Raw genomic sequence first — 72,089 nt, 5'->3', positions numbered from 1 at the left:
CTAGAAATGTAAATTTTACCCGATTCCGAGACATGGGACCGAGTGACATTTTGGTTATTTTACCTAATTTCGTGTATTAGCTTAGAATTTCTTTGTAGAATCAGTTACTCGAAGTATTATTTACATTATGAAATTGAATTGAATAGATTTGGGCCATTTGGAGTCGAGTACTCGTCGCAAGACCGTGGTTTCAGATTGATTTGAGTTGGTTCGAGGTAAGTGGCTTGCCTAACCTTGTGTGGGGGACCTTCTCCTTAGGATTTGGTATTACTCTTAATTGAAATGCCTTGTACACGAGGTGACGAGTGCTTACTTGTGCTAATTGTTGAAAATTCGATTTTCATTAAGTAATTACCAGTATATTTCTTTTCATGTTTATATTACCTGCATTTAAAGCCTGTTGTTAGCTACAGAAAGCATGTCTAAGTGTTTTAATTGCCTTATTTACTCAAACTGCTTTACCTGATCTCGTGCAGCATGCTAGGCTAGAATTACTTGTTTGCCTTAATATAAAATTTGACATTTGCTGAATATTTTCCTGTTACTACTATGTATTTACATTTGGGACTACAGATGTGGGATTCCGGTAGATCCCCCTGTACAATTATATGGAACTACGGGACTGCACCCGGTAGATTCCTCTAGTACTGGGTATTTACATTTGGGACTACAGAACGGGATTCCGGTAGATCCCCGCGCACTATGAGTTGGACTACGGGACGGGATCCTGGGAGATCCATTAGATATGTATATTTGTGACTACAGGACGGTATCCTAGGAGATTCTCGATTGTTATTTTGGTGCTGAGCTGTATTTCTTTCTATGTTTACCTTGCCTCTGTAATAGTTGTTGTTGCCCTTTTATATCTTGTGTTACTTTTACTGCTGTCCTTATTTATACTGATCTGTTCTACACTGTCGAACTTTATAATTTATTTACTGAGTACCGCTGTGGTGTACTCATGCCCTTTCTATGCATGTTTTACATGTGTAGATCCAGGTACTTTGACTCAATCCTATCACCCTTGAGGCGAGACGACTATTCCAGAGACTTCGAGGTATATATGCCGCGTCCGCAGACTGAGGAGTCCCTTTCTACTCTCCCTATTGTATTACCCCTTCTGTATTTTCTTTTCCTTGTTAGATATTCTGGAGTTAGTCACTGGTAGACATTCCAATGCTTGTGGTTTCATGAGATTTCGGGTTTTGGGAAATGTTATTAAGTTTTGAGAAGTTTTATTGTATATGCTGAGCGGCATTTTAAATACTGTTGCATTCGGTTATTTTGGCTTTTAATTATTTCTTCCGCAAGTTATGTTATTTTCCGCATTTGTTAGGCATACCTAGTCGTAGAGACTAGGTGCTGTCACGACAATTCACGAAGGGCGAACTAGGGTCGTGACACTTCCACATATAAGTTGTGTACACACTCGTCACCTCGTGTACATATCTTTCACGTAGTTCTAATAGCTCAAACAACCAATCACTACGGGGTAGTTTTTCACACAATGTTAGGCAAGATACTTACGTCTAAAGCCCTCAATCGATATTTTTAAATAGCTTTCCCTTTAAATTCACCTCTGCATGGCTCAAATCTAACCATAATCGACTCAATAATATCAAATAATACAAGTGTAATAAATTCCAATAATTAAAGCTATGGCCTTTACACAATTTCTCAAAAGTCAACAAAAGTTAACCTCGGGCCCGCCCAGTCAAAACCTGGGTCTAAGGGTAGATTTCGACTACCATAACCCCACGAGTCCATTAAGTGTATTGTTTCAAAATTCGAATCCAAATCAACTTTCAAAACTCGAATTCTCATTTTTTTCAAAATATAGACAAAGTTTCTCAAAATATCACTTTGATTATCCTAATTTTAATGTTAAAACTCACATATAATCATGTAAAAAAGTTGGAAATTGAAAAAAATCACTTACCTAATGATTGTAGATAAAAATCTCTCTTCAAAATCGCCTCCTATCGAGTCTAGGGTTCAAAAATATAAAAATGAGACTAAAAATCCCGTCCCTAAACTTTTCGTTTAGGTGCAGGTGTCGCAAATGCGACTGCGAACCCGACAAATGCGAAGAAGTTATTGCCAAAGCAAAACTCTTCCTATCCCTACTGTCATCACAAATGCAACAACTAGTTCACAACTGCTGCCATCGCTGCTAAGACCTGCTCCCCTTTCCAAATGCGAACACAAGGTTCACAAATGTGATCTCAGCAGACTCAAGCCAAACATGGCAAATGTGATTCATATCTCGCAATTGCGAGACATGAAGCTTCTGTGCAAAAACCAACAGTACTTACACTCTATCAAACACTCTGCAACACATCCGAAACTCACCCGAGCCTTCGGGGCTCCAAACCAAACATCAATAAAAAACATAATGTGAACTCGGTCGTGCAATCTAATCATCAAAATAACATCTGAAACCACGAGTCGGTCCTTCAAACACATGAAATCAACATGAAACTCAAGAACTTCTAAAAATACAATCACGCTTCCGATCCTATCAAATCAACTCGGAATGATGCCAAACTTTCCGAAACAAAAATCCAAAAATGATGTCTATGAAGTTTAACCTATGGTCAAACTTCTCAAAATTCTAAGCCTTTAAATTGCTAACTTTCGGCAAAACATTATAAATCAACCTATGGACCTCCAAATTCGATTATAGGCATACGACCAAGTCTAAAATCACGATAAGAACCTATCGGACCTATCAAAATACCGTTCCGGGGTCATTTTCACAAAAGTCAAACCTTGGTCAACATTTTCAACTTAGGTTTCTAAAGTGAGAATCACCCATCTAAAATCATCCCGAACATCCGAAAATCAAATTCGACCATGCACGCAAGTCATAATACACAATATGAAGCCACTTATGACCTCGAACCGTTGAACAGAACCTTAAAGCTCAAAATGACTGGTCAGGTCATTATATTCTCCCCCTCTTAAACAAATGTTCATCTTCGAACATGCCAATAGTCTTTTCCCAGCCATCAAATCACTGTATAAACTCACCGTGCACATACTCATGGGTGATCCCACATCACTAACGAGTGCAAAACATACACTTTAATATGCTCGCTATTCGAATATAGTAAATTAAATATCGTATCCATATGGATTGGAGTTAAACAGTATTTTCGTAGTTTATAGTCCAAATGTTGTCCAAGATGATCAACGGTTGAGAATTATGTAATTTAAACTAAAATTAACTAGGAATATAAACTATTGACTAATGAAAATCAACAAAAATAGTAAGCAAGGGAAGATATCAATTGGGAGAAGATAGGGTTGATAGGATAGGTGCAAGATATTTTCTTGGGATTTAACTCTAGATAATTCGTTTCTAATGTTCAAGTGAGTCTCTCAAATTCACTTGGTTATTAGTTCAATTGCTTAGATGAAACTCCTCTCTCGATTAAACATCAACCTTACAAGATGAACTAAGTTAAGCTCGGTGAAGATATGCAAGAATTCATAGTGGATTGGTCCTTGGGAGAATTAATGAATTCAACCAATAAAATATAATGCAAAGATATCACAAGTTATGCCTCTCTCGATTACATGAACTAGTGAATATAGATGCAACGATTAAAATATCCAAAACGATTCAATATATAAAAACTAGAGTTAATTATCCACAAACAAGTATCAATATACCAAATCCATCAAACCCAAAAGAGAACTACTCCATAGATATGGAGCAATTCACCACAATTATGTTTAAGTCAAAGGAAAACATAAACAATCCAAACTCTTGTCTTGAGTGAGGATTGAATGATGTAATCCTTGTGCTTTTGCTTCTCCACCTCCTCCTTAGCTTCCTTAGGTCTACGATGTGTCAAAAGTCCTCAAAATAGAATTTTTACATGTATTTATACTAAGTAGGGTCGGGCCACAAATGAAAATACCTTTTCCTGCACGAAATAGGATTCCAGCTCTATAAACATTGCATAGGCGCGCCACATGGGGCGGCATGCCACACGGGGCATTAGTGGGGAAATCCAAAGAGCTGATTCTGACATGCTTTAGGAAAGATGGGCTAGCACAGTGACCCACGCACCGCGGCAGTGGGGGATTCTCAGAGTACAGATTTTTCTTGCATTTTTGATATCCAGACGTGGTTTTCTACCCCCGAACGCGATCCCGACTTATTCCCTTGGGATTTTACTCAGACTTCAAAGCTCCAATCACTCGAATTCATTCCATAATATCTACATAGCTCAGAATCACTCCTACAAGGTATAAAATATATAATTAGTACAGACATTAGCAATTAAAGCTCAAGATTAATTAAAGTGTAATAATCAACTAAAACATGAGATTATAGCCTACCATCAGTCAGCCAAAACCATATAAAACTGACAACATCATCTCAATCAAAGATTATTCCTTCTACTCATGCCGATAAGCCTTAGAGTCAAATTCCCACATCTACCAAGTGCCCTATTAACACACAAAAACTCCTTGAAATCCTCAACTAGCTACAACATCTCATGCATACACCCACAAGGTATAACCATACGACATAAGACATCATCCATATGCCCATAGCAACAACTCTAACCACAATAGCTACACATTACCAGGCTCGGTACAGCCAAATAGACTCATATCGACTAGAACCTTGTTTCAAACCTTCACAACACTGAAAATAATACAAGAAATAAGCGGAACACATAACTACTCAGTCGATCAACAAGCCACATCAAATGCTACCTAGGCACATACATTGCAATCCAAACCCAATAAGCATAACTCAAATACGACTGAATATGAAAAACGGATCACATGAGAGAACTGTCAAACAAGCCAAACAAACACAACTCCCCACAAATACAATACTACGGATCCAATCCACAATGAAGAAGCAAGACACACGCAACAACCACATCAATCTTACCTTAATATGACCTCTCCGCGGCACATAGCCCAACACAAACACACTTATCCACCAAGAACACCAGGTCCCCATCCTTTACTCAGAATCACAAGTAAAATAAACATCTCATCAACAAAAACACTCTACTACCTAAACCCCGTAGAACCAAAACCACAACATGAAGCAAACTATTCATACCTGTAGAGCACCCAGATCATAAATCGTGGCCAAACCACCTAGAAATTACGTCAAAACCTACTATATTAACTAATAGAACGTCCACTCAAGTCTCATGACCTACAATAACAAACAAACCAAGATGATAGACATGAGATATCACAATAAAGTTCCCCAATTAGCGTGAACACATGAACATAGTACAAGAATCACAAAACAACCATATCTAAAGCAAGGTAGGATGAATCTTAACAATACATGGGACTGAATCAAAATAACACAATACATATGTATAATCAATCGAACCCATATCTGTAAGGACATCATCTAGTGCATTAGGCTCCACCCAACCAGGAAGAGTATATCAATGGGCATGTCCTCCCCATCTAAGAAGACCTCCACCCCTAGCTGGCGGTGCAGGTATAGCAGCAACTAGAGTGGAACTCATAGCCTGAAAACCTCATTGTGACACATCTGTCCGATATCTGGGGCAATCTCTCACCATGTGGTTAGTATCTACACACTCAAATAAACCTATCCTCTAACGTGGCTGTGGAAGTTTTTCGGTACGGGTAACCATGGATATCTAAAACACTGCATAAGTGATGAGTGCATCACACAACATAAAATAATTGCTCGCTAGTCAAAGATAGTATAGATTAATTATCGTCTCCACAGGAATTGGATTTAAACAGCATTCGAATAATCTTTAGTTGATTACTATCCAGGAAAATTAAGACTTGATTTGATGACTATTACTATGATTAACTACCAAAAATTAAGCAATTAACAATTGATCACAAAAGACAGCAAATGATCAGCGAAGAAATATCAATGAGGGAAATAAAGGTAATTGACTAGATAGGTGCGATAACTTCCTCGGGATCAAATTCTTGAGTTAATTCACTCTATAATACGGTTGATTCTCACGAATCAACCGATAATCACATTACACTTGAAGTTAATGTTCCTTTTTGGTTAAATGTTAATTTCAGTAATTAATCCAATTGAAGCACGTTAAACAGTTGAAACAATAAAATGATGGTTATGATCTAAAGGGTACTTCTCATGAATATTTACCTATTTTCTAGTTCGATTAACAATTCAAGAGACTCTTTCGATTACCTATTTGAATCACGAATTTAAACTAGAGCATAAGATCTGTAGAAATTCAATATCAAACTCCTCTCTCGATTAAGTAAAATAATAAATAACTCCACAATACAAATTAAAGCTCCATCAATTTATTCTAACAATTATCAAGAATCGAATCCCTAATCACGTTATTAAAACACCGTATCTGTCAACACCCTAATGAAAATTACTCCATAGATGGAGTAAGACATCTCAAATAAGTTTAAGAACAACGAAAACATCAATTCTAATGATTCGATACAAACTCTTGTATTGCATCGATTGCAGGTTGGAATATTGATGAATTCTTGACTTTTTTGCCTTGGTTAATTCTCCAATCTTTCGTAGGTCAAAAGTTCCCTCAAAATAGTGTTTTTGGTACATTTATACCATGTAGAAACAAGCCTGGATAAAACTGCCCTTTCCAAGACGAAATAGGAATAATTAGAACCCAAAAATGCACAGATGTGACGCAGGGCACGACACCCCATACGACAGCCTATGGAATTTATCAGAGACCTTGAATTTTGTCTGTCAGGCCATATTTTCACTTCCGTGCCGCGCCTCGTGACGCTTCATGCGGCGCGGTTGTGCCTTTTTCTTAGAGTAAATTCATTTATTCACTTTTTGACATCCGGACTTGGTCCTTGACCCCCGAACGTGATCCCGACTTAATTTCTTGGGCTTCTACTCAGACTTCAAAGCTCCAACTTGTTCAATTTCCCTCCAAATTACCTTAATAGCTTGAAATCGTTTCCTGCAAGGCATAAAATGCGTAATAAGTGTAATTCACTATCATCTAAGCTCAAACACACGTAAAATGCAATAATTAGAGTGCAATACTAAGGCTAAAACACGAGTTTCTAGAATACTATCAACACCCCACACTTTGACCATTGCTCATCCTTGAGCAATCAAACTACAATTCACATAGGGACAACCTTTTTCATTAAAGTACCTCCCTAACACACCATCCTTAGCATATTTAAAATAGACTAAGCACCATACGATAACATCATAACCTCAAGACTTAACTCAAAAGCACCATGCATTTTTCGTAACCTGCTCACTTACTCTAAACAGAGGTCAAAGACTTTACCTTACCTTCACAAGTCATGTTCCCTCACACAAGCAGTAGAGAGTAGTTCCCTACACCATAGAAATTAAGAACAATTAGGAGCTCAAGATAGAAAAAATTCGCTCACTCTCAGAATCAACATTCATATGCCACAAAAGATGAACCATAGGCTTGCTCGTAGTGTAATACTCTACTAATTGAGCTCATTCAGTCAAGGATCAAGTATGACTTTATTTTGGTTGTAATGTAGGCTGTGGGACGGGTAGGATACATATGGATATAGTGGCTACATCTCCCTGAGCATTTTAATACATATACAATGTCACAAACTCAAACCCAATCTTCACATCATATTAACACCAAGCTCCCAATTTCTTTAAGCACAGACAGAGCAAGCCATACCACTAGCAAGGAATAATTTTCTTTATAATATATACACACACCAATAATTTTTTCTTTTTTTTCTAGATTCTAATTTTCTATTTTATTTTTCCAATTCCCTACAAGTGGTTCTCACAATTTTTCAAATAGTGCACTTTCTCCTTTTCTATAGTCCTACTAAAATACCTAACCATACCTCCACTTAGATTTTAACAAGCTTATAAATATATCAAGTACTCAAGATAGGTAAACGGTTCAAACAGATAGTCAATTAAAACAAAGGGATCAGGTTTGTAGTGTGGGTGCCAAAGAAAATAGGATTATAGGCTCAACTGGGCTAACTAAGATACACAACAATTAGGCGGGTCACAAACATATAATTAGCTCACAAAAATGCCTATATCACTTCCTAAACTGGAAAAAAAACTTAACAAGACTACTATTTCTCTTTACAAACACACGGGACAAGTTCTAGACATCAACTGACATGCACAAAATATCAACAAAATCTCAGCCACGTTGGCAAATAACTCACTCAGGATTGGATCTATCCCGACTCTCTAGTCAAAGCAGTTAAGCAGGGGCACAATCACACAATTTAAGACACTTATCTAAGAGTTAAGAACTGAGCATAGGTGTCCCAACTAAGGCACTCGCCAATCTAAAGGAATATTTAGTCAAGGAAAATTGATTCAAATTAGCACTATGACTCAAGATTCTTTATTCCTATAAAATAAAATAAAAACTAACTACAAAGAAAAACCAAGGAAAAATTGTTACACTACCTAAGAAAGTGAAATAAAAAAAATAAAAGATATATTTTTTTTATTTTCAATTTTTTTGTACTTTTCGTTCGACTTCAAATCCCTCAAGAAACCAGTCGACAAAATTCATCATTGGGAAGAGTCAAAATTAAACAATTAATTACTAACTATTACAAGTTGATAGAATTTAGAGTTATGAGTACAAATCATATTGTCTAAGAAAGCAAGAAACAAATCAAACAAAACCAACTGGCAAATAGAAACAAATACAAATACAACCAAATAGGAGCACCCCACCCCAAACTTAAGAAATTGCATTGTCCCTAATGCAAAACAGTAAAACAAGAGTGAAAAGGTGACTCCCTGAGGCCCTTGACCTAATCATTAGCATCCTTGAAGGTGCGCAAATGCTCCTCATCACCGGAGGGAACAGAGTTCACATCCTCATCCGGTGGCAGATGTCCTCCCTTTGTCAAGCCCAACCACTGCTGACAGACAGCAGAAAGGGGGTGGTCCTGCTGCAGCTCCGCCAAATCAGTCTCCCTCGAGCAGAGCAAAGGCGTAAATTAGCAAATAGCAGCTACAATGTCTCCTCAACACGGACCACCCTCTGGTCCGAAGTAACACCAGCAGGAGGGGGATCTATCAATGCCATGATATCAAAGGCCTTAATAGGATATGCCAATGGGATGGTCCGGTCATAACGGAACTCCTCCTCTCTATGGTGCGCATGCAATAGCCGAGTGATTATACTCGGGTAGTATAGGCGACGGGCCCCAAATGGTCGTACTCGCCATGTGCTCTAGCATGATTTTTCTAAGATCAAACCACATCCTTGTCAAAAAGGCATAGATCAAACACATTTTCAGTCGTGAGACATCAGTGTCACTTTGGGTCGGCATGATTTTGGCATTGATTAGCCACAAAATAACCCTGGATGGACGCTGAAATGTTCCCTTCTTCATGTCCTTGTGGAAATCATTAATGTCACGCATCCATGCGGCAGAAGAGTCAGTACCACATAGTTGTCGGCGAATATCCGGATAGTCTGGCCGACGGAGAAACCTCAGAAAGAGCTTGTGGGAATGCTCTGTGAACCCCAAAATCTGATTGATCAGTTGGGAGGAGAAAGGAATCACTTTACCTCATACCCGTCCTTCATACACAACATCCAGGTTGGCCTTAGGTTGCCGGTTGGCATAAAACTCCTTTACCATGTTCCTATTCACCGCATCACCTGGACGGAACAGACTATAAAAACCCAAAACTCGAATGTTGTTGTATATCTTATTATATTTTTGGGCCAACTTCACATCAGCGATAGCAACCTCAGGCTTCGGGTTCACAGTAGGGACGAGTGTTTGGAACTAATGTCTAGTATGGGCTGGGACAACCCGAATACCAAATTTGCACTCTGGTACTGCATCCGTATCTGGATCAATGTGCTCCTTCTCCTCCTCCACTAGGCCAGGGGAGGTGCCCGCCTACCTCCTCGACGACTACTAGAGGTAGAACGTTTGCTAGGACGGCATGACATTGTAGCTGCACAAGACAAACAATATTAGTCGTAACACTTAAAAACAAAAAACCAAAACCAAACGAGGTAACCACCTCACACTTATTGTAATGGCATGTTCACAAGTACAATGTCAATCGGGGACTCAGACTACCCCATTGAAAGCATGCCACAAGTAATCAACAACCCACCCAACCACAAATATAATATTACAACAACATAACCACAGACTATACTAGTATAAAATACCACATCAAGAAGCTAAACTAGTAACTAAGAAAATAAAAGAAGAAGTTATACTAATTTACCACTACAAAATCACGATGTTACAATATAACCCTACACAGATACTTTACATGAATCGGACATCCCAATTAGCAACTAGCTACACATTAGCATGTGGTGGTCAATCGATTTTCACTCAGGGCTAATGCTTTGAAGCTTTACAACATAAGAACATGACCGCCTACCCCACTTTTATAATCTACTATCACATTAGCACCAAAAAATTATCCTCCACTTAAGCAACAAACTTCACAATGTTTTCAATAAGTCATTTTTCCAATCACATAGTAGGCACTAAGTTCACCCCTTTATTTTCACTCTACATGGTCAAGAACCTCCACACTTATATATTAACCAACCACCCAACAACATCCAAAACATCACCACATTGTAATAATAGCACAAAGTGCTTCAAATTTGCACAAAATTATCATGAATTTCCGTCCATATAGGCACCCCCATCAAGCTTCATCACAAAACAATACCAACACCATCAAGACACACCAAAAAACATCCCAAGCATAATAACAACGAAACAATCCCACAAGGTTAAGCACAATTTTCGACCAAAGTAAAAAAAATTAACTAAAAGATTAGCAAATATCAAGTACCTAGGGTTAAGAAAATCAAACTAAAACTATCTAATTCTACAACTAAATGGTAAGAAAAACACAAATAAGAGAAGAGAAGAAGAACTTACCTTGATGAGTGATGGAGATGAGAGGAAGTTGAATGAATGAAGGATGTGAGGAAGAACGAGGGATTTGAAGTGAGAGAGAGAAAAGTTAGAGATGAGTTGAAGAAAGAATGGAGGAAAAGAGGGGAAGGGGTCGGGTGTTACTGGGTGTCCATTTTTTTCCAATTTTTCAATTTTTTTAAATAAATAAAATGGCCGAAATTTTGAACAACCGCATTGCGGGGTGCGGCTCCCCACGCGGAGCAATCAGAGGCTCGACCTATTTTTGTCAGAGAGCCATTTGGCCTGGCGTGGCATAGGGCACATTAGCCCATGCGGCGCGCTAAGCCATTTTTCACAGAGTTTGCCTCATTTTTTATTTTTAGCTCACGGGTTACACCCCGACTCTAATATGTACTTATTTTGTGCTCGATTCATGCTTATACCTGTCCAAACAAGTACCAAAACTCCTAAACTCTAATAATCCTACACTACAATTATCTAACTATTCTACAAAAGCAAGAAAAAGGGATAGATTTAGTTTTGATTTATAGTCGTCAGCTTGACTTCCTCTCTTAGGCTCATTTGGTCATAATGCTAGAGGATTGCTTGTCAAATCCTCCAACAAGGTACGATTTTAACCTGTGCCCATTCACCTTAAAGCTTTCATTCTCTTCCTTATCCTGTATTTTAATGGCGCCATACGGTGAGACGTGTTTCACCACATACAGACCTGTCCATCTTGACTTGATTTTTTTGGGAGAACAACCTAAGTCTACTATTGTATAGTAAGACTTTGTCCCCTTCACAAAACTCCTTTGGCTTCATCAAACGATCATGCCACCTCTTTGTCTTCTCCTTAAAAAGTTGCATATTTTCATATTGGTCCAGTCTAAATTCCTCCAATTTGTTCATCTGTGCCAACCTGTGTTCACCTGCAAGACTAAGATCAAGATTAAGCATCTTAATTGCGCAATTAGCTTAATTTTCTATCTCAATAGGTAGGTGACATGATTTTCCATGCACTAGTTTGAATGGTGAAATCCCTATGGTTGTTTTGAATGTAGTTCTATACGCCCATAGAGCTTCATCGAACTTTAAAGACCAATCCTTACGAGAAGCACGAACTATCTTTTCAAGAATTCATTAAAGTTCACAGTTAGCTATTTCAACTTGCCCACTAGTTTGGGCATGGTACGAGGTTCCTATTTTGTGTGTGGCCCCATACTTAGACAACAATGCAGTAAATTGCTTGTTCACAAAGTGCAACCCTTTGTCACTGATAATCACTTGAGGTGCCCCAAAGTGGGTAAAAATATTCTTCTGTAAGAACTCACACACCACCCGAGCATCATTGGTCCTAGTAGGGATTGCTTCTACCCATTTAGAGACGTAGTCAATGGCTACTAGGATATGCTCATATGAATGAGATGATGGGAGTGGGACCATGAAGTCAATACCCCAAACGTCAAAAATTTTACATACCAGAATGGAGTTGAGTGGAATCTCATCCCTCTTGCTAATGTTACCTACCATTTAACACTTGTCACATGCAGCTACATACGCCCGTGCGTCTTTATACAAAGTAGGCCAATAGAAACTGACTTCTATGACCTTTGCTGCAATATGATTTCTACCATAGTGTCCTCCTGCTACTCTATCACGGCAATGAGAAAGAATTCTTTCCATCTTTCCTTTAGGAACACATTTTTGAATCACACCATCTGCACACAATTTAAACAAGAAAGGATCATTCCAAAAGTAACATTTTACCTCACCTTGAAACTTCTTTCTTTGATCAAGAGAGAGGTCATGAGGCAACCATCCACTAGCCAAAAAGTTGGCTACATCAGAATACCAAGGCGGCCTTTCGAAGACCGCATCAATGGAGAAAATTTGCTCATTAGGGAACTCTTCCCTTACTTCAAGTGTTTCAACCAGATATCTCTCAAGTCGAGATAGATGACAAGTGGCTTGATTTTATGTTCCCTTTGTATCTTTGATCTCCAAGTCAAACTCTTGGAGCAACAACACCTACCGCATCAGACGCGACTTGGACTCTTTCTTACTCAACAAATATTTCAAGGCTGAGTGATTAATGTGTATAATCACTTTACTTCCCACCAAGTATGATATAAACTTGTCAAAAGCAAAGACCACCGCAAAGAACTCTTTCTTAGTGGTGGCATAGTTTACTTGAGCATCATTCAACATTCTGCTTGCATAGTAGATGGGCCTAAATATCATAATAAGCTTTGCCCAAAACTACCCCCACGGATACATCGTTGGCATAACACATTATCTCAAATGGCTAGATCCAACCAGGTGTCACCATAATAGGAGCGCTCACAAGCTTCTCCTTTATCTATTCGAATGGCTAGTAATGCAGTCAGCGGCTTGGTAATGCTGGGAAAGTTTTTGATGAACCTCCTATAGAACACAGCATGTCCCAAAAAACTCCTTATGCTCTTCATAGAAGTTGGTGGAGAGATCCTAGCAATTACACCAACCTTAGCTCTATCAACTTCAATTCCATGTGCAGTTACTTTGTAGCCCAAGACAATTCCCTCTTTCACTATGAAGTGGCACTTCTCCCAGTTAAGAACCAAGTGAGTGGCTTCACAATGTTCAAGCACGAGTTCCAAATTCTTCAAGCAATCCTCAAAGTCATCACCAAAGAGGGTGAAATCATCCATGAATACTTCTAGACACTTCCCATTCAAATCGGAGAATATATACATCATGCACCTCTGAAAAGTGGCGGTTGCATTACACAACCTAAACGACATCCTCCTATAAGTAAGAATACCTGACGGGCAAGTGAATGTGATCTTCTCAACATCTTATGGGGCAATGGGTATCTGATTGTAGCCTGAGTACCCATCAAAGAAGCAATAACATCCATGTCCAGTAACTTTCTCGAGCATTTGATCAACAAAGGGGAGTAGGAAGTGATCTTTCTTTGTTGCATCATTCAGCCTTCTATAATCAATGCACCTTCTCCACCCAGTGACTGTTCTTGTGGGGATCAACTCATTGTCTTCATTCTTCACCACTGTCATGCCCGCTTCTTAAGTACAACTTGCACTGGACTAATCCACTAGCTATGAGAGATAGGGAAAATCACTCCCGCATCTAGAAATATGATGATCTTTTTGTGCACTAGCTCCTCCAAATTTTTGTTCAACTTGCATTGGGGCTGCACCACTGGCTTGCTATTTTCTTCCAATAGAATTTTGTGCATGCAAATGGCTGGACTGATTCCTTGAATATCAGTTATACTCCAGCCAATGGCCTTCTTGTGCTTTTTCAGCAGCTCCACCAGCTTTTGCTCCTGTGTACCTGTCAAGTCAGCATAAATAATCACAAGAAAAGCATATTTCAAGTGAGTGGGGAGGACTTTTCAATTACTTTTTAGGCTTAGAAGCCTCTTCTTTTAGTTCCTCCTCATCAACCACTTGATCCTCAATTTCAAGAGCTTCAGCCTCTTTCTTTATTTTAGGATCTTCATCCTCCATCGTGCTTGACTGAGTAATACACCTCTCTAGAGTGTCCCACACAAGCTTGTCAAACTTTTATTTTTCAGCCAATTCTCCAACAACGTCTAGCTTGAAGCACGAGTAGGCATACGCCTCATCACTAAGGTATTTCATCATCCTCTTTATCTAGAACACCACTTTTACATTGCCCACTTTGAGCATAAGCTGCCCTCATAGATATCAAGGATAGCTTTGCATGTATATAAATATGGCCTCCCTAGAATTAGAGGCACATCCTTGTTCACCTCCATATCCACCATAATAAAGTTAACGGGGAACACAAACTTGTTCACCCGAACTAGAATATCCTCAATGATTCCCTCAGGCAAAATGGTGGTCTGGTCAGCCAGTTGTAGGGACATTGGTATTGACTTGATCACTCCAAGCTCACCTTCCAGCTTCCTGAATACATACAAAGGCATTAGATTGATAGACGTACCAGAGTCACAAAGTGCCTTGTCGAATCTCTCACTCCCAAACGAGCATGGTATGGTGAAGCTTCCTGGGTCCCCACACTTTTGGGAAAATTTTGTTTTGCAATATGGCACTGCAGTAGGCATTCAGATTGACCATTGTTGTCTCTCCAATTTTCTCTTGCTGGACAAGATTTCCTTCAAGAATTTTGCATAAGAAAGCATCTGAGTGAGTACCTCTATGAAAGGAATATTCACGTAAAGTTGCTTAAGAATCTCCAAGAATCGCCCACAACATTTTTCAAGTTTCTACCGCTTCATCTTTTGAGGGAATGGTAGAGCTGGCATATGTCTATTTTCTTTAATCTCCTTTTGTACCCCACTACTCTAGCCTTTCTCTCTTCACTCTTTTTCTCTCCTGGTGTCTCAATCTACTTGTTTTCCACCTCAAGTCTAGATTTCACCACTGGGTCAGTCAATATTTTGCCACTTCTCAAAGATACAACTTTGATTATTTCCTTTGGGTTCTTTTCAGTGTCTTAAGAAAGAGTCCCAAGAGCCCTCTTAGATAACAAATTTGCAATATGTCCCAATTGTCTTTCTAAATTCTAGATAGTCGTGCCCTACTATTGAATAGTTGTGCCCTGCTCTCGGATCGTTGTGCCCTGAGTCTCAATATTTCATCTGATTTGTTGATTAATGCTTTCATGAAATCTTCCATACTAGACTGATTTGATTGTTGTGGCTGGTATTGCTGCCTTTACTGGTTCTGAAAAGCTAGTGGTCCTTGACCCTAGGGTCTAAGATTATTTTGTTGCCATGAGTTCAAGCTCCTACTATGTGAACTCCACGAAAAACATGAATGTCTTTTACCCATAGAATTATAGCTCTTCCTGCCTTGGTAATTTCCTCTATTAAATTTCCCTACAACGTTGACTTTCTCAGATCATGCTTAACACTCATATGTAGGGTGTCCCAATCCATAAAAATCACATGGTACTTGCGGCTCACTCTGTACCTTGGCCAATGTCAGCATTCTATCTCCTTGGCCATGGTGTCTAACTGGACTTGCATGGATGTGTTAGAGTCCACCTGGTGAAACCCCAACTGGTTTTCTTCTGTCATTACTCTCAGCCGACCACTAGTTAGCATCCTCATATAGTTCATCAAGGATTAAAACACCTCCTCTAGAGTTTTCTTCATTAGTGGACCTCCACATGCAGTATTCAGAGTTCGTCGCGAGGAAGGTGTCAGTCCATCCCAAAAGTCCCGGAGTTGCATCCACAAATCAATGCCATTGTGCTGACACTTTCTGACTATCTCCTTAAATCTTTCCCGAGCTTTGAAAACCGTTATGTCTCCTTCTGGCAAAAATTATGGATTTCCCTTCTGAAATTCCATGTTTTTGTAGATGAGAAGTACTTTTCAATAAACTTCTTGGTCATATCTTCCTATGTCCTGATCGGACTTGTGGGTAAGCTACGAAGCCATTGCTTCGCTTTATCTTTCAATGAAAAGGGGAATGCCCTTAAGTAGACTACATCCTTTGATACTCCATTATATTAGAAGGTATTCATGATTTCTTCAAAGTCCATCAAGTGAGTGTTAGGATCTTCATTCACCTTCCCTCTAAAAATGCAGTTGTTTTGAATAGTTTGAAGCAACGTTGCTTCAATTCAAAGTTGTTTGCTACTATGGTTGGAGGTCTGACACTTAGTAGTCCTTGATTGTAGACTGGCTTAGCATAATCACCTAATGATCTTCCAGGCCTGGGTACTGCATTCTCGAACTGGTCTTCAACTAAGGGTCAGTTTAGATTGAATCTTCGACCCCCATTATCTTCGACAGTCTCTTCAGCAATTCGCGTGCAGCTTCTTGTTGTGCTGCCTCTCTTGCAGTTAAGTCTACTCCGTATTTATCTTTGTTTGTCATGGTATCTTGAGTCGAAGTTTGACCCAAGATATTTTCATTTAATTCTCTTTCTTTTCTCAGTTGTCGCAGGTGTTTCTCCAACTCTGGTTCGTTGGGTATCACTTCCTTTGAAGAGGATCGAGTCATACACCAGCGCAATCAACCTGTATCCTGTACACAAGTGAGAAAACGTGAATACACTAAAGTAAAATTGGGTTCCTGAATTAGTACTAAGAACTATTTTAAACACTATTGATTGCCAATCCCCGGCAACAACGCCAAAATTTGATGAGCGCAAAACGCAGCACAAAATTATTACTCGCTAGTCAAAAATAATATATACTAATTATCATCTCCACAGGGATTGGATTTAAACAGTATTCGAATAATCTCCAGTTGATTACTATCAAGGAAAATTAACACTTGATTTGATGACTATTACTACAGTTAACTACTAAAAATTAAGCAAATAACAATTTGTCACAAAAGACAGCAGATGATCAATGAAGAAATATCAGTGAGGGAAATAATGGTAATTGGCTAGATAGGTGCAAGATAATTGACTCGGGATCCAATTCTTGAGTTAATTCACTCTATAATACGGTTGATTCTCACGAATTCAACTGTTAATCAGATTACACTTGAAGTTAATGTTCCTCTTTCGATTAAACATTAATTTTAGTAATTAATCCAATTGAAGCACGATAAATAATTGAAACAATAAAATGATGGTTATGATCTAAAGGGTAACTTCTCGCAAATATTTTCCTATTTTCTAGTTCGATTAACAATTTAAGAGGCTCTTTTGATTACCTATTTGAATCACAAATTTAAACTAGAGCATAAAATGTGAAGAAATTCACTATGAAACTCCTCTCTCGATTAAGTAAAATAATAAATAACTCCACAATACAAATTAAAGCTCCATAAATTTATTCTATCAATTATCAAGAATGGAATCCCTAATCACATTATCAAAACACCGTATTTGTCAACACCCTAATGGAAATTACTCTATAGCAATGGAGTAAGACATCTCAAATAAGTTTAAGAACAACGAAAATATCAATTCTAGTGATTTGATACAAACTCCCGTATTGCACCGATGTCATGTTGGAATACTGATGAATTCTTGAGTCTTCTTGTCTTGGTTGGTTCTACAATCTTTCATAGGTCAAAAGTCCCCTCAAAATCATATTTTTGATGTATTTATACCATGTAGGAACAAGCCCCGGACGAAACTACCCTTTCTAAGCCGAAATAGACACTCTAACCCAAAAATGCACAGACATGGCGCTCAATGTGGCGCGCCTATGGAGTTTATCAAGGCCTTGAATTTTATGTCTGTCAGGCCATATTTTCACTTCCGTGCCGCGCCTCGTGGTGCCCCATGCGGCACGACTATGCCTTTTCTTAGAGTAAATTCGTTTGTTCACTTTTGACATCCGGACTTGGTCCTCGACCCCCGAACGTGATCCCGAATTAACTTCTTGGGCTTCTACTTAGACTTCAAAGCTCCAACTTGTTCGATTTTGCTCCAAATCACTTTAATAGCTCAGAATCGTTTCCTGCAAGGCATAAAACACGTAATAAGTGTAATTCACTATCATTTGAGCTCAAACACACGTAAAATGCAGTACTTAGAGTGCAATACTACGCTAAAATACCAGTTTCTATCCTACCATCAGTAAGGCCTGATGTGCAAACTGAATTGGCTGACCCACAAACCTCTACCATGACGTACCTTGCCTCCAAAATAGGGATCATTCGATCCTACCGGTCCACGAGGCCTATTAGCCTCCCTGTCCTCTATCTCCTGACCCCGCATACCCTCTAATCTGCGAGCGATCTCTACCACTTGTTGAAACATAACATCCATATCCAACTCTCGATCTATGATGAGTCGGATACCATAAATAAGACCCTCAATGAACCTGTTGACTCATTCTCTAACTGTGGGAACAAAATCAGGTTCGTGACGGGATAACTTACTGAATCTAAAGGCGTACTCTGATACTATCATAGTGACCTAGCACAGCTACTCGAACTCTGTGTGCCACGCATCCCTACGTGTCTGGGGAACAAACTCTCTCAAAAACATCTCTGAAATTGAGTCCAAGTGAATGGCGCTGCATCCGCTAGCCTACCCTTCTCATAAACCTGCCACTACTGATATGCTATTCCAGACAACTGAAACATAATAAAAGCAACTCCACTCGTCTCCACAATACCCATGGTAAGAATACGATGGCGCTTCTCTAGAAAACTTAGCGCATCCTCGGTACCTAGGCCACTGTAAGTAGGATAACGATACTTTTTTTAACCTCTCGATTCTCAGTTGCTCCTCCTCAGATGCCCCTGACCTGACCTCAGGCTGAACTGGAATAAAAAGTTATGCTGGCATGACAACCGGAACCTGACATATGTGGACCTGTTGCTCTGGAGTACAAGAGGCGGGAGTTTGAGCTCCTTCCCTGGTTTGTGAAGTAGCTGGTGCAATTGGAATCAATCCCGCCTGAGCCAATGTACCAAACATGCTCATGCACTGCGCTAAAGTCTCCTAAAGTCTCGGGGTAGCAATAGGCTCCTCCGGTGCCTGTCCCCCCAATTAGAGCTACTAGTGGCTCCTCAGTTGCTGCTTTAACAGGCGCTCTATATGTAGCACGTGCTCCTCCTCGACCTCTACCTCTACCCCGGCTACTACAAACACAGGCTTTGGGGGTAGCGTCATCAGTAACTGCAGCTCGTATTCTCACCATCTGTGATAGAATAGAGTGACAAAGGCTCAAACTCTGAATTCAATAAACTTGCACGATAGGAATGAAAGAAGTGAAGTTTTCTTAATAGTTCCTTAGCCTGTCGAAGATAAGTACAAACGTCTCCATACCTATCCGCAAGACTCTCCTAAACTTGCTAATGACTCGTAGTACCTATGAACCTAGAGCTCTGATACGGACTTATCATGACCCGAAATTCCTCCTTAGGAATCGTGATGATACCTAGTCTCTAAAACTAGGTAAGTCTAACCCTAACTGAATTAATAACAGAATTTAACCAAACATCTATTAAACATGAACAAGATATTTCTATATAAATCCAACAATCCTAACATGATATACAACATCCCAAAATCGGTAATACAAGTCATAAGCTCTACTAAGTTAACTAGAAAAACTCTAAGTACAACTGCTCTGGAATAGAAATAAATAGTACAAGTAAATTTTAGAAGGTGACTCTGAGGCATGCGAACACGACGATGGTTATACCTTGAAGTCTCTGCCGCAACTCACAATCAGCTAACTAATGACCCACGTGCTCCGAAGTACTTGGATCTGCATAAAAATGTGCAGAAATTGTAGCACACTACAGTGGTACCCAGTATGTATCAAGACTAACCTCGGCGGAGTAGTGACGAGGAACAGTCAAGACATCTAAATGATGTTACAATACTTGCAATAAGATCTAGAACAACAATTAACAACAAGGAGCCAACAGGTAATAACGTTGTAAAGTAAGTAGAATACAGTTTAAGTCTGGTGAGACCAAGTAAAGGAAAACAAGTAACAACCCAATAAAAACAACCGCTTTCACACAAGATTTATTCAAGAATTTTTTCGAGGTACCACACCTCATAATCACAAATTACGGGTTCCAAATCATGAACCCTAATCACTTAGCATCTTGTTCCCACATTACAAATTACAACCGCACAGACAACTCACATGTTGCACAGATAACTCACGTGTCAATTTCATTAATATCTCATATCTGCGCGGACAACTCACATGCTAAGGGGAGTGACAATATCTCATATTCGCACGAACTCATCTGCTAAGGGAATGACAATATCTCATATCTGCACGGACAACTCACGTGCCAGCAATAACTCATAACCGCACGGACAACTCACCTGCCAATAGTACAACTCTCACACAGAAGGCAAGTATACAAGAATACATGTAAATGATAAATAAACATCAGGGTTCATCTTCTTAGACTGATAAAAGTGACTAATTATGGTGTAAGCTTGTGCAAGTGTTCTATCACGACTCGGGTCAATAAGTAAGATAAGAGACAACAAATGGCATATAAGAAACAACACAACAAAATGTAAAATGCATGACTCACACAAGGTAGGTACACCACTACACAAATATTATCAACAATAATGCCCCCAGGCCACAAGTCATCACAAATTATCCCCGACATAGCCCCTTGGCACGCCGCATACGCAACAATAAAGTAAATGCCTGCCTTGTCTCGTCACACGTGCATAATAATATTCCCACCTTGTCTCGCCACATGCGCAAACTCTCTCTCTCTCTCTCACACACACACACACACACACACATACACACACACATATATATATATATATATATATATATATATATATATATATATATATATATATATATATATATATAGAGAGAGAGAGAGAGAGAGAGAGAGAGAGAAAGAGAGCCCGCCTTGTCACGCTGCATGTACAATTATCAATAATAATAATAGCATAGACAGCTCACGTGCAAACACCCCGACATTCCTTTCAACAATATCACGTGTGCCAGTAGCATAACAACACAATATAACAACTCGTACCGCATGTTCCCATATGCCATAACCTTTCCTCAAAACAATTCCAATACCATAACCACACATAGCCCTTGACTCAATAATGCTGAGTATAGCAACAACAACAATAACACAGAGGTACGACAAGTAAAACAATACAAGAATTATGAAAACACAATAAAACGGAAGAATGAGCTCACAATGAAAGAGATAACAAGTAATAATGGCTTCAAATAAGAATAACTCAACAATGAGAGAGATAACATGTATCAACGATAACAAATAAGAATAATTCGACAATAGAAAAGACAACATGTAACGATGATTTCTAATAAGAGTAACTTCAACAATGGAAGAGGTAACATATAACAATGACTTCAAATAAGGATAAGTCAACAATGGAAGAGGTAAAAAAACTACAATTAAGGATAATCAACTACGGAAGAGATTACATGGCAATAAAAGATGCAACAACTTCAATTAAGACACATAAGGGTATATTTGGCAATAAAGGGTAGAACATGAACCAATCAACTTCAAATAAGAGATGTAAGAGTAAATTTAGCATGGAGTATATGACACATTAGGGCAACTTCCTTTTAATATGCATAAGAAACCTAAGAGTCTAACGGTCAAACTTCCACATATAAGCCGTGCACACACTCGTCACCTCGTGTACACGTCTTTCACGTAGTTTAAATAGTACAAACAAATCAATCCCTATGAGGTAGTTCCCCACACAATGTTACGTAAGATACTTACCTCAAAAATCCTCAATCAATACTCTAAAACAATTTTCCCTTTACAATTCACCTCTGCTCGGCTCAAGTCTAACCAAAATCGACTCAATAACATCGAATAATGCAAGAGAAATCTATTCCAATAATTAAAGCTATGACCTTTACACAATTCCTCAAAAGTCAACCTCGGGTGCGCCTGGTTAAAACTCGTGTCTAAGGGTAGATTCTGACTACCCATAATCCCACGAGTCCATATATGTATTTTATTTCAAAATTCGAGTCCAAATCGACTCTCAAAACTCAAATTCTCATTTTTTTTCTCAAAATATACAAGGTTTCTCAAAGTTTCATTTTGATTTTTCTAATTTTGATGTTAAAACTCACATATAATCGTGTAAAATTGTTGGAAATTGAACAAAAATCACTTATATAGTGATTGTAGATGAAAATCCCTCTTCAAAATCGAGTCCTATCAAGTCAAGGGTTCCAAAATATGAAAATGAGAATAAAAACCGCGTCCCTCAGTTTTTTTGTCCAGGCGCAGGTGTCGCAAATGCGACCAGGGTTTTGCAAATGCTAACCCCGCAAATGCGAAGAAGTTATCGCAAAAGCGAAACTCTTCCTATCCTTGCTGTCATCACAAATGCAACTACTAGTTCGCACTGGGGAACATTGGACCATCACAAAAGCGATCAGGATATGATCGCAAATGTGATCACTGCTAAGAGCAGCTCCCCTTCGTAAATGTGAACACAAAGCTCGCAAATGCGATCTCAGCAGACTCAAGCCGAACATCGCAAATGCGACTCATATCTCGCAATTCCGAAACCTAAAGCTTCTGTGCAAAAACCAACAGTACTTAAACTCTATCAAATACTCTGCAACACGTCCGAAACTCATCGGAGCCCTTAGAGCTCCAAACCAAACATCAACACAGACATAACATGAACTAGCTCGCGCGATCAAATCATCATAATAACATCCGAAAACACGAATCAGACCTCCAAACATATGAAATCAACATGAAATTAAGAACTTCTAGAAAGACAATCGCGCGTCCGATTCCTATCAAATCAACTCGGAATGATACTAAACTTTGCGGATAAGTTCCAAATGACAAAATGGACCTATTCCAAGTCTCGAAACAGAAATCCAAACACGATTTCTATGAAGTCAACCTACGGTCAAACTTATCAAAATTCTAAGCCTTTAAATTGCCAACTTTCGACAAAACAACACAAATCAACCCGCGGACCTCCGAATTCAGTTCCGGACATACGCCCAAGTCTAACATCACGATACGAACCTATTGGAGCCATCAAAATACCGTTCCGGGATCGTTTTAACAAAAGTCAAACCTCGGTCAATATTTTCAACTTAAGCTTTTAAAGTGAGAATCACCCCTCCAAAATCATCTCGAAACATCTGAAAATCAAATCTGACCATGCACACAAGTCATAATACACAATATGAAGCCATTCAAGACCTCGAATCGCTGGACAGAACCTTAAAGCTCAAAACAACCGGTCAGGTTGTTACATATATTTTTTTTTCAAATTTTAAGTCTTTTTCTCTCTCTCTTATAGTTTTAATCCATAGTATATATGCGTTATGAAATACATTAAATATGTACTAATTTTAAATATTGAATCTAATTGTCAGTATCTGAAATTGTTGTCCTAAAATCTCAAATAAAAAAATTTGAATCTTCGCATGTCATGGTATGCCATGGTACAAGCTAGTGGTGTATATATAAACTTATAAGGACAAGGAGATGAGCTTTATGTTCACGGGACTGCATAAATTTGTGTCTTGTTGGCTTTTGTTATAATAAGAAGGACAGTCTAAACGTGTCATGTCATGAAGATTAGGCCTCTCCAGATTCCAAGTTGTCATTCTTCTGCCTTATGTAGTTTGGTCTAGTGATGTCTTTAATTTATGTAATTATTCAGTCCAAACAGCAAATGGATATAGATATCGTGCTTCAAATAAGAACCACTGTCGGTACAATAGACCTATAATCAATTACATCTTTGAGATGAAACTCACCAATTAATGTTTAACGAATATAAATCCCACCATGCACCACGTTTTACAACTTATTTTTATTTTCTTAATGTTGTTAACCATTGATAATTGCACCCAACCAAAAGGAAGCAAGAGAAGGAAATGGAATTAATTTGATCTTGTACCTACTTTTCAAAAAGACACTTCCTTGTTTACCACATGCTAGGATTAACTAGGGTTGTGCATGGATCGGATCGGATCGGATTTAGCACATTTCGGATTCGAATTTCGGATTTCGGATTCTAAAAAATGCAATCCGAATCAGATCCGAATTATATCGGATTAGATCGGATTTTAAAGTTTGGATCGGATCGGATTTCGGATCGTATTATTATGCCTCAAAGTTAAACTAATATATATATTTTCTTTGTAAAAGAGACAATACATTAAGAAAAATTCATGTTTATGCAGTTATGAGAGTACTGTGGTGCCAATATAGCTAAATCTAGCAATTGTAAAGGTAATAACTTGGAGGTTGATTTAAAGGAAGTACTGACTATCCGAAATTAAAGTGTAGTATTTATATATGCCCTAATAATTTCGAATTTCGGATCGGATCGGATTAAAATATACCAATCCGAATTCGATCCGAAATCCAAAATTTTAATAAACATAATATGAAATCCGATCCAATCCGAAATCCAAAATCCGAAATTGAATGGATCGGTTCGGATTTCGAATATCCGATCCGAATGAACAGCCCTAGGATTAATAGGATATAAGCAACTGTATCCACGAAACGATTTTGGAGTTATATTTTGTAAGAATTGAGTTATTTCCCGTCCAAAATCGTACTCCTGCTTGAAAATTGTACAAAATTTAGTATTTTTTTTTATTAATTACGTGTAGCCTGACATGTCATTTTCGTTCGAATTTCGCTCCACACAATATGGTTATGGTTGGATCAGTATTGCAAAAAGCCAAAGGGGGGGGGGGGGGGAGTAATTTATTTACCAAAAAAATTAAATGACTGAGAAAATACCAAATTGCCCTTTCAATTTATCGCCGAGAAGTAATGTGTCTAGATTGATTAGAGGTTCAACTTCTTTCTCTCCTATTTTTTAGCCACCCAAAATAAGGGACTAAGGTAATAAACTCGGCCAAAATATGAGATCCAACACACAATCTTATTATTATATTTGAGTCCGAGTTTACCCCTTACACTTCGGACAACCATCCATATATAGTCTGCTTTCATCTATCTTTCTTGAAAGAAAATTAAAAAAAGTATAGTCGAATTAAACTGCTTGATTCTAAAATTAATGATAAGTAAGTACTACTATTAGTTTCGATCAAGTTTACGATCTCCTCTGATGAAAGACTTCCATCCTGTCTGAGGTTCAAGTTAACCATTTTGAAAAAAGAGAAAAACTTTGTCACGTGAAGCCAATGAAGAGTAAATCACGGGTATGGAAGATATTTAAAATCAAGACGTACGACAAAAGATGATACTAAAATCATATGTGAAGGTCCCCATAAAGTTCATATTGCCACTCAAAGTCCAAACAAGAGACAAGTTTCATTGAAAACTGCATAGCCAAAGAACATGCCATTAATTTGCTGTATTTTTTCTTACTTTTCTTATATCTTTCAATAATAAGAAACATATCCTAAACTTCGACTCCACTATAGAACTTTGATAGTACATTATGGGGAGGTTAAATTTCTTAGTTTCACTAACTCTGTTAGTGACTCTTCAAGTTCTACAACCTCCAATATTTGTTTTTGCTGCTACCAAAGGAAAGAATTTTATAACAGTTTTGAGTATTGATGGAGGTGGAATCAGAGGCATTATTCCAGGAACCATTCTTGCCTTTCTTGAATCCAAGATTCAGGTACTTTATTAAGTACTCTAACTACTTTTCACCTCATTTTTGGTAAATAATGATGTTGGAATTTGGACTTACGTTATTTGGTTATTAATTAAAATACTAGTTGACCCAAGTTGTAAACAAAATATAAGGCCAATCATGACTTAATTATATGGGGAATAAAGATCCTACTTTAATTATGCGTGGAGGCTCATTAATCATTGGTCAGTGATAAGTAGATATTCTTTATGATTAGAGGCCAATCCTATGATCTTAGCATTCTCTGTTTTCTTAAATACGTGATTAAAGGGTATCGGTAACTATTGATGACCCATCCTCATCACTTCAGTTCTCCTGGCGTTGAACTAGCAATTGTTGGAAGTTGATATCAGGTTTTAATTTATCGCCAAATTTCTCAACAATATAATTCCTTAACCTTAACCCAAAAATTTATGTTGGTTTAATTAAATTTCTTACAAATTATTGCACAAAATTTAAACTTTAATAGATTAAAGTACATTAATTTTGTACTTTAATGGTCCTCAACATATTTATTTGGATTTCATAGGAGCTTGATGGACCAAATGCAAGGATTATAGACTATTTTGATGTGGTAGCAGGAACAAGCACAGGTGGATTAATTACTATTATGATCACAGCTCCAAACAGAGATAATCGCCCTTTATATGCAGCTAAAGATATTTCCAGCTTCTACATGGAACACTGCCCTCACATCTTTCCCGCAAGCCGGTAATGCTTTCGCCTCGAATTACTTATACATATGTAAAAAAATTATAACATAAATATAATACATCTTATCCAGTTTGATTCCGTTGATTCTAAATTTTGAATTCACCTCTGATTCTAATGATCACAGAACTAGCGGGCAACTTTTTATTTTATTTTTTTGACTATGTAAATATGTAATATGCAGCCGCAACAGCTTCGTGAATAGGATATTCAATTTTTTTGGAGGACCAAAGTACGATGGAAAGTACTTAAGATTATTGGTTGAATCAATATTAGGCAACCTTACTATGAAGCAGACATTGACTCATACAGTCATCCCTGCTTTTGATATTAAGCGCCTTCAACCAATTATCTTCACCACTGTTGATGTATGTTTCTTGATATCCAAATAAATTATTTTAGCGTGTTTGGTACGATAGACGTCAATTTTCATAAAAATTATTTTCTTGATTTCATAATCAAACATTTGGATATTTTTCACGAAAAGTATTTTCTTCTTAAATATAATCTTCGTCGTACCAAACATATATGATGTTTTAAATTTCTCCCTTGAGAACATAATGGATTATTGTTATTTGAATTTGTGTCTAGGCCAGAGCAAATGTGTCTAAGAATGTTTTATTATCAGACATCTCCCTCAGTACCTCCGCAGCACCCACCTTCTTTCCGGTACACTATTTTGAGAGCAGGGATGCTCAAGGGAGAATACGCAGATTTGATATGATTGATGGAGGTGTAGCTGCAAATAATCCAGTAAGTAGTCATTTACATATACTAACAGCATAAATAATTTTAGTTGCCATTTGGAAAAAATATTTAACGTACATACACTAAGGGATTGTTTGATAGGGGAACAAGTTATTTCGGAATTATAACGATTGGATTATAATGTAGGGATTAAATATTAACTAGATTATTTAATGGTCCAATATTTGGTTCATTGGACCAAATATGGGATACGCATGTGTTTGATGTATACTATTAAATTGGGGTAAACTTTTATTTTCAATTTTAATCTTGGATTCTTTAAAGGACTTTGGGGGAAGAGCCTTGGAGAAGGGCATTATTGTAATTAATCCCGAAATTAATATCACATCCTCAATGTACGATAGAATAATATACAACTGTGAGATTAATTAATCCCAAAATTGCTAATACCGAATTCAAAAATTCAATAAAATAATCTCACATTTAATCCAGGAATTATTAGCCCTTATCCTACGTACCAAACAACCCCTAACAGTATAAACTTATACTATCAATATCTTTATCATGTTTTAATCAGTATCTACCTTATTGTTTCATATGTTACTGATCTCTTTTTTTTTTTATTTTTTTTATGATTGGCTACGTATAATTATCGTTAGATGATCTACTAGTATAAATTTTAATTAACATTGTCAGTATGTTAGAAGTTAAATTTATGAAAAAAAATAGATACTCTGTTGTTCGAATTTATGTGACACTATTTATTTATTAGTCTGTTTTAGAAAGAATGACCCATGCTTTTTATACTCGAATAATAATTTAACTTTAAACTTTTTATTTTATCCTTAATGATATTCTTTTATAGCCACATAAATTTAATGGCATGCTTAAAGCTACAAGTTTCAAAAGACATATTTATCTGCTTAAGCTATGTGCCAATCAAACCACGCCACATAAGTTGGAACAGTGGAAGTATACATCAAATACTATGGAAAAGTTTTGAGTTATTGACCGTTTTCCGTGCTAATTAAATTGCACTATTCTTTAACTCTATTTGCAAGACCCAAATGGCAATTACACACATTTCAAAAGAAATCATGAGGGGCAAATTTCAGTATGAGGAGATGGAAACAATGGACAACAAGAAGATGTTGGTTCTATCATTAGGCACAGGTATTGGCAAGCACCAAGGGTATAACGCAGCCTCAGCTTCAAAATGGGGTTTACTTGGTTGGGTTTACAACAATGGTCAGACCCCAATATTGGATGTTTATAATGATGCAAGTGCTGATATGGTAGATATACATGTTTCAACTATGTTTCAGACACTTCGCAGTGAAAAGAATTACCTCAGAATTCAGGTATCAAGACTAGACTTTTTCTATAATTTGATCATTAATTATTTAACATAAAGACATTGCTAGTCATTGAACTAATGAGCTATTGCAGCAAAGTTGTAAAACTAAAAGTGTATAACATAAAAATAATATCAGATATCCTTTAGTTATATCAACTTCTTTATTTTATTCTGCTAATAAATTTTCTTGCTTCTAATCCAAATAGGATTATGAGATTGTGGAGTTATGGAACTAATTGCACGTGGATGTGAGTTTGATATGTTGATTATTTGACGATGCTTATTTGGCACTTAATCTTTTGTGAAGATTTAGTGGGCATTTGAACATAAGTATTGTGAAATTGTGGAAAAAGTGGAAAAAAAAAATTCAAGTGAAAATAGTATTTAAAAATTAGAGTTGTGCTTGGACATGAATATAATTTGGAGCTTTTTTTGAAGTTTTGTGAGTGATTTGAAGTAAAAATTTTGAAAACAGCTTTTTGGAGTTTTTCAAATTTTCAAAAAATTTTAAAATTCAACTTCAATTGAAATTTGAATTTTTCATGGCCAAAAACTGATTCCAGAAAAAAGTAAAAACATTTCGAAAAAAGTTTTTTTATGGCCAAACAAGCCCTTAGTTGTAATTTTGGTGTCGGGTTGATGAATTTCTGGTGATTTTCATTTAAGCGAAAGTGATATATAGTTGACATACTTTTTGGTTCCGAAATTTAATTTTATAATTTTTTACACGTTTAGTTTAATGACCATTCATGAAATTAGCCTTGTTATATACATGGCGGTCCCTAGACACACATCAATTCCTTAATGTTGAGTTTTTAATATTTGGTCAGGAGGATAATTTGATAGGGGATGCTGCATCAATGGATATAGCAACCACAAAAAATATGCAGAAACTGGTGCAGATTGGTAACAATCTATTGAAGAAGCCAGTGTCAAGGGTCAATTTGGAGACAGGCCAATATGAACCAGTTCAAGGGGAAGGCACAAATGAAGAAGCTCTAATCCATTTTGCTAAGTTGCTTTCACAAGAAAAGAAGCTTCGATACACCAACTGAAAAGTTTAAGTAGTACTATATATTTTAGGAAATTAAATGCTCAACGAACTTATCATACCACGACTAGTGAGACTTATAGTCTGTCTGTTTGACCAAATTTCTTTAGGGCAATTTTTTTTATTTTTTTATTTTTTTTTTGTAAAAATTATTTAAAAATAAATAAATTAAAACTTAAGATATTTGGCCAATTTTTTGGAAGGAAAAAAGTACTTTGGAAGAGGAGAAAAAATAATTTTTGAGAAGCAGAAAAAAGTAGCTTTGCACTAATATTATATTTCCTTGTTCATCTCGGACACGTTACTGAAGAAAAGATATGGAGAAATAGATTTCATCAAAATGTGCTGGAATTTGATTTTTTATTTATGAATTTCGGCATAATATACTAGAATTTATAATCTGCTGGAATTCTAACATAATATGTTGGAGTTTTATACACATGAGTTTCATAATCCAGCATATTATGTTGGAGTTTTACTGTATTACAGCTAAGGCTGTTTTTATCTAAATTTTATTTCTACATTAAAAAATGATTATTGTTCAATTATATTGCAAGCACTGATTATTTTTTAATTACCGATCTAAAAACTAGCTAGCACATGTGCTATAATTTGATTTTTTATTAAAAATGTTAGACCGGTCCAATAACTTAGAGTTGGGCTACTTCTTGCAAATTGGTGGACCGGAGCGAATTGTATTTACCTGCCAATTTCCTAATTTGGGTTCTAGCTATAGTAGGGCGACCACAATATAATCTTTTTTATTTATTGGGTTTTGGATAAACTTTTTTGTATATATTATATGAGTTTTTAATATAAATATAAAATTTAAGGGATTATAAGACCCCTACAAAATTTAGGTGTGCAATTGATAAATATCGCGAAGTTATATATATTATCCCATACTTGTTTATTGCAAGCTGCCTCTACCAATTTCAAACAGAATGCGAACACGTGACTAAAATCATCAGGTGTTTGTCGCAGTCAGCCAAAAGAATAAAAACAAACCACGTCGTTTCTAACGGCAGCCTAACAAAGTGACGCCGTTAGTGCCTTTTTTCCCCTCTCTTTACCTCCTTTCAACGTCAAATATAACTCCCCTGTCTCCTCTCTTCTTCTCCCCACAGTCCTCATACCAGAAAAAGCTGAGTTACAAAAAAGTGCTCATTTGTCTTCACTCACAGCTCCATATCCCTTGTTAGAAATGGATCGGGTTGAAATCGGTGTAATACCGGGCATGGATATGCCGATCATGCACGACTGTGATCGGTACGATTTTGTTGACGATATCGGGTCGGGTAATTTTAGAGTTGCGAGACTCATGAGAGATAAGCTAACTAAAGAGCTAGTTGCTGTAAAGTATATCGAAAGAGGCGATAAGGTTAGTTTCGTATTACGTACGAATTTTGCATTTGAGTTATATGTGACCTGTTTGTGTAATTTTGACCTATTATAACATGTCACTTGCAATTTATTAAAGTTTACCCATCAGTTACCTTTTAAGTCACTTGATTGTGTATATATTTTTTACATTATCATGGTACAAATTTTAAACTGAATTTTGAATTTAAGTTATATGCATGGATCGTGCAATGAATTTCTTACCACGTCAGTATAATATGTCATTTACCATTAAAGATTATACATCAATTCTATTGAATAAAGTTAGCTGCAATTATTTTTTAAGTGACTTGATTGTGTTTATAATTTTTATACCGTTGGTGCACAAAACTTAACTTCACTAATTTTGCATTGAGTTTAAGTTCTATGTACTGATGGTTATTTATTAGGTAATTACGTGTAATTTTCTTGATAAACATTAATTTGTAATCTAGTAAAAATGGAAACTAGCCTACTATCATATGTTAAAAAAATTCATTGATAGTGTAAAAGAATCTTTACATTGCCAGATGTCACTGCATTTAACTTAAACACTTTTGGATTTTTGGATTCTTGTAATTTGTGCAGTCAGCTTGATTTTGATGTTTCCATCTGTTTTTGGTGAGAATTTTTTTTTTGTTCTATTTGGACAGACAATTAATGTTGGTGATTCAAATTTTGCTTTTCCCCCCCTTTATTAACAAGACTTATCCAAGTTGCTAAACTTGATGTGGTTGTTTCCCTTTTTTGGGAGTTTTCCAAACTTTATGTTGGGGAGTTATGGAATTTAAGATATATGAATTGACACTTTTCTTGCACTATCCATAGTTTCCTACTTTTATATGTTACCAACTCAACAACAACAACAACAACGACCCAGTATAATCCCACAAGTGGGGTCTGAGGAGGGTAATATGTACGCAGACCTTACCCCTACCCCGAAGGGTAGAGAGGCATGTTACCAACTCACACCTACTATATTTAACAGATCTTTTTATGCATATAAGTTACCTTTTAAGAAGTTTGATAGAGTAAAAAAGTTTCACCCGAGGATTTTAAATTATATACACCGTCAACTTAGAATTTATCACCACCCCAACTTTGTTTGGGATTGAGGCATAGTTGTTATTGTTGTTTTATAAGTGCAGTTTAATCATTTAGAATTTTGAAGATTACTAATCTACTCTTACCATCTTAGACAGTTACCTATAGTTTGTTTTAAGTGATGTGATTGCTTAAAAGTTTTCTATACTCTCAGTATAGAAAAGTTAAACGCTAAATTAAACCATGCTTTTTCGGAGGATAAATATAATTAGTTTAAAAAATCTGTGTAGTTACCCTGATACCAATTCACTTTAATATAAACAACTATCTAGATGGTGTGAGAGATCTTTACACGGTAAGTATATAAAATCAAAGCCATTAATTGTAGTAGGATAAGCACAATGGGTTGACTGAAATCTTTTCATTGTTGTTTTTCTAGAAAACTATCAACATGGTTAATCTCAAGGGGCCGATTTGACTTCAGAGTTTGTTAGATACTAATTAGTTATAGTGCTAAAACCAAGCTAGGGGAAAACTTGTGCTTCATAAAAGTTTTTTGGCCTTGTTGAGCATAAATATAGTAAGTTTTTAAGAAATTCCATAATCTGTAGTTATGTCAGGTAGCAGGTATTCAGTGAAATAGTCGAGATACGTGCAAGTTGGTCCAGACACCATCTTTATCATGTCAGAAATTCATGCTTACAATAATTCCTGTCTAAAAAAAAGGCATGGCACTATAGTAAGATGAGTTTTATATGTGCTATTTTGGTTGCTTCATGAGTTAATATATATATTTATATATGATACACACGCACATGTATGTATAATAATATATTGCTTCAATATACTCATTTTAAGCAATGGCGTACCTCTATTTCGGCAGCGGATGCAGGTGTACATACTGCATGCGGTTAAAACTATATGGATATAGTTGAAAATTTTATAGAAGTGTACAATTTATACTAAATCCACACTCACTATCACAAAAGAGTAGCAGGTGCATTAGTATTTCATAACCACTAATTAAAGTCCTGAATCTGCCTCCAATTTCATGTATACAGCACCAGCTGGTCACCTGGGCAAGTGTTTGCTGTGAGTTCACCTAAACAAGTGGACATTCTCTTTTTCGACCCTCAGTCTCTTTAACCATCAACCATGTGTTTCACTTCAACTAAAAGAACCTCGTCAATAGTTCTGATTAACACAAGCAGTGCTCTATGTCTATCTGAATTATTCTCTGCTTAATCTGCATTCTGATAAATAACTGTGACAAAATAGTGATGTAAAGTGGTGCAAGAGTTGGCAGTTTGTATTTCAATTGAGTTATCCCTTGCTTTTGTTGTCCATGTGTAAGGTGGAAATTTATAACTGGTAATATCTTGCTCCATATGATAGCTGCTTTTTTCTCAATTCCCCCAACCATTGCAGATAGATAAAAACATTCAGCGGGAAATAATCAATCACCGGTCCCTACGGCATCCTAACATAGTTAGATTCAGAGAGGTTTGACATTTACTTCAATTTTAGATTCTAAATATAGGATATTATATATTGATGAATAATCTGCTTAAGATTTTACTCTAGGTTATTCTGACACCAACTCATCTTGCTATTGTGATGGAATATGCATCTGGCGGGGAGCTTTTTAAGAGAATTTGTAATGCAGTACGCTTCAGTGAGGATGAGGTTTTTAATCTGCTTACTGTACATCACTTTGCTTATAATTGAATGAGATTTTTGGGATTACTTAATATTGTGGCGTGCAGGCTCGGTTCTTTTTCCAGCAACTTATATCCGGGGTCAGCTACTGCCACTCAATGGTAATGAATCTTCATACACTCTCAATCCATTCTATATTTCAGACCTTGAGATGCATTGGATTGCTATTCAGCTTGTTTCTGTTGTATTTCATGGTGAAGCAAGTATGTCATCGGGACTTGAAGCTGGAAAATACATTGCTTGATGGAAGCCCTGCTCCTCGTTTGAAGATATGTGATTTTGGGTATTCCAAGGTACAATAACCCCCAATAATTACCCATACACGACCCGTGTACCTGGTTCAATTTTTATCTTGAAATCTGGATCTAGATTTCTAACACGTTCAATATAGATGGAAATGTAGAATCATAACTATTTTATCATTATTGCCACTTGTGCAGTCCTCTCTGTTGCATTCACAACCCAACTCAACAGTGGGAACTCCTGCTTATATTGCTCCAGAAGTTTTTCTAAGGAAAGAGTATGACGGCAAGGTAAATTAGTTTATTGCACAGTTTAACAGTAAGTCATAATTATCTTCCAGTATGAGCTAACTTCTAGATCATTATTCAACTGTAGAACCGGAAAAATCTCTCTACAAATTATATGAATCTGTCTTTCATCCTTGAAACGGTCTTTCGTTCTGAATGAATGTGTTAGTTAGTTGTAATGTGGAAAGTCAGTCAAGTTGAGCATTCATGCCTGAAAAGAAGGGGAAAGGTGTAGGTATATTTTTTCCAATGAACAGAGGTGCTGTGGGTTTTGATTAAGTTCTATATTCAAATAGTTGGGTTTCACGAAGCAGGGAAATATTATGTAGTATGAGGAGCTCAAAAATTATAAATTCAGGGACAGAACCGTCCTTTTCTATAGCATAAGCTCCTATTAAGTAGTTCGTGTTAGTGCCAACTTATTCTGAAACGGTGATACAATGTTATCCCACCAGCCAAAGTATATCATGAGAAATGGACCTTCTATGTGTGTGTGTGAGTGTATTTAAGGGATTTTGGCATGCTGATGAGGTGAAGGGGGAAGGAAGATTCCTGTATCCAACCTTGGGTGGTAGTCAGCTGAAATCAGATTGACATCAGTTCGTGGGTCAATAACAGTTTCATAGATGTTGATTCTTACTATATGTTAATTTGTTTCCGGTATGTTTAGTACTTATTTGGTCCATTTTAGGTCAACTTTAAGTTCAATTGGCAACATATCTCAATGATTCTTTATATTTCAGATTGCTGATGTTTGGTCATGTGGTGTTACATTATATGTGATGTTAGTGGGTGCATACCCGTTTGAAGATCCTGAGAACCCAAGGGATGTCAAGAAGACAATAAGCGTACTTCTCAAATCTTATGATAAATCTTTTACTATTTTTTTGTGTCACATATTTATCCCTTTTTCTGATACACAGAGAATCTTGAGCGTGCAATATTCTATTCCAGATCACATTGAGATATCTGAGGAATGTCGCCACTTAATGTCAAGGATTTTTGTCGCAAATCCTGAACAGGTTAGTGGTATTTTTAAGAATTCATGATACCATGTAAACTGCTTAGTGGTTTCCAGATTCAAGAGATTTTGGGTAGCTCTTATGGTGTTCTATTTGTTGTCATTTCATTAGGATTTCAATTAAGATCGGCTGCAGATTCATCTGTACTATGAATAATCAACAACTATGCTATTGATCTTGTTTATGTGAATTAGCCTTCTTCAATTAAATATGTCCCATCTCTCTTTTATTTCGCCTACTCAATTTGGTGAAGTTTAGACATTAGTTTTCCTTGTCTTTGGTACTGATAGGAACAAGTGATAGTCAGAAAGTTGGTTTGACAAGAAGAACATCATATCGCAACTTAAACTTTTAAAATGGCCAAATACATAGATAGCCCCTTAAAGTTGTCACGATTTTTTATTTAGACACCTCAACTCAGGCTATTACCTATTAGACACCTAAAGTAGGCTCAAAATGTGCCTATTGAACATCTTGTGCTGATGCGGCACAATGAGTGAATTTCACTTGGAGTTCAGCGCGTGATAACTAAAGTTTATTTTTTCTTTCATCTATTTTCCACCTCTCTTCTTTGTCGCCAAATTCATATTCCGTCAGGCAGCCTTTCTTTTTATCTGCTCTTTGCTAAAAGCACAAGTATGGCTTCAGAACCTAAAAACAACCGAAAATACCATAAACATGCATATGTAAATGTAATTAACCAACAGAACACACTCATCATCATATCTAATCAAAGAAAGATAAGGCTTGTCTGGTTGTAATTAAGAAAATACATAGCAAGTATCCGGTGGATTAGTCGAGGTCCACACAATCTAGTCCGGACACCTTCATTATTCAAAAAAAAAAAAAAAAGAAGGAGAAGGATAACACTTTTCTGATTGTAGTTATGATGTCTGCCTTACACATTTTCCTATTTTTGAACAGAGGATCACAATGCATGAAATCAGAAATCATGTATGGTTCTTGAAGAACCTTCCAGCTGATTTAATGGATGATATGATGATGAGTGACCACTTTGAAGAGCCTGACCAGCCCATGCAAAGCACAGATAAGATTATGCAAATAATCTCGGAGGCCACCGTGCCACCTGTGGGCTTGTATAATTTGGAAATGCTGGATGATGACTTAACTAACTTTGATTATGATTATGATTATGATTATGATTCTGATCCTGATATTGATATTGAGAGCAGCGGGGAGATGATTTATGCAAACTGAGTGATGCGATAATTGTAAAAATCTTATGTTTCAATTCTTGGAGAACTTTTGGGACTTGTTGGTATTTGAGTTTTGTAACTAGATATGTTTAAGCACGACTACGGGAGAGTGCTTGTAATGCTTGTATATAGTCGTTTGGTTGTAAATGGCTTTTAGCATGCTATAGAAGGAATTGGCTTTTATGTGGGAGAAGGATGCTGGTGGAAAACTGTTGGTTTTTATGCTCGACAGTGAAAATTCCAACAACTCTTGAAGTGTTATACAATGTAAGTTCTGTCAACTCTTGTACTTAGCTCTGCATTTGTAACAAATCATTACGATCTTTGTGGTTTTATGTTGAAATGCTTGTAACCTATATGGACTTGTGTATAACAATGTTGAAAAGCACTTCCCCTTCTCCTTTTAAAGATCTATGTATTTAAGTATTGTCCTGGTTGACATTGTCTTAGGTTTTCTAACTAGCATAGCCACTTTTTTAAAAAAATAAATAAAATATATATCATAAGCAACGACAGCATTTTCTAGTAAGAAGTTGCTACCGTGCAATACTTTTAGAACAGTATGCGCGAGAGTTGATTCAGACACAATTGTTATGTGTATAGTCCATTTTGTCGTTCATTTAATTCCTTGTCTCGTTCGTCGTCTGTGTAAGTTGTGGTCTTTCATGTTGTGTGGTTCCGAATTTAGGACAGACTCAAATAAAGTTGTTAAAAGCCACTGCTGATCACCTGTTTACATATATGGAGGATCATTTAATTGCTGAATTAGAAACCGCTGCACAGCTGCACTCTCAGTCTTAAACACCCTTTTACTTGTATACAGTGCTTTGAGCTTTCTCAGGACTAAACACAAAACATCTAAATGTTGCAGCTAAATAGTGCGGAGCTATATATTCATCATAAAGTTGTTTAAAAAATTAATGTAAGAGGACATTGTCATAGTATTTTCTTTAGTAGGTTTAAATTGAACAAACCGTTTTGACAAAGCTATTTAGAGAGAACAAATATCTGTACTTTTGGGGTTCTCAAACTATTATTACTTGTTCGAGCTCATGAACTCCATTAATTTGAGTGTTCCAGCAAAAAAAAGTATTGTCAGGAAATTTTTTTCAAATCTCAGAGCACTCAAACTATATTGAAAGTCGCTTTAACTCGTACATAATTTATAGTTAATCAATATATAAACAAAAAGAAAAGAAAAAAATTGGAAATTGAACCCTACGTGAATCGAACACGCAACCTTCTGATCTGGAGTCAGACGCGCTACCATTGCGCCAAGGATCCACCGTATGAGATTAATCACACTGTTTATTTATTATTACAATAATATTCGGTTCTGCCAATTTTGCAACTCCTTGTAAATTTACATTTTTCCAGTATTGCTGAAAATTTCAAATATATAATGGGGAAAAACAACTAACGCAATAGCATTTTGGATCTCAAATTCATCCACAGTCCTTACAAGGAGAAGTTTTAACATTAATTGTTCAACTAGAACAAGAAAAGCGAAATGAGAAGCAAATTATGGGGTTTTTTTCTGCAAATTTCACCCATCTGGAGAAAAAGCTCTTTTAGTGTTGGTTTGTACATCCTTTGTTAAAGAAAGGGTAAGCATGAGTTTCTATGGAGTTTTAGATTTTTATAATTGTAGACATTGTTTACCCTTAAAATTGGATAACAATTAAACTTATAATGTGGTTTTAATGACACGCGATTTCACCTAATATCAATTGATAAATGTAAAGACTAGTAATAAAAGTCAACAATAGGATAAAGAAATCAGTGTTTGAACGAAATTCTGTCCTCGATCTTGAATATCCCGGAACTGATTTGTGCAAGAACAGTTAAAATATAACAAGCTGAAGAAAAATTATATGAACTAAAGAAAAGGCATTATGTTGCTTTGATATCTCAGAGTGTAAGATGATTACAAAATGATTAGGACCCTCTTTATATAGTAGATGATTCATATCTATGGTACAATTTTAATTACGGAAGTAAATCCTATGATTAGCTAAACAACCTCCCTTAGATTTAATCCGTTCGAGATTTACGCCATGATTTTCGACCAGTCACAGATATCTAGCCTTTCTGTTATTGTGCTTTGCTCGATGTCTGTCTCATTTGATCTCGATCGCTACCAGTTTCGATTTCGACAGATACATCGGTCCTCGAACTCGATACCTTATCCTCGTGCTTTGGTCTGATTCATTGCGAAGCCGACCTTCGATGCAACTCCTTGATCTCGATCAAATAGTAAAATCGGGTAGGTCCAATTTTAACGGTATACATACTTGAACTTCTTTTGTATTTGATAGTAATTTTTAAGGTGTGTGTCGTGAAATGGAGAAATAAAATGGTGGTCGGTGGACATGGTGAAATTAAGAAGACGAGTAGGAGTTGCCTTGAAAGTTTTCTCCACGTCATTTGGCTTCTTTGCCACATTACTGCGTTTGAGACTCATGCACCACCATTTTGCGAGGAGTTGCCATTTAGGTGTTTAATATACGCATTTTCAATCAACATTAATAAAACCGTGTTGCTATAAGCATTCATTATTCGGGGAAAGTGATGGGACTAGCTAATCCCAAAAATGTTGATCATACTTTCTACTCCATCATCTCCGGTTTAATTGATTTTTGTTCGTTTTCACACGAATTCACCATCAAACATAAACGGACCATATTAACCTTATTTTATTAATTGAAATATACTAAATATTCCTAGCTAGGGATGTTCGCCGGTCGGAACGGTACGGTATTTAGATATCTTGGTATTCGATTTCTTAAAATGCTATACCAATACCGTAACTAATTAAATTCGGTATGGTTCGATTTTTTCATTTTCGGTTTCAGTTTATTCGGTTCGGTAATTTCGGTTTATTTTGTTTGAATACTATTTTTTTTGATTTCCCACTCGGTGTCCGGTATCCGCATTGGAGCCCGACTATATCCGGATTTGCGCTGAGTAGGCCTCCATTCGGGGGGAAGCACTCCCTACCAAGAATTTTTTCATACCCAGGGCTCGAACCCGAAACTTCTGGTTAAGGGAGGAACAATCTTATCCACTGCACCACATCCTTTGGTGATATTTTGGTTAAATACTAACTAGTGCATAGAGCCATAGACAGTAATATTCTTAATTAAAGTACTCAAAAGTACAAAACTAAAAATGTTTGTTGACATAAGTTCGGTTCAAATCCAACAAATATCAACCTAGAAAAAAAACTGTACATAAAGGAATAAATTTGATCATTAAAAATATCTTGTTACTTGTTTAGAGTTAATTGATGAACTTAGAAAATAAAGGACAATAAATTTTATATTTATGTTATAATTAATAATATATGTATTGTGTAAAGTGAACAAGTAAAGTGAACAGAGAGACTAATAATTAAATGGGAAAAATACAGTTTCATATTAGAGAATCAAAAACCAAAAGAGCTAACATTTAAAATTTCGTGTTTTGATATAATAATCTTTCTTCTTTTTCAACATTTTTGACTAGTCAAATGCTTCCTACCAAGACATACACACTATAAATTCTGAAGAATGAAAAAGAGTTATTACAACGTACGCATTCCAAAACCTAGAAGAAAAAGGAGAAGAAACAGCCTTCCAAATTAAAGAAATGAGGATGATTATAACTTGTATATTCGCATTATTTGTTATACAAGAAGTGGCTATATTTCAAAATAGCTTTACAGAAAAAGCCTCTTTAGGTATAATAGGAATATGGCCACTGCTGGCTGTTTCTGCCCGGGGTATGCCGTCTCCACCAACACCGACGGCTGCCACAACAATTGGAACAAATGGGCTTCATGCTCCAATTTCAACACGTTCAACCTCTCAACAGATGACTCGAGAGGGAGAAAATATGGAAAACAACTAATTATTAATATCTTTCTTAATTTTTCTATGTATGTTTCTTTCTTCTTAATTTCATATATCGTTATTTACTAATTAATTCAAGGCCTCCTAGCAAAACTTATACTATTATAAATTCTGAACAATCGAAAAAGAGTTGTATAAACCATATCTCCCCGTCACTTGTTATAGAAGAAGCGGTCATATTATATATGTTACTCTACCGTTGTTTCTTTTCTTTCATTATGTAATGAGTTGACACATAATGAGTTGACTGCTTTTAATTTCATACTAGTACTCGCGCGCGATGCGCAGACACAAATTATATCGGATTGTGATTTGGATTATTTGTATTATGTATAAATAACTTTAAAATATAAACCTTCCAGATAAAATTTATAGATAATTATTAGATATTAATTAAGAAGCAAGACATGAATCCATTTCGCAAATCTCATAGTAGATAACCTATTTTCTTTTTCTATATTTATATAATCCAATCGGTTAATTTTAGTACTTAAATTTCGTTTCGTTGTCAATATTAAAAAAATACTAAATATGTCATGTGGTGATTTGTCTCGTTTGAACATATTAGATCATATTATTTTAATAAAATTCTTAGTATCAATTTATTTTTTATCTCAAGCTTAAATAAGTCTTATTCTTTTAAATTTTATACAATTTTTTTTTGTTCTTTGCTTATAATTATTATATTATTTATTATTTAATATTATTATATTTTCATGTGATTTTTCGGCTTACTAATTGACTTAATATCTTGCTTATTATCCTTTTAGTAATTATCAATAAATATTATTTTCTTATTCTTAAAATTAAATATATTTTACGCTTTTATCCTGTTACTCGGAACTATTTTACTATTTAAATCTATCAATAATATTTTGAATATTATTCAATTATTTTATTTTAAATTATAAATATCCTCACACTATATCTATTTTTTTTTATACAGTCTTTGCCCTATTAAGAATTTTTAACTAATTTTTATATTAATATTTTACATGTAGTTAAAATAATATCATATTTTACTTTAAATAATAACTTTAATTAGTCTAGAATATTAATATTGATAGTAACCAATCCTACTTATGTGAAGGAATATAGACCCATAGCTTGCTGTACAACTTTGTATAAGTTGATAGCAAGAATTCTCACTGCCAGACTCAAATTAATAGTAGACAAAATTGTTGGAGCCTCACAATCAACATTCATAGCAGGAAAGAGTATCCTAGACAATGTCATTATTGCACATGAGCTGATAAGAGGTTATACGCAGAAGAAAATTTCTCCTAGGTGCATTATTAAAGTTGATATCAGAAAGGCATATGACTCAGTCAAATGGGACTTTCTTAGAGCCGTCTTGCTAGAATTTGGGTTCCCTAAGAAATTTGTTGGGTGGATTATGGAGTGTGTGACTACTGTGAGTTATGCCATCTTAATCAATGGTGGAATTACTCCAAAGTTTGTGACAAGAAAAGGACTGAGGCAGGGTGATCCCATGTCACCATATCTATTTGTGTTGATCATGGAGTATCTTAACAGATCCTTAAAACAGTTGCAGCATAACCCGGACTTCAATTACCACACCAGATGTAGTAGATTGAAGTTAATGCATATATACTTTTGCTAATGACTTGCTCATGTGCTGCAAGGCTGATAGAACTTCCATACAACTAATGCTTCAAGCTTTCAATCACTTCTCTAGTGTGTTTGGATTGAATGCAAATTTGGACAATAGTTCATTATACATTGCCGGGGTTTCCCAAGAACTGAAGGAGTAGATTCTGAATGAAATATAGTTTGCACTAGGAGAACTGCCATTCAAATATCTGGGAGTTCCACTCTCATCTAAGAAGATCACTGTTCAACATTGTATGCCAATTGTGGAGAAAATAATATCAAAGATTAGATGTTGGACTACTAAATTCTTGTCTTATAGTGGAAGAGTACAATTGATCAAGAGTGTTCTATTTGAAATGCAAACATATTGGGCTCAGATCTTTGTACTGCCAAAGAAAGTTATACAACTAATCACAAGCATATGCAGAACCTTCTTATGGACTGAGAGTTGTGAAGCATCTAGGAAAGCACTGATCTCATGGGAATTACTTTGTATGCCAAGGGTTACAGGGGGTCTGAATTTAATAGACTTCAACTTGTGGAATAGAGAAGCTATTTGCAAGCTGCTATGACAAGTAACATCAAGGAAAGAATCCCAATGGGTGCAATAGATACATGGATACTACATAAAGAATAAGGATCTAGATACTATGAAGACCCCATCACAAGCTTGTTGGCTTGTGAGGAAAATCTTTGATACAAGAAGTTGGTTTGAAGACAGGGACTACAAGGTGGAATTAAAAAAATACAGCAATAGTGATGGTTTCAGCATTAAAAAAGCTTATCTATCATTCCTACCACAATATCCGAAGGTCCCTTGGAAAAATCTCACTATAGGGACAAGGTAGATACATAGACACCAATTCATCTTATGGTTAGCCATTAGACAAAGACTTGCAACTATTGACAGATTAGAGAAATGGGGCATAAATGTTCCAAAGGATTGTGTACTATGTTCCATGGGAGTTACAGAAACTTTAGCTCATTTGTTGTTTGAATGCAAATATGCAAGACATATATGGACCTCTTTACTGAGGTGGATGAGTGAAAATAGACTACCTAAAGCATGGAATGAGGAAGTGCACTGAATGTCCAAAAGGCTTCGAGGAAGTAGAGCTAGAGCATAGTTGACATGGTTATTTGCTGCAACAATCTATCACATATGGAGTGAGCGGAATACCAAAAGATTTCAGAATGAAAAGAAGAAAAATCATCATAGACTTAGAGAAATTAGTCTCCAACTACACATTAGAGGACATAATTACAAGAATTGGAGGAAGATATTAGATGGACTAAATAGTCATCTTAGCTAAGGGTAGATAGTTTGGCTGTAAATACAAAAGTGAATACTCTTAAATAGGTAAAAATAGAGACGGCTAGTTCTTGAGTCCAAATGGAACTAGTGGATGTAAATATACACAATTGGTTGAATAAAAATTTTTATTTTGACCAAAAAAAAGTTCTTTGATTATTATATTACAAATCTATTGAGTTTCCTTATATTTATTTTTTGGATTACATTCAATAAATTTTCTTTCTCTTTTAGTTTCAAGATACAAAATTTGACTTTTAATTTCCGTTAATAAAATTACTTATATTAGATATTTATTTTTTATTTTTTAAATTTTAATTCGACTTTAATTTTTGATGGCCTATCCATAGTTTGAGCATTCTCATCATAATTTTAAGAACTTTCTAACCTTATCTAATAAATTTTTAATTATTTTTTACACTTGCTATTATGTTATCAAATATATGGTATTATCATAGTTTCATATGGCTTTTAATTAATCAGCCACTTTAGTTAATATTATTATCCATTACTATCCTTTAATATAATATAGATAAATCTAGAATTTTTTTAATCTTAACATAAATATCTATTTTATTTTAAAAATATTGCTTGAATATTTAAGTTATTTATATTTATCAATAGTATTTTTAAGTATTTTATTTTATTTTATTTTCTAAACTAATTCTTAACATAAATATTCTCACACTATTTCTAATTTATTTTTAATATTTTTAAGTTTTTATTTTATCTGTTAGACATAAGTTGCGTGGTATTATCCACAATATGATCTTTCTTATCATAATAGATAAATAACAACTTTCTCATCTCAAATTTAAATAAGTTTTATCTTTTTTTTTTTATGATGAAAGTTTTTTTTCTCTCTATTTGTTCCTTATTTTTGCTATTATATTATTTAATACATAATATTATTACATTATTATGTGGCTTTCATTAGCTGGTTTAATTACTCATTTAGTATATTACAGATAAATATAAAAAATTATTTCAATCGTAAATTTGAATCTATTGTTCGTATTTCGAAATATGATTTTTCTTATTATATTTCAAGAAAGAATTTTCTTTATCTCAAATTCAAAGAAGTTATATCCTCTTACATTTTAATTGGGCTGCATTTTTAAACAATTACCTTATGCTTTCAGTAAGGTAATTTGTAACCGTCCTTACAAGGAGAAGTTTTAACTACTTGGAGCTCAAATTCGTCCACAGTCCTTACAAGGAGAAGTTTTAACATTAATTGTTCAATTTCTGACAGTTATTTGTCCAAAATTCATCACTTCTAATATTAACTACTTGTATTTGTGACCGTATTTATCTCGACAAAGATCAATAATATTGTCACGATTGATTGTGGCGATAAATTTGGAAACGCAAGCTAAAGGTCAACGTTTGAGCAAGCAAAAAATAAAAAAATAAAAAAAGAAAGTTAGCACAACTTATGAATCAATTTTTATACATTCACTACATATATATATATATATATATATATATATATATATATAGAAGAAATTACATCATATATCACTTGGGCCATACAACCCATTCGAAAATAGCCCACATCTGAAGCTCTTACCTGGTTTAGCCCAGGTTGTATATATTATGAAATTTAGTTTTCACCTGGTAGCCCACAACTTAAAACAACGGTTTTAATATTTTAAATTTCAATTTCTCTGTTTCTTTTTCTCTCTCTTCCTCACGCTTTTCTCAGAGACGAAGGTAACCGACCTCCGTTGTTGGGTTCAAATACTTTTTCGAGCTTTCACTCTTATTTTCAGGTAATGTTCGTTTCATTTATGCTTTTACCACAACTCTTATTTTCAGGTAATTTTCGTTTCATTTATGTTTTTACCATAGTTTTGGTTTTGAATTTTGTTTTATTTTTAATTTTTTTGCTTTTCTGATTATGCCTATTTTCTTTACAATGTTGTTGTGTTTTTTGTTTGATTTTGTGTTCCTTCTATCTTTGTTCTGGGCTTAAACTTGATGTTTTAGTTTGCATGCTTTGTTATTTCGACTTTTAGGGTAGAATTTTTTATTTTTTGAGTTTTGTTACAATTTGGAAAAATTGGCCTCTGCTTTGTATTCATGGCCTTTATTTTTAGTTTGATTTTGTGTTTTCCTTCACTTGTCTTCACTTTTTGTTAAAGCTTTGTTTGTTTATTTTATTGTTGAAAATGCATTCAAAAATACCTGCTTCTAAAAGCAAAATGAAGGTTACTGGAAAAGGCATTAAGTTCGATTATGCGAAAATATTGAGGGACTTGCCCTCAAGCCCTGATTCTGAAGCTAATATGCATGTCCAGGCCCCAGATGATGATGATTTTGAGTCTCCTGCTCCTCCTAAAAACTCGCAACAAGAGAGCAGTCATATGACTTGTTCACAAACGAGGAATACTCCCACTCCAGTTTAATCATCGAGGGACTTGCCCTCAACCCCTGCTTCTGAAGCGAATACGCATGTCCAGGCTCCCGATGATGATGATTTTGAGTCTCCTGCTCCTACAAAAAAGTTGCAACAAGAGAGCAGTCGAATGACTCGTTCGCAAACGAGTAATACTCCTACTCTGGTTAACATCGTTAGAATAAGGAGTAAGAAATATGTGAGACCTGAAAAATCAAAAGAAAAGCTGAAAGTTGATTTGGTTAATGAAGATGATGTAGGCCCCAGTGTTAAACCGAAAAGGAGAAAGATCAAGGACGATGGTGAGAGTGGTCTTGATTATATATCGAAAGAACAAAGGTTTGCTATTCGCTGCAAATTGAATGAGAGAAAAGCTAAGCTGAAGGCATTCCCTGTGTTGCTATTAATTTTATACATGCTTATACAATTTCATACAAAGTTATACAGCTGTTTATACATCTTTATACAAGTACTACTACACTGATTTATACATTTTTATAAAACTTTTTAGTATAGTTTTTGTTCCTGATCTATTTCTTGTTATTTTTCCATATGCAAGGTTGGGGACTTCTATATACAACCAGTTGATCATTTCCACAACAGGATTAGTTCCCATACCGAGACTGATATTGTGAGCATTTTGAAGCAATGTTTGACTGACACGCAGCTTCAAATGTTCCGTGCTAGTTTTTTTGGATACTTCTTGGATCTCCCTTAATTTAAAATTCAAAATCAACTTATTCATTGTATATTATTGAGGGAAGTCATCCCAGGACGGGAAATGGAGTTGTGGGTGAAAATTAATGGTTGTTTGCTGCGTTTTGACATTGGAGAGTTTGCTGTTATCACTGGTTTGAAGTGTGTAGAAGAAGACGCCACTTTCTATGACAAACCAGTTGTCAATAGGTTGCTAAAAGAGTATTTTCCAAGAGATGGAAAAAAGGCTATAACGAGGGGTAGCTTCTTGATCGCTTCAAGAAAAAGGACTAGAAGCCAGACGAAGATGTGTTCAAGATGACCTTGATGGTGTTTGTCCATCATTTCATATTCTCAGATGCCAATAATCATGGTATCAACAAAGATGATTTTGATATCATTGAAAGTGGTCAATATCAGACGTATACTTGGGGGAAAAAGTCATTTGAAGATATTTTAAAGACAATGAGGGACAAACAGTGTGACTATTTGATAATGTATAGGCTTGGAGGTTTGCCACTTGCATTACAAATATGGTTTTTTGAATGTTACTCTATGGTTGACAAGCATCTAGCTGTTCGCACTGGTACAAATGTTCCATGCATTCTTAATTGGAAAGTCACTGAAACTCTAACATATGCAGATTTGACTGGTGAGGTGATCATGTCTAGTATCGACAAGGTAAATATTTTGTACCATAATACTTCTTCATATATGATTTCAGTTTTTCTGTAAGTATGTATATTTATGAATATGTCACAATTTCCTTTTTCTACTATTGTAATCCAGTTTTTCTTCTTGTAGTTGAACTATAGGAACATTTTCCCTACTCGTGAAGAGATGTCAACTCTGAACATCGACACACATTTTGAAGTTAATGCCGCTGATGTTGCATCAGTGGAGGTGCCTGCCTTTCACATTGATGATTCTATCGCTGCATCTCCACCTTGTCCTCAGAATATGGAGCAACAGTCTAAACGACCTCATCCTCAAAATACGGAGCAACTGTCTAAACGACCTTTTCCTCAGAATATGGATCGACAGCCTAATCCGAGTTATGATCCTTTGGTGCGCATTGATCTGTTGAATGCTGAAGTTGAGAAGCTGAGGTGTGCTATTGGAAAGGTACTGGAGCTTTAGCTTTTCTGTAGTTTATCGGTACTTTTTGTATATACATGGTTTTTTGGTTATAAACATGGTTGTTGATTTACTTTTGTTGTAGTTGACTGATACAGTTACGACACTCAACAATTATGTAGTTTCTTCCTTTGAAAAAGTGTTCAGTTTTCTGAATATAAAGGAAACCAAGGAAACGAGGGAGGATGTTACTGATTCTAAGGTAATTTTTTACTGATAAAACCAAATCACTCAACAGTTATGCCTTCTCTGAATCATATTAGATTCGTCAGCGCGTGTCTGATGACAATACATCTGGTCTCGACAAATTTGATGGCTATCAATATAATGTTGTTCCTGACTTTGTCGATCAAGTGAATCAAGATAACGTGCTAGCTGACGAGGGAGTTAATGATGGTGTTGATCATGGTATTCATTCTGCATTTTATCTTTTCTTGTCTGATTTTTCTTTTCTTCATTTTAAAAGTTTTTTATTATTGGTTTTCCCTGTCTAAAGGGTAGCAGGTGATGTCAAAGGTGACACATTTTGGGATGATATTGGCGATGAAGATTTAGCTATGCTACAGATGTCCCAAATTGTGCTTCACAAACCATCCATCATAGACATAGAAGATGATTACATTTCTCCTGAACAGTCAGTTCGACAGAAACTACCAGGAAAATATGCCAAATCTCCATATTTTCCAGTTTATGATTCGGGGGCATCAGGATCGGCGTACAAGATCATTTTTGATATCAAGCATCCTTTCACGATCAAAATTGATGATTTTGATCCATTGTCGCCATTGGCTAAAGAGTTTTGCGCGTTTGTTGATAATGAGATGGATACGAGGTGAAGGTATCTTCACTTTCTTTAATCTTTCATGTTCTGATTTTATACTTGTCACTGAAGGTAGTTCTGATTACTTTTTATTTTTTTTGTGATTTGAAGTGCCAAAAATATATATACCGATGAAGTAAATAAGCTTGCGGAAGCTTTTACTTTTGGCTCGTGTCATGCGACCACAAAGGATTGGTTCCACTCACTTGCGTATTGTGGTCGATCTTTGATTGACACGGTATTTAATAACTTTCTGTTCTAATGCCTTTTTTATTTGTTGCATATCTTTATTGTTTGAGACCCCCATAGTGTATACATAGCTTTGTATAATCACCGTATAAGATTGTATAAGATTGTATAACCTTGTATAAATATGTATACCTCTGTATAATAGTGTATACATTCTATATTTAAAAAATCTGGTAGTGTTGGTTTTTCTGTTCTATTTATTGTCTCAGCACTTGGATGTCCTCTTTTATTATTTGAGGAAGAGGGGAAAATATGGGCCGAATGTTGCCATGCGGTTTACTACAACCGACTTTGCTTTTGGTAACAAAATCAACTCCCTGTATAAAGATTTCAAAGTGAATCAAGATCCTTCAGTGATTCCTGAAGGGCATGAGATAGAAGAGTACATTAGAGGATATTATTGTGATGCAAATGTATCGTAGCACACTATTGACCACGTCTTATTCCCTATCTATGTGAAGCGCGGAAGAGCAAAATTGGGCCATTGGGTTTTGGGGTTGTTTACGTTCACAGATAGGTGCATCCACATCTATGACTCTAACCGTGGAGCTATTAATGATAGACTTGCTTTGGATGCTGCATTACCTTATGCAATTCTGATACCTTACTTCTTGAAGAGTTCTGATTTTTATGTCGAGAAGAAGGGCATTGATTGGAACAATGGTGCATATACCGATAAATCCCATTCTGATGCTTTGCAGATTAATCTGGTTAATAATGTGCCCCAACAGATCAAATGGTAGGTTAGTCTCAATTGTTTTACTATTAGGGTACCTATTTGAATTTGATTTGTTTCTTTTTAATTACAGTGATTGTGGTGCTTTTGTTGCTGGCTTTGCTGAGTATTTCATCCTTAGTAAGGAAATTCGAAAAGATAATTTTGACATTGAGACACTTCGGACCAGGTGGGGATCTCTGTTGTGGGATTATGGAAGGAAAAACAACAGTCCGGTGTAATTAGTGGTGATGAAATCACAGGGAGACTTTTCAAAAAGAGGAAGAGGGGACGACCGAGAAAGTAGTTCTATTTTTTCCATTTTAATGTAGTTTTGCTATGTATCAGGAGTTGTTGCCTAGTTTTGTCTAAGTACTATTCTACTACTTGTGAGATAACTTTAAAGGATATTATAGATATTTTTATTTTTGTGTAATTTGTGGTAGTCATTACATATTGTGGCTGTGAATGAATTACATTTTAATGAATATTTCAGTTGCTTTTGTCCTTTAACAAAGTATGTATTTTCATTATGGTTGCAGTTTTGTTAATGTAGCAGGGTTTATACATATGTATACAATAATATATATAGTTATACAAATTTATACAAACTTATACTCTCATTTATACACCTATATACATATAATACCATTGATTGTTTGCAGTTCTGTTTTGTATTTGTACAATCTATCAATATATTTAGCACCATTAAAAACAGCAAGACACTATTATTGGATAATCAAAACATGTATAATGAAACATCTCAATTGCTTGTGAAACTTAACTACTCAACATTTGTAACTCTATTGTTTGTGAAACTTAACTACTCAACATAACAACAAATGTAATAGGAAGTGTTATGTTTCCAACTATTTATTTTGGTCGATTCCTACATGTTTTTCTATTGTGACCACCTTGTCCACACACAGAACATGAAAACACCCTCTTAGACTCTTTCTCTGAAGCAGGTTTGAGTCTTTCCTTTCTTGGCCTTCCTACATTCTTTCTCCCTTTAGGTGATCGGACCACATCTTTCAGCACCTCTGTTGGGATTACCCATAAACTCTCATCTGGCATCGGATTCACTATAAATTCATAAGTTCTAAGGAGTTTATCCTTCTTGTAGTAAAAAGAGCAATACTGGCCAGGTTTTAGCTGCTGGTTCTTCAAAACCGCCCAAGTATGCAGACATGGAAGTTCATCCATTTGAAATTTTCCGCAACTGCATGTTCCCTCTTCAAGGCACACTATGTTTCACCTTACCCCTTCAAACATAGTATATAACTGCTCCGTAGCAGGCCTCACCTGAAAATTTTTTTTTTTAAAAAAAAGTTAAAGAACATTACACATTATTATACAAAGTTATACATCCTTATACAAGCAGTAAAATGCAAGTCAGCAGTGCCAAGCATCATTATATTTGATTCATTTTACCGTCACTTGATCCGATGCAATCAGATTTTCCCGAAGGAGTTTCTCGTACTTTTCGCCAAGCTCTGTAGATGTCTCCCTTGCACTTTTTCTGTTTTTGTTGTTCCACTGTTGTAGCAAATTTGTCATGTACTCCAGCAATTGCATTACTGGTAACTCTCTAGCATCCTTGTTTGCTGCATTAATTGACAATATTGGAAGTCATTACCATCGACCTTTTCACTTTGGAATATGCCCTAGACTACCTTTCGTAGCCAATTTCGAACAAGTAAGGTTGCACTCTCGGATCAATTTTGCACATCTCTGTCATATGGTACTCAAACTTCTCTATCGTGTAAGCTCTAGCCAAAGCAAAAAAGATATCCTTCAATTGTTTGTGATGTTTCTTGAATGTGCACTTTACATTCTACCACAAGTGAAACATGCAAATACAATGTGGTACTTCTGGGTACACAACTTTTGTGGCATTGAGGATGCTTTCGTTTCTATCTGAAACTATACACATCCCTTCCCTAACACCAAAAGTACTCTTTATCTGGACAAAGAACCACTCCTAAGATTTGTTATTCTCTGAATCTACAATTGCATATGCAAGTGGAAGGATTTTTCCTGTTTATACAAAATAGATATTAGGATTCAGACAATTATACAAATATTTTACACAATTATACAACTTTATACCAACTGCAAATTTTATAAAAACAACAGCTGTGAAATTCTATACACTTTTATACATGAAACTACAACATTATATAAACTGCAGAAACAAGGTAGATGCAGTCAACTCACCAGCTCCATCCTGTGTGCAAGCAGTCAATATGGTACCCCTATATGCTGATTTAAGGAAACTTCCGTCATCAACCATTATCGGTCTACAATGCTCCCAGCCCTTGATAGATGCATATAGCGAAACATATGCATAAAGAAAGCATCCATCTTCTGATTTGTGCAACTTTGTAACCGTTCCTGGATTTGTATGCTCCAACATATAAAAATACTTCGGCAGCTCCTTATATGAATCACTCGGACTCCCTCTTATCATTGCCATTACTATCTCTTTAGCTCTCCATGATTTCATGTAGCTCACTTCAATCCCGTGTTGCTTTTGTATGTCCTCTATTATATCATTTGCGGTGTAAGCGTTTTTTGGATTAACATACTTGTCCTTGACTATACTAGCAATTACACCTGAAGTAGCTTGACGTTGTGTTAAGTATCTTTCACCATAGCTGCATGTGTGATTATTATTGTAACTTCTCACTTTGAATATGTTTGCCTTGAAAACGGCAGAAGATTTGAAACTCCAAGCACAATTGTCATCCACACACATAAGGTGATACCTAGGATTAAAGATCATTCAACTTCTAAATACACTTGTATACAAAAACATAACTAGATATATACTAATTTTAATACCTATATACAAATATATACTACTTTATACATATTTATACATATATATAACAGAATATACAATTATTTACATACCTTGTTGCGTTTGATCTCTTCACCTTGTTGCGCTTGATCTCTTCACCTTGAATTAGAACCTCTCGCATACAGCCAAATACTTCATCACATTCATAACTGTCTCTTTATCTTAATAAACTTGATCCTCCTCAACAAATTCGTTCAACATATTATCTATTATACCCGTGTTTTCACTAAGTTTCGTGTTTTCAATCAATTCGATATCAGGCATAATCTCAGTGCTATCAATTGTGGATACATCTATAGAATTGGAACTTGTAGCAACCAAACAACTAGAACTTGTAGCAACCAAACAACTGGAACTTGTAGCAACCAAACGATTATCATAAATCTCTTTCACTATCACAAACAAAGGGTATTCAGTGAAATTCAAGTTTTTCTTCTTTAATTCGATATACACCTTAACACCTGTATTGTTGTAAATTAGGATCGGTGGCAAACCATCATTTGGGAGAAAGTTAATCTCTATTGTGTTTAACTCACTATCGATCCTAATCTGTTCTGAAATAGCTGCAACTAAATTGTTGTAGCTGAATGTCGACTCGATTATTACACAATCGTTGATGAAACTGATAAACTTGTTTTCTTCCCATTAATCGCTATGAAGAACGTAAACTGGAAAAATCTCCATCGAACAAAAAGTTGAAATCAAAATTGCAACAAAAATGAAAATTGCGCTGATTTGCAGCAAAAAAATTTCACTTTTCGTGTTTGATTTGCTGTTAATTCGAGATGAAGAATAATTTATAGGGTTTTTGGAGCTGCATTGACCGCAAGATCTCATTTTTGTAGATTTGGGGAAGAAGAATGGAAAGAATGAGAGAAAATCCCGCTTCTGACTCCCAAAAAACGGAAATAACGCCCCTTTTTTCGGATATAGGCCTCTTATTTTTGGGCTACTCAATTGTAAATTGAAATATGGGCTATAAAGTTGAAAAGGAGGCAGCCTAGTTGTTTTAATATGAAATTTTCCCACATATATATGGGTTACTGATTTCTAGGTTATGGGCTCAGGAAAAGTTCTATAGACCATTACTATAAAGTTCTTTTACGTTATTAATGTGAAAATAGCACGAGCTAGCCAATTTTTTGACTTGTAACTGAAAAATAGCTAGTGTTTGCAAAATTATTAAAAAATAGCCACTATTTTACTGCAACACGGAAAGTTCCAACATAATATACTAGAGATTGATGCATTTGTATATGAACTTCCAGCATAATATGCTGGAACTCCAACACACGGAAAGTTCTAGCATAATATACTGGAGATTGGAGCACCTGTGTATGAACTTCCAGCATATTATGATGGTCCAGTATATTATACTAGAATTTCAGTATATTATGATGGAAGTCCAGTATATTATGCTGGAACTCCATTATATTATGCTGGAATATTTTCCAGATTTTGAATATGTAACGACCGACCGGTCATTTTGAGCTTCTGCACTTCGCTCGCCAGTTCTCGGGCATGACTAGCCACGTATGATGTATTATAACTTATGTAAATCATCGGTTTTGGTTTTCAGGGTAATCAGAATGAATTTGGAAGAACAATTCTCAATTTGAAGCTTAAAACTTGAAAGGTTTGACCAAGTTTTGACTTGTTATATATGATCTCGGATTAGAATTTTTATGATTTGGTTAGCTCTGTTAGGTGACTTGGGACTTAGGAGCGTGATTGGAATGTATTTTTGGGGGTCCGTGGAAGATTTAGGCTTGAATTGACGAAATTGAAAATTTGGCATTTTCCGGTTGGTAGTGAAAATTTTGATATCGGAGTCGGAATGGAATTCCGGAAGTTGTAGTAGGTCCGTTGTATCATTTGTGATGTTTATGCAAAATTTCAGGTCATTCGAATGAGGTTTGGTAGACTTTTTGATCGAATGCGGAATTCGAAGGTTTTGGAATCCTTAGGCTTAAACTCGAGGGTGTTTTGATGATTCGATGTTGTTTTGAGTGTTTCGAAGATTGGAATAAGTTCGAATGGTGATATGTGACTTATTTGTATTTTTTGTTGAGGTCCCGGGGGCCTCGGGATGATTTCAGATAGTTTTCGGAAAGGTTGAACTTGAGAAATTTCAGTTGATGTTGCTACTTCTGTCATTTCCGCACCTGCGGATTTGGGGACCGCAGGTGCGTGCTCCACAGGAGTGGAAGAGAGGTGCAGGTGCATGGATGACTACAAGTGCGGATTGGTAACCGCATCTGTGATGCCGCAGGAGCGGTGAGGCGATCGCAGATGCGATGCCTGGTGAGATAAGTGAAATCCGCAGAAGCGGATGTTGTTCCGCAAAAGCAGAAGCGCAGGTGCGCTTATGGGATCGCAGGTGCGCTTATGGGATCGCAGGTGCGTAAGATCTGTGCAGAATGTATAAAAAGGTCCCTTCGTGATTTTCAGTCATTTGTTCATTATTTTTGTGCGATTTTGGAGCTCCAAGCTGTGATTTCAACAGGGAATCAAGTGTTGATAGAGGGGTAAGCTACTTTGGCTTTGTATCTTGTGTTTATGGTAATTATTTCATTGTTTAATCATGAAAATTAGTGGGAAAAATTAGAGAAAGAGTTGGGAAATTAGGAGCCATTTGAGGTCCGATTTTGATGATCTTGGTATGTATAGACTCGTGGAAGGATGTGAAATCTATTGATGTGGTTTTTATCGGATTCCGAGACATGGGCCCGGGGGTCGGGTTTGACCAATTTCAGGATTTTTGATGTAATTTGACTATTTTTGTGTGGGATTTGTCCCCTTAGCGTATATTGATGTTATGATTTTGATTTTGGATAGATTTTAGGCGGGTTGTGGCCGAGTCGATCGGCAAGGGCATTGCGGAGTTGATTTTCATCCGGTTTGAGGTAAGTAATGATTGTAAATGATGTCTTGAGGGTATGAAACCCCAGATTTCACATCATTGTGCTATTTTGAGGTGACACACACGCTAGATGACGAGTGTGGAGTCGTGCACCGTTGGGGATTGTGACCTGGTCCGTCCCGTACAACTGTTAAGTCGCGTATTTGATTAAAAACTGTTTTGATATCATTGTATTTTGAAAAGTATTGCTATGTTTTGGGAGGAATGCCATATTTGGGCCTCATGCCAACTATTTTGGACCCTTATGGGGCTTTTACTACTTTTTCTCACTGTTTTGACTTAATAATTACACTTAGTCATGCTTTGTTTTACTGATTTCATAATTCAGCCTTATTTACTGTCACGACCCGGAATTCCCACCTTCAGGAGTCGTGATGGCGCCTACTAATGTGAGCTAGGCAAGCCAACCCTTAACTATCTACTACCTCTTTTTTTCATATTACTTCTTTTAAAACAAACATAGGGCTACAATATAAATAAAATGGAAGTTTGGAAATAGGCAGAAGTCATCATTTATAAAGCTTAGAGCTACATCTATTACCACTTTTAAACTTCAATACCCCAAAATCTGGTGTCACAGTACCACAAACTGTCTAAGAGTCACTACATACAAACTCTGAAGAAAATACATAGTACAGTTCCTGAGCAAGAGATAAAGGAAACATGAAATAGAGATAGAGGGAGACGCCAGGGCCCGCGAACGTCTGCAGGTCTACCTTGGGTCTCCGGATGGACTGAAAGAATCCCTCCAACTACTGTCCGAAAGCTGCTCCGGGATCTGCACACAGTGCAGAGTGTAGTATCAGCACAACTGACCCCATGTGCTGGTAAGTGCCTGGCCTAACCCCGGCGAAGTAGTGACAATGCTAGGACCAGACTCCAGATACACCTGTGTAGTTATATAAAAAGTAAATAGATAATAAGCAATTAAAGCTGGGGAAGGGGAACATGTCGCGGCGATAGTTGATAAAGCAAAATAGTAAACGATAAATAAGGAAGCTAACAATATAACTTCTAACACAGATAAAGAAAAGTAAAGAAAACTTTCAATTTCAGTTTCCATCTTGTTGTAGGCGTGCAACCCGATCCCATTTCTCATGTCTTGTGGTAGGCGTACCACCCGCTCCCGTTTCATAATATCTTGTGGTAGGTATACCACCCGCTCCCATTTCATAATATCTCACAGGTCCCACTTCATAATATCTCACAATTTCAAGGAATCCCGGCAAGGGGAAATAATCAATATAATAACTTCCCGGCAAGGGAACAACAATATTGAATTAGTCATCCCGGCAAGGGAGAATCAGCTATAACCAATCACAACTTAGCTTGTACTCAGTTCAATTATTGAAAATGCTCAATCATAGAAGATCATTAAGTAAAGCACCCAAGTGTCATTTAAGAACACAACAACTTTCAATTTAAGACTCACGGTCATGCTTGACACCAATGTATAGATACTCGTCACCATGCTTATATGTCGTACTCAGCAAGAAGCAAGTAGCAAATATGACTCAACTCCTAATCACTCAAGCTAGGGTTAGACCAAACACTTACCTAGATGCCTTGAACACCACTCAAGTCTCAATTATAGCTTTACCCCTCGATTCCACCACCAATCCGCTCGAATCTAGTCACAAGTTACTTAATTACATCAATAAGTGCTAAATGAATCAACCCCAATGCATACAAATGAGTTTTCCAAAGTTTTACCCAAAAGTCAAAATCACCCCCAGGGCCACATGGTCGAAACCCGAGGTTCGGATCCAAAACCCGATTACCCATTCCCCCACGAATCCAAATATATAATTTGTTTTGAAATCGAACCTCAAATTGAGGTCCAAATCCCCAATTTTAGAAAAACCTAGGTTCTACCTAAAACACCCAATTCCCCCCATGAAAATCTTTGATTTGAAGTTGAAATTATGTTGAAAGATGTTAAGGAGTGAAGAGAATGAGTTAGAAATCACTTACCAACGTTTTGGAGAAGAAAAGTTGTTTGAAAAATTGCCTCTTATGTTTTTGGGGTTTTGAAAAGTGGAAAATAACTGAAATTCACGTTTATTTATACCCCTCTTAGACCCTCTGTGCGGACCGCATCAAATGGACCGCGGCCGCACAGGCCTCCCTGAAGACCTGCAGTTCAGCACCCTGTGCGGATCGCACAAGGCCGACTGCGGCCGCACGACCTTCACCATGGACCGCACAAAGGCGACGCGGCCGCGCTGGCCTCTCCGTGGTCGCACACGATTTCTCGCGGACCGCTTTAGCGGGTTCAGAGACCTGCAACTTCCTGAACCTGCAACATATGATTTCTAAGCCTAAGGTATCCCAGAACCTACCCGAAACTCACCTGAGTCCTCGAAACTCTAACCCAAGTATACATACAACCTCAAAAACATCCTACAGACATATTCGTGTTATCAAATCACCAAAATAACATCATGAACATCGAATTAAACCTCAAGATCAATGAAATTTCTCAAAACTCTTTTAAACCTCAAATTTCCCAATTAAGGTCCGGATCACGTCAAACGACGTCCGTTTTTAACCAGATTTTACAGGAATGACTCAAATCATATATAAGACCTGTACCGGGCACCAGAACCAAAATACAGGCCCGATACCATCACCTTCTAATCAGTTTTCATTTCGAATTTCTTTAAACAATTTCACTTAAAAATTCATTTCTCAGGCTTGGGACACCGGAATTCGATTCCCGACATACACCCAAGTCCCATATTTTCTTACGGACCTTCCTGGACCATCAGATCACGGGTCCGGATCTGTTTACCCAAAAGGTTAACCGAAGTCAATTTAACTCATTTTAAAGTCAAGACTTAAAATTTTTATAGAATTTCATATTTAAGCTTTCCAGCTACACACCCGGACTGTGCATGCAAATCGAGGTGACTCTAAATGAGGTTTTCAAGGCCTCAAAACATGGAAGTTTCAACCCAAAGGGTCATCACATTCTCCACCTCTAAAACAACCGTTCGTCCTCGAACGGACAGAGGAAGGAAGTACCTGAGTCGGGGAAAAGATGGGGATAATGGCTCCGCATATCAGACTCGGACTCCCAGGTCGATGCCTCAGGAGGCTGACCTTTCCACTGAACACGAACCGAAGGAAAAATCTTTGACCTCAACTGACGAACCTGCCGGTCTAGAATAGCTACCAGCTCCTTCTCATAATACAAGTCCTTGTCCAACTGGACAGTGCTAAAATCTAACACGTGGAATGGATCACCGTGATACTTCCGAAGCATGGACACATGAAATACTGGATGCACGGTTGATAAGCTAGGCGGCAATGCAAGTCTATAAGCCACCTCTCCCACTCGATCAAGAATCTCAAATAGACCAATGAACCTAGGGCTAAGCTTGTCCTTCTTCCCAAATCTCATCACGCCTTTCATAGGCGACACTCGGAGCAATACGCACTCACCAACCATAAAAGCCACATCTCGAACCTTGCGGTCTGCATAACTCTTTTGCTTGGACTAAGCTGCACGAAGCCTATCCTGAATAATCCTGACCTTGTCCAAAGCCTCCTGAACCAGATCCGTACCCAACAATCGAGCCTCTCCCGGCTCAAACCATCCAACCGGAGATCGACACCGCCTACCATATAAAGACTCATAAGGAGCCATCTAGATACTCGACTGGTAGCTGTTGTTGTAGGCAAACTCTGCCAAAGGCAATAACTGATCCCACGAGTCTCCAAAGTCAATGGCACAAGCTCGGAGCATATCCTCCAAAATTTGAATAGTCTGCTCGGACTGCCCATCCGTGTGAGGATGAAATGCTGTACTCAACTCAACCTAGGTGCCCAACTCTCGCTGAACTGCTCTCTAGAAACGTGAGGTAAACTGTGTACCTCGGTCCGAAATGATAGAGACAGGCACGCCATGAAGACGAACAATCTCTCGGATGTAGATCTCAGCTAACCTCTCGGATGTAGATCTCAGCTAACCTCTCGGATGAATAGGAGACTGCCACAGGAATGAAATGCGTTGACTTGGTCAGCCTATCAACAATGACCCAAACTGCGTCAAACTTCTTCCGAGTCAGTGGAAGTCCAGTAATGAAGTCCATAGTGATCCGCTCCCACTTCCACTCGAGAAGCTCAATCCTCTGAAACAATCCACCAGGCCTCTGATGTTCATACTTAACCTGCTAACAATTCAAACATCGAGCCATATATGCAACAATATCCTTCTTCATTCTATGCCACCAGCATTGCTGCCACAAAACCTGATACATCTTCGCGGCACCCGGACGAATAGAGTACTGGGAGCTATGGTCCTCCTCTAAAATCAACTTTCGGAGCCCATCCACATTAGGCACACAAACTCGCCCCTGCAATCTCAAAACTCCATCATCACCTAAGGTAACCTACTTGGCTCCTCCACGCTGCACCATGTCTCTAAGGACACACAAATGGGGATCATCAAACTGCCGACACAGATATGCTCCAATAAAGAAGAACGAGCGACTGTGCAGGACAATACACGACTAGGCTCAAAAATATCCAACCTCACAAACTGATTGGCCAAAGCCTGAACATCCAAAGCAAGCGGTCTCTCACCGACCGAAATATAAGCAAGACTGCCCATACTGGCTGACTTCCTACTCAAGGCATCAGCCACCATATTGGCCTTTCTCAGGTGATATAAGATAGTGATATCATAATCTTTCAACAACTCCAACCACCTCCTCTGTCTCAAATTCAACTCTTTTTGCTTGAATAAATACTGAAAACTCTTGTGATCCGTGAACACCTCACATGCCACGCTATACAGATAATGCCTCCAAATCTTCAATGCGTGAACAATGCCTGCCAACTCCAAGTCATGAATCGGATAGTTCTTCTCATGAATCTTCAACTGTCGCGAAGCATAGGCAATGACCTTGCCATCCTGCATCAACACTGCACCAAGCCCAATACGAGATGCATCATAATAAACTGTGTAAGGCCTTGAACCTGTAGGCAAAACCAACACCGGTGCCGTAGTCAGAGCTGTCTTAAGCTTCTGAAAGCTCGCCTCACACTTGTCTGACCATCTGAACTGGGCACCCTTCTGGGTCAACCTGGTCATCGGGGCTGCGATAGATGAAAACCCCTCCATGAACCGACGGTAGTAGCCTGCCAATCCTAAGAAACTCCAAATCTTTGTAGCTGATGATGGTCTAGGCCAGCTCTTGACTACCTCAATCTTCTTCGGATCAACCTGAATACCCTGCTGATACAACGTGACCCAGGAATGCAACTGAACTCAACCAGAACTCACACTTCAAGAACTTAACATACAACTGACTATCCTTCAGAGTCTGAAAAACCACTCTGAGATGCTGCTCGTGCTCCTCCTGGTTGCGGGAATATATCAAAATATCATTAATGAAGACTATCACAAACGAGTCCAAATAAGGCCTAAACACTCGGTTCATCAAATCCATAAAAGCTGTTGGGGCATTGGTCAACCTAAATGACATGACCAGGAACTCATGCCCGTACCAAGTGCGGAAAACTGTCTTAGGGATATCGGATGACTTAATCCTCAACTGATGGTAGCCAGATCTCAGATCAATCTTTGAAAACACCTTGGCACCCTGAAGCTGATCAAACAAATCATCGATCCTCGACAATGGATACTTATTCTTGATTGTAACCATGTTCAACTGCCGGTAATCAATACACATTCTCATCGAACCATCCTTTTTCTTAACAAACAACATCGACGCACCCCAAGGCGAAACGCTGGGTCTAATGAAACCCTTCTCAAGAAAGTCTTGCAACTGCTCCTTCAACTCTTTCAACTCTGGCGGGGCCATGCGATACGGCGAGATAGATATGGGCTGAGTGCCTATAGCCAAATCAATATAGAAGTCAATATCCCTATCAGGCGGCATACCCAGTAGGTCTGAAGGGAATACCTCAGGAAACTTACGAACAACGGGCATAGAATCAATAGAGGGAACCTCCGCACTAGAATCACAAACATAAGCTAAATAGGCCAGACACCTCTTCTAGACCATACACCGAGCCTTCACATAAGAAATAACGCTACGGATAGAATGACCAGGAGTTCCTCTCCACTCTAAACGAGGCATATCCGGTAAAGGTAAGGTCACAGTCTTGGCATGACAGTCCAAGATAGCATGGTAAGGTGATAACCAGTCCATCACCAATATAACATCGAAGTCGACCATGTCTAGAAGCAACAAATCCATACAAGTCTCAAGACCCCCAATCACAACTACACAAGAGCGATGGACTCGATCTACCATAATAGAATTACCTACCGGTGTAGACATATAAACAGGAATACTCAACAAATCACTAGGCATGGCCAGATACAGTGCAAAATAAGATGACACGTACAAGTATGTAGACCTTGGATCAAATAACGCTGAAGCATCTCTATCACAAACCAGAACCGTACCTATAATAACTATATCTGAAGCCTCAGTCTCGGGCCTGGCTGGGAGAGCCAACCACCCTGAACTACCTCTCTAGGATGGCCTGTAGCTGGCTGGTCTCCACCTCTGGCGGCCTGAGCTCCACCTCTAGGACCTCTACCTCCACTTCTAGCACCTCTACCCCCACCTCTAGCTGGCTGGGCAGGTTGTGGAACATCTGGTTCCTGAGCCATAGAACGGAACCCTGATGCAGAGAACTGCTCGAAGCTCAAGGGAAATACCTAGCAATGTGCCTCGGGTCACCACAAGTAAAACAAACTCTCGATTGCTGGGGCTGACGACCTTGAAAACTCTGAAGCGGTGGTGCACTGATAGGTGCTGGTGGTGCACTGAAGGACTGCTGGTCAGAATACTGCATCGGAGGACCACGGCTACCGAAAGCACCGTGAGAAACCTGAAGAGCTGACTGAAAGGGCCTAGGAGGATGGCCTCTACCATATGAATCTCTACCTCTAGACGAGGTACCACTAAATCTGCCTGAATGATGGGGCCGCTTATCCGACCTATAACTAGATCCATATGACAAAACCATCTCAACTCTGCGAGCCACATTGGCCGCCTCCTGAAAAGTGATCTCACTCCCGGCCTCCTTGGCCATCTGAAGACGAATCGGCTAAATAAGACCGTCGATAAACCTCCTCACCCTTTCTCTCTCTGTAGGAAGTATGACGAGGGCATGGCCTAAGTCGATGAACCTGGTCTCATACTGGGTGAGCATCATGGAACCCTGCTGGAGGTGCTCAAACTGCCTCCGATAGGCCTCTCTCTGAGTCACGGGGAGAAACTTCTCCAGAAACAACACTGTAAACTACTCCCAAGTCAAAGATGGCGACCCAGCTAGCCTAGCTAAGCAATAATCCCTCCACCAAGTCTTGGCGGATCCAGACAAGCAAAATGTAGCAAAATCAACCCCATTGGTTTCAACAATACCCATGTTCACAAGAACCTCGTGGCAGCTATCTAGATAATCCTGGAGATCCTCAGTAGATGCACCGCTAAAAGTAGAAGTGAATAGCTTGGTGAACCTATCCAGTCTCCACAAAACATCGGCAGACACAGCCTCTCCATCACCGGTCTGAGCTACCACATCCGGCTGTACTACTACAACTGGCTGAACCACTGGAGTCTGAATCTGAGGAGCTACCTGCTCCAGAGTGCGAGTAGAAGGAGTCTGGGCCCCTCCTCTAGCCTGAGAGACAACTGGTTCTATAGGAAGCAAGCTTGCCCGTGTGACACTATCCATGAGGCCCACTAATCAGACCAGAGCATCCTGAAGAACTGGGTTAGCAATAAACCCCTCTGGGACCTGAGCTGGGCCCATCGAAACTGCTGGGGCCGGAACCTCCTCCTCAAAATCAACCTGAGGCTCTGCCACTGGTGCTTCTGCTCGGGCCCTACCTCATCCTCTAACACGGCCTCGGCCTCGCCCTTAGCACGGCCTCGACCTCGCCCTCTAGCACGGCCTCGGCCTCGCCCTCTAGCACGGCCTCGGCCTCGCCCTCTGCCCCTAGTGGGAACTGCTGTTGGGGGCTCGGGCTGCTGAGCGGTAGATAAGAAAGCACGTGTTCTCGCCATCTTCAAAAGAACAAAGTAGAAATTCAATCAGTATTGGGAAACAGAACCGCACGACAAGAAGGAACACATGTAAAGTTTTTCCTAACTTTGTAGCCTCTAGGGAATAAATACAAACGTCTCAGTACCGATCCCTCTAACTCTACTAAGTTTCCCTGTGAACTGTGAGACCCATGCAACCTAGTGCTCTGATACCAACTTGTCACGACCTGTAATTCCCACCTTCGGGAATCGTGATGACGCCTACTAATGTGAGCTAGGCAAGCCGACCTTTAACTATCTACTACCTCTTTTTTTTCATATTACTTCTTTTAAAACAAACATAGGGCTACAATATAAATAAAACAAAAGTTAGGAAATAGGCGGAAGTCATCATTTATAAAGCTTAGAGCTATATCTGTTACCACTTTTAAACTTCAATACCCCAAAATCTGGTGTCATAGTACCACAGACTGTCTAAGAGTCACTACATACAAAGTCTAAAGAAAATACATAGTACTGTTCATGAGCAAGAGATAAAGGAAATGGGAAATAGAGATAGAGGGAGACGCCATGGCCCGCGAACGTCTGCAGGTCTACCTTGGGTCTCCGAATGGACTGAAGGAATCCCCCCAACTACTGTCCGAAAGATGCTTCGGGATCTGCACACAGTGCAGAGTATAATATCAGCACAACCAATCCCATGTGCTGTTAAGTTCCTGGCCTAACCCCGTCGAAGTAGTGACGAGGCTAGGACCAGACTCCAGATAAACCTGTGCAGTTATATAATATATGACGGAAAAGTAAACAGATAATAAGCAATTAAAGCTGGGGAAGGGGAACATGCCTCGAGGATAGCTGATAAAGCAAAATAGCAAAGAATAAATAAGGAAGCTAACAATATAACTTCTAACACAGATAAAGAAAAGTAAAAGCAACTTTCACTTTCAGTTTCCATCTTGTTGCAGGCGTGCAACCCGATCCCATTTCTCATGTATTGTGGTTGGCGTACCACCCGCTCCTATTTCATAATATCTTGTGGTAGGCGTACCACCCGCTCCCATTTCATATTATCTTGTGGTAGGCGTACCACCCGCTCCCATTTCATAATATCTTGTGGTAGGCGTACCACCCGCTCCCATTTCATAATATCTTGTGGTAGGCGTTCGACTCGCTCCCATTTCATAATATCTTGTGGTAGGCATACAACCCGCTCCCATTTCATAATATCTTATGGTAGGTGTACCACCCGCTCCCACTTCATAATATCTCACAATTTCAAGGAATCTCGGCAAGGCGAAATAATCAATATAATAACTTCCCGGCAAGGGAACAACAATATTGAATTAGTCATCCCGGCAAGGGAGAAGCAACTATAACCAATCTCAACTTAGCTTGTACTCAGTTCAATTATTGAAAATGCTCAATCATAGAAGATCATTAAGTAAAGCACCCAAGTATCATTTAAGAACACAACAACTTTTAATTTAAGACTCACGGTCATGCTTGACACCAATGTATAGATACTCGTCACCATGCCTATATGTCGTACTCAGCAAGAAGCAAGTAGCAAATATGACTCAACTCCTAATCCCTCAAGCTAGGGTTAGACCAAACACTTACCTCGATGCCTTGAACACCACTCAAGTTTCAATTATAGCTTTACCCCTCGATTCCACCACCAATCCGCTCGAATCTACTCACAAGTTACTTAATTATATCAATAAGTACTAAATGAATCAACCCCAATGCATGAAAATGAGTTTTCCAAAGTTTTACCCAAAAGTCAAAATCACCCCCAGGCCCATGTGGTCGAAACCCAAGGTTCGGATCCAAAACCCGATTACCCATTCCCTCACGAATCCAAATATATTATTTGTTTTGAAATCAGACCTCAAATTGAGGTCCAAATCCCCAATTTTAGAAAAACCTAGGTTCTACTCAAAACACCCAATTTCCCCCATGAAAATCTTTGATTTGAAGTTGAAATCATGTTAAAAGATGTTAAGGAGTGAAGAAAATGAGTTAGAAATCACTTACCAACGTTTTGGAGAAGAAAGGTTGTTTGAAAAATCGCCTCTTATGTTTTTTGGGTTTTGAAAAGTGGAAAATAACTGAAATTCCCGATTTATTTATACCCCTCTCAGACCCCCTGTGCAGACCGCATCAAATGGACCACGGCCGCACAGGCCTCCCTGAAGACCTGTAGTTCAGCACCCTGTGCGGACCGCACAAGGCCGACTGCGGCCGTACAGCCTCCACCGCGGACCATATTGGCCTCCCTGAAACCTGCAGCTCAGCACCCTGTGCGGACCACACAAGGGAGACTGCAGCCATACAACCTCCACCGCAGACCACACAAAGGAGACCGTTGTCGCGTTGGCCCCTCCGCGGTCGCACGCGATTTTTCGTGGACCGCACTAGCGGGTTCAGAGACCTGCAACTTCCTTAACCTGCAACATCTGATTTCTAAGCCTAAGGCATCTCGGAACCTACCCGAAACTGACCCGAGCCCTCGAAACTCTAACCCAAGTATACATGCAACCTCAAAAACATCCTACGGACATATTCGTGTAATCAAATCACCAAAATAACATCATGAACATCGAACTAAACCTCAAGATCAATGAAATTTCTCAAAACTCCTTTAAACCTCAAATTTCCCAATTAAGGTCCGGATCATGTCAAACGATGTTCGTTTTTAACCAGATTTCACAGGAATGAATCAAATCAAATATAAGACATGTACCAGGCACTGGAACCAAAATACGGGCCCGATACCATCACCTTCTAATCAGTTTTTATTTCGAATTTCTTTAAACAATTTCAGAAAACAATTTCACTCAAAAATTTATTTCTCGGGCTTGGGACCTCGGAATTCGATTCCGGGCATACAACCTAAGTTTCATATTTTCTTACAGACCCTTCGGGACCATCAAATCATGGGTTCAGATCCGTTTACCCAAAAGGTTGACCAAAGTCAAATTAACTCATTTTAAAGTCAAGACTTAACATTTTTCACAGAATTTCATATTTAAGCTTTCCGGCTACGCGCTCGGACTGCGCACGCAAATTGAGGTGACTCTAAATGTGGTTTTCAAGGCCTTAGAATACGGAAGTTTCGTTTTAAAACAAGTGATGACCTTTTGGGTCATCACATTTACTCTATTTGGATATTATAAATGATATTCTTGAGCTGACGCCCTGTTTTGACTAATAGTTCGAGTGGCTTATGAGGTTGATGAGAGAGGCCGAAGGCCTGATTGTGAGGTTAATGACTTAGAAAGACCGAGAGTCTGAGTGTGAGGTTAATGGCTGAGAGAGGCCAAGGGCCTGATTATGAGGATTATATATTTATGGATCGGGCTGCACGCCGCAACAATATATATATATATGTGTGTGTGTGTGTGTGTGTGTGTGTGTGTGTGTGTGTGGATCGGGCTGTACGCTGCAGCGATATGTTGGATCGGGTTGCACACCGCAGCGATATAGCGGTTGGGTTGTAGGAGCCCCTCTGGAGTCTGCACACCCCTAGTGAGCGCAGTCGACTATATATATGGATCGGGCTGCACGCCGCAGCGATATATGGATCGGGCTGCACGCCGCAGCGGTTATGATAAGGTACCTATGGAGCGTGAGTGCTGAGTGTGAGCGTTAATGCTGAGAGTTGAGTCATGAATGACTGAGTGGCTTGACTGAGGGGCTATATATATACACATATACGAGTGATGCTTTGCCTGAGGGGCCTGTTTATGAACTTACTGTTTTCACTCCTCCTTAAAGTGAGTCTCTATTGAATATGTTGATTAAATTACTGCTTTCACTCGTCTTTATTGAAAATGTTAAACAAATATTTTAAACAACTTTCATTTAAACTGAAGTTTTTACGAGGTGTTCGGAATTTAGTCACTAATTTGGCTTTGTTACTTCCACTGAGATTTTTAAGTTATGAGATGGTTATGAATTTCTATTTGCCCGAGGGGCTGTATACGAACTATGTTTTGGCCGAGGGGTCGATTATGATTTTCATCACTTTCCCTATAAATTACATTGAACTTCTACCGAAACTATTAGAAAGACATTTTTCAAAGGATTTTCCCTAAATGGGAGTTGACTGAGATGATTTGATTTGTATCCTGCTTTGGAAACATGTTGTACCCACTGTGGTGCTATGACATGATTTACGTGATTTCTTACTACTTAGTCTTTATTTACTTTTATTACTTACTGAGTTGGCGTACTCACATTACTCCATGCACCTTGTGTGCAGATTTAGGTATTTCTGAGCTCGGTGACAGGTTCATCAGAGTTAGCCTGGCGATCACAACTTTGTTTTTCTCCCTCCTTATTCTTCCTTATGTATTCTTGTGCTTTTCCCGGCCATATTGGTCTTGATGTTGTTAGACACTTGTAGTAGATGCTCATGACTAGTGATACCCCGAGGTCGAGCTTGTGTATTTATTCCGCACTATTCATTTAGACTTACATCATGAGATTATTGATTAATAAATGGTATAAAAATGATTTTTATTGAATAATGGTTGATTCAGGAGTTGTGTCGGTTGGCCTAGTTTTGCGATAGGGGCCATCATAACTTGGTCAGTTTTTGGGTCGTGACAAGTTGGTATCAGAGCCTAGGTTACATAGGTCTCATGAGTCATGAGTAGGTTTAGTAGTGTCTCGCGGATTGGTATGGAGACATTTGTATTTATCCCCGGGAGGCTGCAGAACCTTTAGGAAAAACTTCACATTCTTGAATACTTGTCGTGCGTTCTTGATTCAGCTTGAAATGTAACTCTTGAAATTCCTTCCACGCGTTCGTATGCGCGCATGAGTGCTTAGTATCAGATTTGCATCGATGGCTTGTGATTCCCTGATCGAGGGGCAAGGTGTGATCTCTGTGTGTTGATGTTGGGCCAGTCAGGAGGACTTGAGGCCAGGTTTTGCCTATAGATTAAGCACTGAGGCGTTGATTGTGTGAGCACGTACTTTTGGATTTGTATGTCCGATAGTGTCCCTATTAGTGAGAGTGATGACTGGATAGCTATGTGATGAGTATGACGTGACTGCGAGATGTGTACATATGAATTGAACGAGACAAGAAGGGTCGGCTTGGGGGTAGTAAGAACTATCCGGTGCTTGATCTCCATCATGATTTGATGTATAACCCGAGTTGTGGGCGTGTTGAATGACCTTTTCATGTTGCCTAGTTGGGAAGTGAAGTAGATTTGACGTTGTGATATGAGTTCTGACTCAGGAAGATTAAGTGACTGCGTAATTTTTATGACAGTTGAAGGGTATAAAGAGATGTTAGTTTGAGGCGAAGCAGGTGGGTTATCTCCTACAAAGTGTTCTGAAGTTTGTGTGATCCTTATGTTTTTGTTGGAAGATCTCCTTTATCAGAGAAATTGTACGTGTTGCAGTTTGAGTTTGGATGGCGTAGAAAAGTTGTCTTGACTATTACAAGGGTGAACATGAGGTTTGCAAATGATTTGAAATACTAGATGGTCTATGTTGCATGAGCCCATGAAGGATTGAGTTTAATCTCACTATGGTATTATGGCAGTAATAAAGTATATGCATTATGGGTTATAGTGTGTTTGATCTATGACTTTGAGCCAAGTGGGGAAGTCTGCTATTGATTAATGGTTGCACGATTATGTGCTATGTTGGTTCTAGTTTGGGGCGTACAGGTGAATCAGTTATGGCTTACGGAGGTTGAGACCGAGGATGGCTTGAGTAAAGGAAATTTCAATAAAGGTTATGTTATGCTTTATGGGTGTATGAGAATCATGGAATGACTTGAGTTGTTTTTGGTAAAAGATGTACGGTACATAGAACATGAAGTTGCTTGATTTCATTAAGGTGATTACATTCTGCGGTGTTGGAGTGCTATTGGAGCACATGTTGTCCGATCCGTTTGATCGGTCTAATTGTGGTATGAGTAGAGTAGATGACTCTCGAGAATGGTTCTAATAAGTTCAAGATTTTACATGTAATAATTGGAGATTTTCAAGTTGTATAATTGGCTAGAAACTGAGGTTTGCATTGGAGGGTGTCAAGACTCATGGTATTTCGATATCATTATTGGGATTCTATATATCAGTATCTGGAAGGTGAAAATAATGGCTTTGGGTTCGCAGGGAGTCACTTCAAGATAGGTGTGACGACCCAGCCACTCGTCTCATGAGTTACCACTCCATTTCCCCCATTTCTGCTTCTTATTGCTTTGTCTATCGGTTCTATATGTGATTGGGTTGGTTGGCTAGGGTTCGGAAAGGATTTTGTAAGGTTTAAGACACTTAGTCTCTTTTGAGGAAGCTTAAGTTGGAAAAGTCAACCGGATGTCGACTTATGTGTTAGAGGGATCAGATGTGAGTTATGATGGTTCGAATAGCTTTGGGAGGTGATTTGAGACTTAGGAGCGTGATCGGAATATGTTTTGGAGGTCCGGAGTAGATTTAGGCTTAAATTGGCGAAATAGGATTTTTGGCGTTTTCCAGTTGATAGGTGAGATTTTGATATAGGGATCAGAATGGAATTCCGAGAGTTGCAGTAGTTCCATTGTGTCATTTGGGATGTGTGTGCAAAATTTTTGGTCATTCAGACGTGGTTTGGTTGGGTTTTTGATCAAAAACGTAATTTAGAAAATTTTGGAATTCTTAGGCTTGAATCCGATGCGAATTTGGTGTTTCGACATTGTTTTGAGCGTTAAAAAGATTGGAACAAGTTTTGAACGATGTTATGGGATATGTTGGCATGTTTGGTTGAGGTCCCGGGGGCCTTGGGTGAGTTTCGGGTGGTCAATCAGATCATTTCTAGATGTTGGGAGTTACAGAAAATTGCTGATCAGTGTTGTAGAGAAAAGGACTCTCGTGACTAGGTCCTCGCGTTTGCGAAGGGTTAGTTGAGGAGGCTGAGATTTTAGCCTTCGCATTCGCGAGGGAGGCTCCGCGTTCGCGAAGGGCTGGGAGATGATGCATCGCGTTCGCGAGAAGGGGAGCGCGTTCGCGTAGAGGAAGTTGGGTAGCTGGGTTTCAGGGTGTTTTGTTCATCGTGATCGCGAGAGAGGGAGCGTGTTCGCGAAGGGTCAGGTTGAGGAACCATCGTGTTCGTGAGGGGCTTGTCGCGATCGCGTAAGAGGGAAATCTGGTCAAAGTTGGTTTGTGCTTCGCGAACGCGGGGCGTTGACCGCGTTCGAGAAGAAGGAATTGAGGCCTGTGCCGAATGTTTGAATAGTCATCTTGTCCGCGATTTTGGGGTTTATTTTCACCATTTTTGAGCGATTTTGGAGCTTTTTGAAGATGATTGAAGAGGGATTCAAGGGGAAACACTTGGATGTATGATTCATGGACTTAATACTCGATTCTAATGTGAATTCTACCTAATTGATCATGGAATTAAGCCTAAAATTGAAGAACTAGGGCTTGTAATTGGAGACCTAGAATTTGGGATTTGAGGGGTCGTTTGTAGTTGGAATTTGATGCTTTTGGTATGAATGAACTTGGGGAGTGATAAGGAGTCAATTGATGTAATTTTTACCAAAATCCGAGATGTGGGCCCGAGGGTCGGATTTGGCCAATTTCGGGATTAGTGTTGTAATTTGATTTCTTTCGAGTGGGCTTTGTTCCCTTAGCATATTTTGATGGGTTTGCAATGATTTTGGTTAGATTTGGAGCATCCGGAGGCCGATTCGAGGGGCAAAGACATCGCGAGCTAGAGATTTGGACAGGGTAGAGGTGAGTAATGATTGTAAATATTGTCCTGAGGGTATGAAACATCGGATTGCACATCGTTGTGCTATATTAAGGTGACGCACACGCTAGATGGTGAGCGTGGGGTCGTGCACTATTGGGGATTGTGAACTTAGTCCGTCCCGAATGATTATTTTACCGCGTATTTGACTGAAAACTATTTGTTATCATCATATTTTGGGCTGAATGCCATATTTGGGCCTTGTGCCAACTGTTTGAACCCTTAGGGGATTTTTAGTGATATTTCCTCTTTGTTTTGACTTTATACTTGAACTCAGTCATGCTATATTCTACTGTTTTCATAACTCAGCCATGTTTAATCTGCTTTAACACTTGAAATAATATTTTAAATGATATTTTGGGCTGAGCATCATGTTTATTGTTGCCCGAGTGGTTTTTGAGATTCTGACTGAGTAAGGCCGAGGGCCTATGTTGTGAGGAAACACCTGAGTATGATAATGAGGCCGAGGGCCTGAGATGTGTATGCCACGAGGTGGCTTGTTGATAGGAGGGCAAGAGCCTAGTGATTATGCCACGAGATGGCTTGATATTGTGCTTGGGCCGTAAGGGGCCCCTCCAGGAGTCTACACACCCCTAGTGAGTGTGGGTACCCATTGTGATATGAGATAGAGCCCGAGGGGCTGGTTATTGTTCCATGTATTGCCCGATGGGCTGATTCTGTTGGTATTGTGCCCGAGGGGCGTTTCTTTATGTGTTTACCTTTTCTAGTTGCCTATCTTTTACTTGCTTAACTGTTTAAAAGGCATTTTAAGAAGCTTAAACTGAACTAAAGTGATTTTGCATATTTTCACTGTTTCATTACTTTTTACTAGCTTCTACTACTTCCTTATAGCCTGTGATGTGCCTTACGTGATTTCTTATTTCTTAGTCTTTATTTATGATTATTACTCACTGAGTTGGAGTACTCACTTTA

At 37.8% G+C, this 72,089-nt stretch overlaps 3 protein-coding genes and 1 non-coding gene across 4 annotated transcripts; 3 read left to right on the top strand and 1 right to left on the bottom strand.

The window, feature by feature from the left end:
- Positions 1-25,655: 25,655 nt before the first annotated feature.
- LOC107764918 (patatin-like protein 3) lies at positions 25,656-30,022 on the top strand. The gene is made up of 6 exons (XM_016583501.2): positions 25,656-25,988; positions 26,533-26,714; positions 26,899-27,082; positions 27,306-27,467; positions 28,484-28,783; positions 29,610-30,022. The coding sequence occupies exons 1-6, from the start codon at positions 25,803-25,805 to the stop codon at positions 29,832-29,834; spliced, it is 1,239 nt and encodes a 412-aa protein (XP_016438987.2). The 5' UTR covers positions 25,656-25,802; the 3' UTR covers positions 29,835-30,022.
- An 892-nt stretch (positions 30,023-30,914) lies between these two features.
- Positions 30,915-37,072, top strand: LOC107764919 (serine/threonine-protein kinase SAPK10-like). Its single transcript, XM_016583502.2, has 9 exons — positions 30,915-31,211; positions 33,683-33,757; positions 33,839-33,940; positions 34,021-34,074; positions 34,174-34,266; positions 34,414-34,506; positions 35,247-35,351; positions 35,427-35,525; positions 36,450-37,072. The coding sequence occupies exons 1-9, from the start codon at positions 31,035-31,037 to the stop codon at positions 36,741-36,743; spliced, it is 1,092 nt and encodes a 363-aa protein (XP_016438988.2). The 5' UTR covers positions 30,915-31,034; the 3' UTR covers positions 36,744-37,072.
- An 882-nt stretch (positions 37,073-37,954) lies between these two features.
- Positions 37,955-38,026, bottom strand: TRNAW-CCA (transfer RNA tryptophan (anticodon CCA)). Its single transcript has one exon. It is a non-coding gene; the product is annotated as a tRNA-Trp (tRNA).
- An 8,717-nt stretch (positions 38,027-46,743) lies between these two features.
- Positions 46,744-50,856, top strand: LOC142175184 (uncharacterized). Its single transcript, XM_075241763.1, has 11 exons — positions 46,744-46,918; positions 47,017-47,339; positions 47,463-47,783; positions 47,881-47,997; positions 48,059-48,203; positions 48,300-48,627; positions 48,727-48,853; positions 49,074-49,246; positions 49,382-49,603; positions 49,674-49,769; positions 50,706-50,856. Exons 1-11 carry the CDS (start codon positions 46,744-46,746, stop codon positions 50,854-50,856), a joined length of 2,178 nt encoding a protein of 725 aa, XP_075097864.1.
- The last annotated feature ends 21,233 nt before the right edge of the window (positions 50,857-72,089 follow it).

The sequence above is a fragment of the Nicotiana tabacum genome, chromosome 21, assembly GCF_000715075.1.
Source record: "Nicotiana tabacum cultivar K326 chromosome 21, ASM71507v2, whole genome shotgun sequence".
Taxonomy (NCBI): Eukaryota; Viridiplantae; Streptophyta; class Magnoliopsida; order Solanales; family Solanaceae; genus Nicotiana; species Nicotiana tabacum.
Note: the sequence above shows the minus strand (reverse complement) of the source record. Positions and strands in the feature narration are given on the sequence as shown.

Coding starts and splice junctions, on each gene's coding strand:
- LOC107764918 (XM_016583501.2), top strand. CDS start 25,803: ATGGGGAGGTTAAATTTCTTAGTTTCACTAACTCTGTTAGTGACTCTT. Junction 25,989..26,532: donor TTCTTGAATCCAAGATTCAG/GTACTTTATTAA, acceptor TGGATTTCATAG/GAGCTTGATGGACCAAATGC. Junction 28,784..29,609: donor AGAATTACCTCAGAATTCAG/GTATCAAGACTA, acceptor ATATTTGGTCAG/GAGGATAATTTGATAGGGGA.
- LOC107764919 (XM_016583502.2), top strand. CDS start 31,035: ATGGATCGGGTTGAAATCGGTGTAATACCGGGCATGGATATGCCGATC. Junction 31,212..33,682: donor ATATCGAAAGAGGCGATAAG/GTTAGTTTCGTA, acceptor CAACCATTGCAG/ATAGATAAAAACATTCAGCG. Junction 33,758..33,838: donor ACATAGTTAGATTCAGAGAG/GTTTGACATTTA, acceptor ATTTTACTCTAG/GTTATTCTGACACCAACTCA.
- LOC142175184 (XM_075241763.1), top strand. CDS start 46,744: ATGGAGTTGTGGGTGAAAATTAATGGTTGTTTGCTGCGTTTTGACATT. Junction 47,340..47,462: donor TCATGTCTAGTATCGACAAG/GTAAATATTTTG, acceptor TTCTTCTTGTAG/TTGAACTATAGGAACATTTT. Junction 47,784..47,880: donor TGAGGTGTGCTATTGGAAAG/GTACTGGAGCTT, acceptor CTTTTGTTGTAG/TTGACTGATACAGTTACGAC.